Genomic DNA, 71,022 nt, shown 5'->3' with positions numbered 1-71,022 from the left:
AAGCACCGAATCCTCTTGTATTGCATTTATAATTTTATATCCCGTAAATCATTCTCTTTGTAACGTTCACTACTTTCTATTCATAGACTACATATTATATATATTAGAAGACTCTCAATAGACTCTCACTTTGAGTGAGACATTTCCACAAACAACTGGTTCACAATTCTCTTTATGTCTATCACTTAACATGGGATTCATATTACTTAAGATTAATGTTTTTCATAACGTGAAATTCTAAGATTAAACATGCAAATTGGAATCTCATATATTGGTACCGACAGTCATAGGATCCATGCCAGTGACATGCTATTGAAGTTTGGTAATGTAAGTGATGGAGTTAGGATGATTTTAAAGTTTATTTATTAGCAAAATCTCACAAGTTCGAGCAGTTTAAGTATTAAGAAAAAGATGCAAATATAAAGTGGGTTCTACTGTTTTTATTAAGTATTTAAATAATTAAATCCACACAAGTAATAATAATAGGTATAGAGCTCACATATTTCTAGACTAAGGTCCTGTTAACGTTGTGTTTCATACTTGTTTGAGCCAAGTTCCAGCAACTCAAGTTTTCAAAACTTAGGCCTACGAAAATAGAGAAGAATGCAACTGGGAAAGGGTGGCCTTGGGACCGGGGAGTCTCCGATGTCAAAGTTAGTAAAGTCTTTTAGAAGTTCGTAAATAAGTAAGAGAGTCTAGGGATCAGAGAGTGTTTCTCGTACTTGGGAGTTGCTATTTATACTAGGAGCCTGGGAGGGCAGACAAGGAGGCTATGTCTTTCGTACTGTTTCTTTTGTCAAAGTTCTTTAATATGGCGTAGTTTTGCGACGGCATCATTAATGTGACATGTACGTCTGATAGTGGTGTCATTAATGCGACGTGGTTCCCGATTTGAGTCTAATGTCAGAAGATCGAGGTCCCTATACTTTCCACCCATTACATGGACAAGCACTCAAGAGCTGGACACTATTCGAGAGGTCTCCAGGTCGGCGAGTCTCATTCCCCTGCAACATGTTCCCTCGTGCAGGTAGTTTCCAGAGGAGCCTACCCATGGGCCAAGCCAAAAGAGTCTACTTGTTCTGGGCTGGGCATTTGCTTCTTGTCTCCGTCACCCTTCTCAAGCCCGTTAAGACAGGAGGGGAAATCCCTTACAGGTCCCATGCCTAAGTTTGAGCAGCTTTAAGTGTGAGAATTATGTAGATAAAGTGTAACTTACGATAATTATTGTTGTTTAATGTTATCTAAAATACTCATATATGCATCAATAAATAATATAGAATATATTTATCTCTCTTCCAATTGAGACTCTCAAATTCAAGTAGGAATTTAAGGAGATATTTTTCTTCAAACATAAATATGGGTTTGGCCGCTAGGTTGGGCCTAACTCACCCCTGAGAGGCCCAGCAACCAAAGTGTAAAAGCCCACCAATCGATATAAGAAGAATGAGGCCCAAGCCCAGCGCGGAAGATGGGATGGCATTCACTCTGACACAACTTTGCACAAATAAATGGCAGCATAGCCTCGTCGTATTAGATACCAAACGCATTAGGCATCAGAGATGTCTCACTAGCCCCCTCCCCTTCATATTTCTCGTGTGCAGGAGTATCGAGCCTACTGTGCGAAACACGTCGTTAATAAAGTTCATGCCTAAATTTGAAGGGCTTTATGTGAGAATTTTGCAAATAAAGTGTAACTTATGACAATTATTGTTGTTTAATGTTGTCGAAGATGCTCATATATGCAGCGATAAATGATTTAGAATATATTATCTCTCTTCCACTTGAAATTCTTAAATTCAAGCAAGAATTTAAAGAGATATTTTTTTTTTAAATTTAAACATGGATTGGGCCACTGGGCTAGGCCTGAGTCGCCCCTAAGAGGCCCAACAACCAAAGCGTAATCGACCCACCAATTGGGATAAGAAGAATGAGGCCTAGGGCCAGCGCGGGAAAAGGTTCAACGTGAGAAAATAAGACAGTATTCACTTTGACAAGACTCTGCACATGTAAATGGAAGCAAAGCTACGCTGCATTAAAGGGTGAGATACGAAACGTGGGGTGGGATCCCGATGGGAGCCTCTATCTCTGACAGAGTGCACAGATGATGGCCACACTCAACAACCTACCGCATAGGATGTGACCCAGAGGAGCCATATCGCATTAAAGTCGACGACATGGTACCACAGAGGACGGTACAAGTACATACAAAAATTCTCTCTAAGGTTTATAAGACTGACTTAAGCATCGAAGGTGTCTCACCACCTCTCGAGCCCTCACATTTCTCATGTGCAAGAGTATTGAGCCCGTGACCGGTGTGCAAAACACGTCATTAACAAAATTCATGCCCAAATTTGAGGGGCTTTAAGTGAGAGAATTATGCAGATAAAGTGTAACTTATGACAATTATTGTTGTTTAATGTCGTCGAAAATACTATTATATGCAACAATAAATTATGTAGAATATATTTATCTCTCTTTTGCTTGAGATTCTCGAATTCAAACAGGAATTGAAGGAGATACATTTCTTCAAATTTAAACAAGTAGTTGAGAGAATCTTGAGGAAGGTAGGGTTATAATCGAGCCAAGCCGAGCCAATCTTTGGCTTGCCAAACTCAGCTCGACTAAAAAAACTCGAACTCGAGATTTTATTTAACCTTTGTTCGAGCTCGACTCGGTATGCTAAACTCCCAAATCGAGCTCGAGCTCTGCTTGAGTTGTTTATTTATTTATTTATTTATTTTAAGAAGATTTAATAATTACTAGATTAGATAAATACAAAATCTAATATTTTTGTACAACTAACAAGTAGAACCTATATTAAATTACAAGATTTTTAAAATTTATAAATAATTAACATGTAGCTAGTTGATGTTATCCATAATAACAATATATTATATGCCTACATAAATTATTAATACATACACATAATATGGTAGCATATATCTATTTCATATATGGTTGACACATACTAGTATATGAAATTATTAAATCTTATCTACTAATTACTATATAAATTATAAAATATAGCTATAAAGCATATTCAATATAAAGGCATAAATAATAAGGTTACATATTATATATTTAATTATAAAAGTATTATGCTTATGTTATTAGATAATACATATATATATATATCTTTATATATAAAAAGTGGCGATCAAACAGCAAATCTCGTTTTAACAGTTTTTGTTATTTTTCCGTTAAAGTTAACGCCGTTCGTCTAAATTCGTCCATGCACTGTGAATGTAACGGTTACAAAGAAGACACAGCAGCTTCATTAAATACTGCATTTTGATTGATAATTTTAAAACAATTATTTATTGGTTGTTAAAATGTAACACTCCGTATTTTAGTGTATTTTTATTAAAGTATTAGTTTTATTTTATTCAAAAATTATTCTCTTGTTTTAAAATTATTGGATTTTAATTGGATTATTTTTAGGATTTTTAATTGGTAAAAATTAATTTTTATGTGCTTTCTTAATATTTATTTATTGTTGTGCATTTAAATTGTTTTTCATATTTAATTAATTACTGTGGGATTTAATTATTTCAATTTGACTTTACCATTACGTTTAAATTATTTTATTTAACTTATGGTTTTAAAATCATCTCCGTTGGATCATTTTTGTGACTCAAGTTATGAGGATTGGACCTCATTTCTTTTCCCTCCATTTTTCTTCCTCTCCTTTTCTTTTCTTTCTTTTCTTCCTTATTTCTCCCCTCCTCATGCGCGCGACCCAGCCCCTCTCTCTCCCCGTGTCAGTCTCCTTCCACGCCAGCGCCACCGTGAGCTAGCGGTGGCCTTCACCGCCCACCCCACTGTGTTCCCCTGCCGCCGGTGACCTCACCCCACCAACCTCACCTCCATCCGCGCCGCCGTTAACCACCACCAGCCCTTCAAGCCGCGGCGTCACTTTCGTTCCAGCGCCGCCGTCGCGCCACCTCCGACCACCATCTTCCTACCACATCATCATCGACCTCTTAGCAACCCATTGGACCCAACCCTAGCTCCGATCCGCCACCGGTGAAGCTCCACCATCTACATTTCTGATTTGGGCATTTTGGTCTTCTACCGCCCATTTCGCCGCCACCCACGGCAAACCACTACCACCATTGGCTTCACCGACCTCCCTAGGTCCTACCCTATCAATCTTGGGTCTTCGTTTGCCTCCGTTTGAAAGTTGGTATTTGTGACCTACGGCCACAGTGTATTTTACACTGTGGTGTTGCTCAAACGTCACATTTTTCAACTTCGTGATCCTTCAGAAATTGTTATATTGTACTGTAAGTATTTCTCCAAAGAACTTTTGTAATTTAAATGTATTTTTGCACTAACCCATTTCACTGTATTTTTTGGCATGCCGGACTGAGTCCGAGGAGTTCGGGGGTCGGATGGATTTGATTGGATTGGTAATTGTTGGTTTGGATATTGTGTTGGTACATGTGCATTTCATTATTTCATGCATGATCATGTTTGTAAAGAAAACTGGGTTTTCGTGTATTGCATTCATGTTCATGTGTTTATGAAAACTGGATTTTCATGTGAGAATAGATTTTTGGTGCGTGTGTATCACGACCCCAAGCCGAGATGGGGCATTAACTCGGTGGAGCTCCTCTGGTTACTCGGGAGCGGAATATACTGAGTAACGTCCCCTGGATTGTCGCCAGGCGACAATGGGATCAGACGAGATGGTCTCGTACCGACTCCGTGGTCCTTCTGCTGGCGGGGACTAGAGGATGTCTGGCCACGTACGCGCTGGGCGCGGAACTGGGCATCGCTCGTTGCGTAGTGTGGGTGCTTGGCCATGTACGCGCTGGGCATGGAACTGAGCACCGCTACGAAGTCAGGACGTGCGGATGGTCCATAGGGGAGGCCATGGTGCATATGGAATTAATGCATGGTGCATTTGGAATTAATGCACTATTTTCTGGGAAAATAGTGCGAGTTGGTTTCTGGGTAAATCATTTTCTGGGAAAATGTTTTACGGATATTTTGGGCCAAAATGAGATTTTGGCGTGTGTTGGAAAATTATCATTTTCGGGAAAAATGATGTCTTGTGGAAAAATGCATATTTTTCATGTGCATGCATGTTAGTTGCATTTAATGCATTTTATATTACGTTGTTATTTTGGGTTATACTTACCTGCGATACCATTTTGTGGTAACGCAGATTTTGATGCAGATGAGGAGGAGGAGGGCGAGCCTGAGGAGACGGCTCCGCCTGAGGAGTGATCTGGGATCACTCGTTTGTTTATCTGGAACTATTGTAAATTATTTTATGGATGACTGTATAACTGCTATTTAAATCTTTACTGATTTTGATTGTAAATAAATTCTGGTACTTAGTTGACTATCCGCTGCGTTATTTTATTTGTACACTGTTGCATGTACACACACTGGCACTCCGTTGGGATGTGTGACCGTGTTGTCACCATCCTGGTGTCTCAATCCCTATGTATTTTTATAAGGGGGATTGTGGGCCCCACAGGTGGTATCAGAGCAGTTCGGCTCTGGGTAAAACCACATGTCCCTTAGGATAGTACCAGAAAATTATTTTTATTATTATTTTAAAACAATAAAATTTTTTGTTTAAGTGATGTAAGTTAAGTTATTTATTTTATATTATGAGTTTATTGCTATGTTATTTTATGTTAATTGATGTTATTTGAATTATTTTATTTATCGCTTTAATTATTGTTTATTTTTTGGTTGAGTATGATTTATCTGGATTTAAGCGGGGTTGGAGAATGCTCTATGACAGGATTATAGTGAGACCAAGAAGGTAAGCTGAGGTGCCTGAAGATGAGTTACCTAGAGGTGATGGAAATTATGCTATGGCAAGAGCATTAAATAGAATGACAGAATTTCTTCAACAGAATTTCCGACTGCCGCAAAGAGATTCAAGTAGAGGAGTCCAAGTGGGGTGCCCCTATGAGCGCTTCCTAACGCATAGGACTCCTGCCTTCACTAGGGAGGAGGACCCAATGCGAGCTAGGAGGTGGATTCATGATTTGGAAAGAACATTTGAAGTTTGTGGATGCACGGAGGCTCAGATGGTATTATATGGAAGTTATATGCTGCAAGGTGAAGCGGCAAATTGGTGGGAGACCAAGCGGACATTATTAGAAATGGAGTTGGGTTCCTTGGCTGCTGTGTCTTGGCAACGTTTCAAGAAAGAGTTTGATGACCGGTTCTTTCCTATTTCAGTGAGAAGGCAAAAGGCTCGGGAGTTCAATAATCTGGTTCAAGGTGGCATGACTGTTGAGCAATATGCAAGAAAATTTATGGAGCTTGGACGGTTCGCTCCTCACCTCATTACTACGGAGGAGTTGCGGGTCGAGCGCTTCCAGGAGGGTTTGCGCCATGAGGTACGTAGACAAGTGGCCTGCCTTCGGATTAAGGACTTTCAAGAGTTAGTGGATTTAGCCAGCATTGCAGAACGGGAAAATAGTTTTGGAGTAGGCTCCCCTCCGGGTCAGAAGAGGCGGAGTTACGTTGGTGAAGGGAGTAGTTCTGGGTCGCCTCATAAGTTCGTGCAAAGGACTAGTGCCCGTTCGTAGACGACCACCGGTGTTCGTGCTGGAGGTCGAGCTCCAGTTTGTAACAGGTGCAATAGAGCCCATGAGGGTGACTGCGGCCAGAGAGGAATTCAGTGTTTTAGATTTGGCCAGCCGGGTCACTTTGCTCGGGAGTGTCCTGGTCAAGTTCAAGAAGGGCAAAAAGCGCGAGGAGGTCGACGAGGTGGAAGGGGCAACCAGAGACAGTTGGTACCAGCTCGGGTTTATGCAGTGACCCCTGGTGATGTGGATTATGGAGCTCCAGAGACCCACGATGCTGGGGTTATTACTGGTATGCATTTAATTATTTTAACTTGATTTAATGTTTGATATGGTTGGATTTTTTTTGGAATTGTCTGGTGGATGTGTTTGCTTCAGGTAGAGTTCGCCTATATGATTTCTATGCATGTACTTTGTTTGATTCCGGGGCGTCTCGATCTTTTGTGTCTGCCACTTTTGCACGGATGTGTAATCTGGTCACGGAGCCTTTATCGCAATCTTTAGTAGTGGCACTTCCAAATGGTGAGATGGTGTGGTGCTCTAAAGTTGCTTTAGGCTGTCCTTTGGATTTTGGAGGGAGGACACTGGATGCAGATTTGATTGTATTCAAGTTGCTGGGATTTGATATAATTTTGGGAATGGATTGGCTATATCGATATTCAGCAAATATTGATTGTAGAAGTCGGGTAATTGGTTTTCAACTCTCGGATGATGATTATTTGGAATTCGCGGGAAGTAAGTTGAAGGCAAAACCAACAATTATATCAGCAATTCAAGCTAGGAGAGATATAGCTTGTGGAGCAGATGCTTTTTTGGTCCGAGTCGTGTCTACGCCATCTGAGAAGAAGTCGTTAGTAGATATTCCAGTTGTGGGCGAGTTTCCTGATGTGTTTGTAGATGATTTGCCCGGATTGCCTCCTGTTCGCGATATGGAATTTGTTATTGATTTGGAACCTGGTGCGGCTCCTGTGCATAAAGCACCTTATCGCATGGCACCGGCTGAATTAAAAGAGTTGAAGACTCAATTGCAAGAACTGGTTGACAAGGGATTTATTCAGCCTAGTACTTCACCGTGGGGAGCACCCGTGTTGTTTGTCAAGAAGAAAGATGGTACTCTCAGAATGTGTATAGATTATCGGGAGCTTAACCAGGTGACTATTAAGAAGAAGTATCCTCTACCGAGAATTGATGATTTGTTTGACCAACTTCAGGGAGCGGCTATCTTTTCAAAGATTGACTTGAGGTCAGGGTACTATCAGTTGAGAATAAGAGATAAGGACATGCCCAAGACTGCTTTCAGGACGAGGTATGGGCATTATGAATTTAAGGTGATGTCTTTTGGGTTAGCTAATGCCCCTACTGCTTTTATGGATTTGATGAATAGGGTGTTTCGGCCTTTCTTGGATTCTTTTGTCGTGGTGTTTCTCGACGACATTTTGATTTATTCTCGAGATTTGGAAGAGCATGCTTGTCACCTTCGTCTGGCACTTGGGAAATTAAGAGAGCATCAATTGTATGCTAAGTTGAGCAAGTGTGAATTTTGGTTAGAAGAAGTTAAGTTTCTTGGACATGTGATTTCTCAAGAAGGAGTGGTTGTAGATCCTAGTAAAGTAGAAGCTGTTTTGTCGTGGCCTCGCCCTTCGACAGTTCGTGAGATACGAAGTTTCTTGGGACTTGCCGGTTACTATCGAAGATTTGTGGAAGGTTTTTCTCGACTATCAGGACCTCTCACTGCCTTGACTAGGAAGAATACTGAGTTTGTATGGTCTGACAAATGTGAGAGAAGTTTTCAAGAGTTGAAGAGAAGATTGACAGTGGCACCTGTTTTGGTACTTCCGGAGCCACACAAGCCATTTGTGATTTTTAGTGATGCATCCAAATTCGGGTTGGGATGCGTTCTTATGCAAGAGGGACGGGTTGTTGCTTATGCATCTCGTCAGCTGAAGATTCATGAAAGGAATTATCCCACGCATGATTTGGAGTTGGCGGCAATAGTTTTTGCGCTTAAGATTTGGCAGCATTATCTGTATGGCGAAGCCTGTGAAGTTTATACTGATCACAAGAGCTTGAAGCATCTGTTTACTCAGAAGAATCTAAACATGAGGCAGAGACGGTGGTTAGAACTAATTAGCGACTATCAGTGTGAAATCAAGTATCATCCAAGAAAGGCAAATTTAGTCGCCGATGCCTTGAGTAGAAAGTCACAACAAGTGGATGAAGCGGAATCATCATATGTGGACTCTCTCCTTTGTGGAATGAGGAAACTTCTTATCGAGAGTTCACAGCAAGAAGAATTATTATCTTCAATCTTGGATGTCCGAGTAGTGGATTTTGAAGAATTAAAGACTCTTCAAAGAAAGGACCCTAATTTGTTGGCTATCAGGAAAAGAGTCAGAAAGTCTAGAGGACCCTTGCATTACAGCTTGGATAAGGATGGCATTCTTCGGTTTCGGGATCGTAGAGTGATTCCCCGAGATTCTGAATTTAAAGAGTGGATTTTAGCAGAAGCTCATGCGGCTCCTTATTCGGTTCATCCAGGAAGCACGAAGATGTATAGAGATTTAAAGAAGAATTTCTGGTGGGAAGGAATGAAGTTGGACATCGCTTTGTTTATTGAGAAATGTGACACATGCCGACAGGTGAAGGCTGAGCATCAGAGACCTGCTGGTAGACTCCAACCTCTCCCTATTCCGGAGTGGAAGTGGGATGATATTTCTATGGATTTTGTGGTAGGGTTGCCGAGGACTCCTAGTGGGAAGAACTCCATTTGGGTGATTGTGGATCGGTTGACCAAGAGTGCCCATTTCTTGCCTGTTAATAATACTGACTCGTTGGGTAAGTTGACTCGGTTATATGTCAAGGAGATAGTGCGTTTGCATAGAATACCCAAGAGTATCGTGTCAGATCGGGACTCGTGATTCACGTCCCATTTCTGGAAGAGTTTGCAGGCAGCATTAGGCACTAAATTGAAGTTTAGTTCGGTGTATCACCCCCAAACGGACGGCCAATCAGAGCGTGCTATTCAGACTCTAGAGGATATGTTGCGGTCTTGTGTCATGGAATTCCAAGGAAGTTGGGAGAATCACTTACCGCTTATTGAGTTCTCTTATAATAACAGTTTTCATTCCTCCATTCAGATGGCCCCGTATGAAGCTTTATATGGACGAAAGTGCAGATCGCCTTTATGTTGGGATGAAGTTGGCGAGAACAAATTGCTTGGGCCTGAGATAATTCAAGAAATGAAGGATCAAGTTCAGTTTATCAGGAAGAAGATGGCTGAAGCGCAAAGTCGCCAGAAAAGTTACGCAGATACAAGAAGAAGAGACTTATCCTTTGAAGAACGTGATTGGGTTTATCTTAAAGTCTCTCCTATGAAAGGCGTTAAGCGCTTTGGTAAGAAAGGAAAGCTTAGTCCAAGATATGTTGGCCCTTTTCATATCATAGAGAAGGTTGGGCTTGTTGCTTATAGAGTTGCCTTGCCAGATTATTTTGGGGATGTTCATGATGTGTTTCATGTGTCCTCATTGAAGAAGAGTTTTGGACAGCAAGAGCCACGTTTTGTGGATCCCGAACACATTCAAATGTGGCCCAACCTTACTTATGAAGTTGCCCCAACACAGATCGTGGATTGGAAAGAGCAAGAGTTAAGGTCCAAGGTAATACCTATGGTGAAAGTGTCATGGGGTGATCCATTGGCTCAAGATTTCTCTTGGGAGAGAGAAGCCGACATGAGGGAGCAATATCCGTACTTGTTTGATTGATTTTGACGGTATGTTCTAAGTATTCTCTCGGTTGAATCTTGATCCTGTATTGGTTTAATGTCTGACCTTGCTAATTTCGAGGACGAAATTTTTTTAAGGGGGGAAGATGTAACACCCCGTATTTTAGTGTATTTTTATTGAAGTATTATTTTTATTTTATTCAAAAATTATTCTCTTGTTTTAAAATTATTGGATTTTAATTGGATTATTTTTAGGATTTTTAATTGGTAAAAATTAATTTTTATGTGCTTTCTTAATATTTATTTATTGTTGTGCATTTAAATTGTTTTTCATATTTAATTAATTACTGTGGGATTTAATTATTTCAATTTGACTTTACCATTATGTTTAAATTATTTTATTTAACTTATGGTTTTAAAATCATCTCCGTTGGATCATTTTTGTGACCCAAGTTATGAGGATTGGACCTCATTTCTTTTCCCTCTATTTTTCTTCCTCTCCTTTTCTTTTCTTTCTTTTCTTTTTTTTCTTCCTTATTTCTCCCCTCCCCGTGCGCGCGACCCAGCCCCCTCTCTCTCCCCGTGTCCGTCGCCTTCCACGCCAGCGCCGCCATGAGCCAGCGGTGGCCTTCACCGCCCACCCCACTGTGTTCCCCTGCCGCCGGCGACCTCACCCCACCAACCTCACCTCCATCTGCGCCGCCGTTAACCACCACTAGCCCTTCAAGCCGCGGCATCACTTTCGTTCCAGCGCCGCCGTCGCGCCGCCTCCGGCCACCATCTTCCTACCATATCATCATCGACCTCTTAGCAACCCATTGGACCCAACCCCAGCTCCGATCCACCACAGGTGAAGCTCCACCATCTACATTTCTGATTTGGGCATTTTGGTCTTCTACCGCCCATTTCGCCTCCACCCACGGCAAACCACTACCACCATTGGCTTCACCGACCTCCCTAGGCCCTACCCTATCAATTTTGGGTCTTCATTTGCCTCCGTTTGAAAGTTGGTATTTGTAACCCACGGCCACAGTGTATTTTACACTGTGGTGTTGCTCAAACGTCGCCTTTTTCAACTTCGTGATCCTTCAGAAATTGTTATATTGCACTGTAAGTATTTCTCCAAAGAACTTTTGTAATTTAAATGTATTTTTGCACTAACCCATTTCACTGTATTTTTTGGCATGCCGGACTGAGTCCGAGGAGTTCGGGGGTCGGATGGATTTGTGATTGGAGTTGTTTGGTTAGATTTGATTGGATTGGTAATTGTTGGTTTGGATATTGTGTTGGTACATGTGCATTTCATTATTTCTTGCATGATCATGTTTGTAAAGAAAACTGGATTTTCGTGTATTGCATTCATGTTCATGTGTTTATGAAAACTGGGTTTTCATGTGAGAATGGATTTTTGGTGCGTGTGTATCACGACCCCAAGCCGAGATGGGGCATTAACTCGGTGGAGCTCCTCTGGTTACTCGGGAGCGGAATATACTGAGTAACGTCCCCTGGATTGTCGCCGGGCGACAATGGGATCGGACGAGATGGTCTCGTGCCGACTCCGTGGTCCTTCTGCTGGCGGGGACTAGAGGATGTCTGGCCACGTACGCGCTGGGCGCGGAACTGGGCATCGCTTGTTGCGTAGAGTGGGTGCTTGGCCATGTACGCGCTGGGCGCGGAACTGAGCACCACTACGAAGCCAGGACGTGCGGATGGTCCATAGGGGAGGCCATGGTGCATATGGAATTAATGCATGGTGCATTTGGAATTAATGCACTATTTTCTGGGAAAATAGTGCGAGTTGGTTTCTGGGTAAATCATTTTCTGGGAAAATGTTTTACGGATATTTTGGGTCAAAATGGGATTTTGGCGTGTGTTGGAAAATTATCATTTTCGGGAAAAATGATGTCTTGTGGAAAAATGCATATTTTTCATGTGCATGCATGTTAGTTACATTTAATGCATTTTATATTACGTTGTTATTTTGGGTTATACTTACCTGCGATACCATTTTGTGGTAACGCAGATTTTGATGCAGATGAGGAGGAGGAGGGCGAGCCTGAGGAGACGGCTCCGCCTGAGGAGTGATCTGGGATCACTCGTTTGTTTGTCTGGAACTATTGTAAATTATTTTATGGATGACTATATAACTGCTATTTAAATCTTTACTGATGTTTGATTGTAAATAAATTCTGGTACTTAGTTGACTATCCGCTGCGTTATTTTATTTGTACATTGTTGCATGTACACACACTGGCACTCCGTTGGGATGTGTGACCGTGTTGTCACCATCCTGGTGTCTCAATCCCTGTGTATTTTTATAAGGGGGATTGGGGGCGTCACATAAAATTCTCCAATTATTTATTGGTTGTTAAAATTCTCTAATTATTTATTGGACTTTACAATTCTCCAATTGACAATTACATATTAAAAAACAAATACAAATGAATAAAATTTTTAAAAATAACCCACACAAATGCATGTCCATCAAACCTTTTATATGTTATTAATTTCTACCGATACATCTACATGCACATGCATTCTGTCATTGATTATATTTACTCTATTAGGCATTAATCTCGTCTAATTAACATTCCAATTCTCCAATTGAAAATTACATATTAAAAAAAATAGAAATGAATTAAATTTAAAAATTAACCCACACAAATACATGCCCATCAAACTTTTTATCTGTTATCAATTCCTATCGATACATCTGCATGCACATGCATTCTGTCATTCATTGTATTTACTCTATTAGACATTAATCTCATCTTATTAATGTTAAAATTCTCCAATTGACAATTACATATTAAAAAACAAATACAAATGAATAAAATTTAAAGAAGAACCCACACAAACGCATCAAGTACACATTCATAGCCCGAAGAAATCCCCTCTATTTCTCCTTGAGTTTGTATTCATCTTTGTGCTATTGGAAGCTACTAGGGATTTACTCTGCTTGAAAGTATTGATCTATATTAATTAGAATTTTTTAGTTCTTCAAATATATAGTTTATGTTTATCTTCTCTTCTAAATCCCAAAATCATAATTCCCCTCTATGTTGGTTTCAGATTGTATTGATCTTTTTACTGTTGGGAGGTATTCAAATTTTGCTACGTTTAAAGTAATCATCCGTATCTTTATTAATCTGTTTTATGTTAACTATTAGAGAAAAGAAAATTCTTGTTTTGCCTTCAAGATCTGCATATTTCACACTAGTTTTCTATCAATAAGTTACTAAAAATTAATAAAAAAATCTATGTAAACATCTAATGCATATAACTAACATTTCTTAATTTTGAAATTATCAAACTAAACTATCCTAAATCTAAAATTTTGAAAGGAAGAATATGAAACCCATAAGCTTTTTTAGTTTAAAATATCCTAAACTACCCTATACTAGGGATTTACTTTGGTTAAAAGTATTGATCTATATTAATTAACATTTTTTAGTTCTTCAAATATATGGTTTATGTTTATCTTCTCTTCTAAATCCCAAAATCAAAATTCCCCTCTATTTTGGTTTCAGATTGTATTGATCTTTCCGGTGTTGGGAGGTTTTCAAATTTTGCCGGGTTTAAGGTAATCATCCGTATCTTTATTAATCTGTTTTATGTTAACTACTAGAGAAAAAAAAAATCATCTTTTGCCTTCAAGATTTGCATATTTTGCACCAGTTTTCTATCAATAAGTTACTAAAGATTAATAACGAAATCTAAGTAAACATCTGGTGCATATAACTAACATTTCATAATTTTTAAAGAAAGAATCTGAAACCCATAAGTTTTTTTAGTTTAAATATCCTAAACTACCCTATGCTTATTATGTTGTGTTCTTTATACTATTGTAAACTTCTTTTTTTAGGTATAGGGAGCTTTCGAGTTGAATGGGTATAAAAGTATACACAATTAAACCATAAATGAATAAATCAAGGCATGAAACCACAGCAAAACAAAAAAAACAGAATACTTAATAAAACATATACTTACAAAGTTGAAAGAAATAAATGCTAAGCTTCGAAACCCCCCACCCAAAACCTAAAGAGTAAAATAGATGAAAAATAATGCAAGAGATGAGAAGAGAAGGCTCAGATTTGCAGCAAAACAATAACAAGATTGTAGAGATTAAAATGCAAGCTATTACCAGACGAAAAAGGAGGAGGAGAGCTGCGGCACAACCAGATTTGTAGATGAAGAAAGATGAAACTGAAAAATCTTCTCAGAGCATGGGTAGAGGGAAAAAGAAATGGAAATGCAAAGGCGTTTTTCACAAGCTTGAACCCGAAATACTAAGGGAACGACGGAGAGAGAGTGGCGAGCATGGAGCCTCGGCTATGCTCACGGTTTGGGGTTAAAACAGGGCACCGATTGGGGCCAAAAATATAGCATGGGATGGGGGAGAAATGGAGGTGAGGGCAGATGGTGGTTCTCACTGCAAAACGCAGGACACAAACGAGAAATGGCAGAGAGAGAGAGAGGCGAGCAAGGAGGCTTACAAATAAGGCCTGCAATGGAGAAAAATAGAGGAAACCGAGAAGAGGAAGAAGAAGGAAGGTAGCGACGCGCAGGAGAAGAAGAAAAGAAGAAGAAAACCCTAAGGGCTGGCCAAAACGATGCCGTTTGAGGAAGAGAGGGTTGGGCTAAAAACAAGCCCACAGGCTGGGTTTCACAAAGCCAAACGGGCTGGGCCCAAAACAAAGAAAACCCACTAAAAACAAGCCTTATCCGAAAAATGCAGGCCCAATAAAATAAAAAGATACAAAAAAATTCAAAATGGCGCCGTTTGAGGAAGAAAAGATTGGGTTGAAAACAAGCCCACGGGTTGGGCTTCACAAAGCCAAACAAGCTAGGCACAAAACAAAGAAAACCCATTAAAAACAAACTCTAATCGAAAAATATAAGCCCAATAAAATAAAAAGACACAAAAAAAAAAAAGACAAATAAAACATAGGCATTTTAATGTCCTCTCTATTGAGGCAATGCAAGATAAGGAAAATGCTGGATCGCCATCCTAGAATCAAAATTATCTCAAACAACTTGCATAAAACTATGAGCAATGTTTATTTATAGGACCATGTTATAGCTTCTATTAATGCTCTTCTTTTATAATATATCACAGCGTGCAATTATTTATAAATTACATAAACATTATATTGTTATTTAATTAACCAAAAACATTACGTCCTTATTAATAAAAAAATTAGTTCTTAACAAAAAAAATTAAATATAAACTAAGCAAACGTGCATTGCACATTGCTTTCACCTAGTGTTTATATATATATATATATGTATGTATATATGTATATACATACATATGTGTATATGTATATTTTTCAATATATGAATAAGCTTTAATCGAGTTGAGCTAACGAGTCGACTCAAGCATAAACGAGCGAGCCTTAACGAGTCTTAGTCGAATTGAGTTTAGTCGGTTATGTGTCATTTATTAATCGAATGGATATCTACTTTCATTGTCGAGCTTTTATTTTTATGAGTTAAATTTGATTCGAGTTTAACCAATCGAGCATCGAGCGGGTTATCGAATAGACTAGTTCATTTACAGCACTAAAGGAAAGTAAAATGCAACTAGAAATCATAAATTTACTACCAAATTAGTACCAATTGTAGTGCTGACGAGATTAGTGTGAATTTATTAAATTGAAATGGCATATGTATGGAACCAAAATTTTTATTAATCATCATGTTACATAGCATCAAATGATTGAAAATTTATTATTTTAATTTATCTTGTAATCATATAATGTAATATTAAAAAATAATTAAAATTTGATAATTAATGAAACAATAAATACTTGTGGATTTAAAGCTTTGGAATATTGGTACATCTGAGTTTTACTCTAGATGATTAGGAATGTTAGCCCAACACCATGCAGACAAAGAAGTCCATTGTGTTTTTGGTGCCGTGGGTTGGCCACTTTTCTATCCAATAGAACATTGGCTGTGCAACATATTTCATCGAACATTAAAATCTTACAATTTTTAACAATTTTTTTTTAAATATTATTCAAATATAAAATATTTTAATTTTTAATTCTTAATTTTTTTATTTAATTATTATCTAATCATTATCTAAACAAAAACTCAATATAACTTTCTCAAACTTCTAAACAAAACACAAAAATAATACAATTTCTTCAAATTTCAAAACAAAAGTACTATTAAAAATTTATATTTAAACAAATTTTAACTTTCTGATATTTTTATTCAATTTTTTCTCTATCATTTCTCAAAATTTAATAAAATATTTTAACTCAAACCATTTTATTACTCTTCACAAAATTTTGAAACTTCAGGGCTCGTTTGTTTTTAGAGATGAGATGAGATGAGATGAAATTAAAATTAAAAAGTTGAATAAAATATTGTTAGAATATATTTTTTAATATTATTTTTGTTTTAGGTTTTGAAAAAATTGAATTATTTATTTTATTTTGTGTGGAGATTTGTAAAAGTTGTAATGATGAATTGAGATGAGATGAGATGTTTCCTAAAAACAAACGAGGCCTAAATCTATAAATGTATACGAGTCAAGTTCGAGCCGAATATATAAATTTATATTTAAAACTGTTCATTATTTTTTGAATAAGTTTGAGTTTGTTCACGAGTTACTAATTTTGATGAAAACAATTGTTTATATTATATCTTATAACATTATCAATAAATTTCAATTTCGACACACAAAATTTTTATAAATATTTTTTATATAATTTATTATAAGTGTATAAATGTTATATTTACTAGGATTCAAACAATATACTTTATATTAGGAACATATTTATCTTATCTTTATAAAAATTCAAAAAATAATCTTTACTTGCAAAAAGATTTTCACATAAAATGTATAAAAAATAAAACTTATAAATAAGTTTTGTGGAACTCTGAAATTGAATTTGATCCAATTTGATATCATTACGGGTAATTCCCGCAACCAAACGAACACCTGTCGCTGTCGCTCCTTTCCCAATCGTTTTCTTTGCCTTCAACCGCGGCAGCGGCAAGAATCTTTCGCCGGCGACAACCACGGTGTGAGTCTGGTGATGTAATCGCCCTCGAACCAGTAATGCAGGGGTTATGTTCTTAATTTAGCAGAACTTTTTCCTCACCGGCTAGCTTTAATATAGAAGGGACAAAATGGTGGGGAAATCAGGTTTTTTTTCGTTTGTTTATTCAGAGCTTTGTTTGGTTATTGAGAAAAGTAGGATAGAAAGAAACAAACATTTCGGGCAAGATTTTTTGCCTTGCTGTGTGAAGCCATTAGATTTGATTAATTTATTTCAACTTGATTAACTTGAACAATATAGTTCTAGCAGAATGAACATACATATGTCTGGACATACGAATAGCGCATGGACTTGAAATATTATCTTCCCTTGGTCAAGGAGTCGTAGGGTTGTTAATTTATCATGTAATTTTGGAAAGGTATGTGTAATGATCGATACCTTGGGTAGTTTAATATTTTTCACTTTTGAGGATGGTTGGATTTTTGTTGGAAATAACAGTTAGGACTTAGGGGATTTTGGTAGCTTATTTTCTCTCCTTTCGTGTGGCTTATCAATAATGCATGTAAATATCCATGAAAATAGAAAATAGTGTATGTAAATTAGCTTGCCATCTGTTATTTTCACTATCAATTTGATGCCTCTATCGTTTTACTTAAATTAATTTTGCAATTTTGATAGACCATGCAATTTGGTAGTAACGTCGTATTGTTCTTCGGAAGTTGGATTTCTTGACTGCCTTCACAATTTTTTCTAGTTTGCTTTAATCAATTAAGTTCTGGGATGGAAAGTTTTATAGTCTTAACTTAAGGCTTCGTTTGGAACATGAACTACTCTCAACTCATCTCAACTCATCATTATAACTTTTTCAAATCCTAACACAAAATATAATAAACAATTCAACTTTTTCAAATTTCAAAATAATAATAATATTAAAAAATAATATTCTAATAATATTTTATCATCTGAACTCAACTCACTTCAACATCCAAACTCACCCTAAAAGGGCATTTAAGTGCGCTATAGCTCGAGATGTTAACCTTACGTATGCCTCCCTATGAGCTAGGCTAGTCTTCCTAAAGCTTTTAGTAGCTTATTCTCTTCCTTTCATATTGGTGCTTCTCAACTAGTGGACTGTGTGTCATAGGGATGTGGTACACGTACGATCTATTGGTTGGTCTGGGTCATCATGCTTTTATTTGGAGGTTGTCTCCTATAGTTCCTTTCCTGCAGAGTGTGACAGATGTGAACCAGATGTGAACCACAAGAATTCAGTCTCCTGTTCCCTTGTTTGAACATCTGAATATCTCATTTTTAATCTGTAGAAGGATTGCTCGCTCTATGTTCCTTTCTATGGATCTCTAGTGTTATTGCTGGTATGTGGTGAGAAATTGAGGCTGATGGCCCTCCTGTATTTTTCCTGATGTGGTTGGCTTCTGTCTTTCCGAAATTCTTACCTTAGTGTTCAAATTTCATATGTTGTAAAATTTACTTAGTAAATTTCACATTCCCTTTAGATACCAGCCATTGAAGATGGTTTCGATGTTAGAAATTGCTTAAAATGAGGGGCTGCTTTTTCGCAGTGACTAGGTATGCTAGCCTGGATTCTTCAATGTGGTAATTATATATTATGACAACCTTTTTGTTTTTATTAGTAATTTTTTTATAGTTAATAAGAGAAATTTTATTCCAAGTAAATAGGCATAGCCCAAGTACACAGGATATATACAAATGAGAAAAATGTAATTTTTTTAAAATGGGATGGATGTTTTTTCTGATAATTAAATCTGGGATGGTTTTTTTTTTTTTTTTATAATTAAATCTGGGATGGATATTTTAAAATGTAATTTTCTAATTTTTCATGGAATGAAATATTCATGATTGAAGAGGTTTTATTTTGACTATAGTCAGTTTTAGTTTTGTCCCAAATATTTTTTTTGATAAGTAGTTTTGTCACAAATATTCAGACTTGGAAAGATAGGAAGGCTTCATATGCAGGTGTTTTCCTTTATTTCTCTCTCCTTCCATATAAAATTAGGTGCAATTCCATGGTGCCTTGATAAAAATGAGTGGTTTACTGCAAGCTTGTGACTTTCATATTCTCATGTTATCTCTTTTTCTTCTCAAAGCTGCCCCTCTCCTAATGATTTAATCCTGTTGGATTTGTGTGCTGATGACTTTCCAATTCTCAGGTGCAGTTCAGTATACTGAGAAGGATTCTCTTCCATTAACTGAAGGCGTTTTTAAGAAGGCATTCAAGGAAAATTATAATGATAAGCTCAAATCCAAAACAAAACTTATTGTTGAACAAGTAAGATTCACTTGTTTTCTCAAGTAGTTTGGGGTCGGTTTTTCCTTTAAAATTTTGGAAAAAAATATGTTCAGGTATTTGCTTCTTTCATTTTAATTATCAATCATTTGATGACTTATCAAAAACAAAAGTCATTTTATGGTCGTTCAATGAGTTCCTTGTACATTCATTGTTGAAAGCCTCTTTATCCTTCAGTTTTGGAGGATCTTGCAACATTTAATATATTTTTTAATTACTATGTCATTATGAAAGCCCCTCTTTCCATAGAGTTTAGTTACCGTATCATGTTCCTTGTGTATTCGAGTAGCACCATTTTTTTTACCTAGACATTTATTCAATTCTATTATCAATCCTTAGATTATTGGAAACAGGTTCTGAGACAACATTAAACCTTGAAATTGCTCTTTACATGCTATTTAAAGATATTAAACCTGCTTTCCAATCAAGGATCTAAAGTATGCATGATAATCAGTAAGGATAAAAAGAGCCAGCTCTAAAGAGAGAATCATAAAGGAACCTGTTTCCAAGACATACTGCCCCTACCTCCAGATTTCCCATTTCAACATGGCAATGTCTACTTGTGTATACATTTTCTTCTCTCACAAAGACTGCATGATCCAAATTCACCATTTAGTCAGCCCATCATTATGGTGGGCACCAGCTCCAAAATTCTATTGAGAATGTTATGGTCTGGAGTAACCGGATGAGTAACTGGTCTTTGAATCACAGAAAAGTCAGGAAATTCAGAAGTCTTCTTCTTAGATCAAAGATTGATTTCCTCTCTAAAATATGATATCTAACATAAACCAGACCTCCTAAATGCCTCTCATGAGGGGTCAAAACTTGTAACTTGTTTCAAGTGAGTAGATCATGTGACTATTAATAGGCTTGGTGGATGCATCCAGCATGTATATGTTACGGAGATATAATTTGGGATATGATTTATTGTATTTTTGGTGATAATTTCCTTTCTAGCTAGATTAGATATTGCTGTAAATACTTACCTTGTATAGCATATTAGACGGATAGAATCTGGCGACAATCTTGTATATTCTCTTCTATATAATGAAAGCAAACCCTCGGTAAAGGGCATTCAAACCAATTTGACATGGTACCAGAGCCCTACTCTGCTAGTCATCTTTGTGGTTTTAATCACTCGTGTGTGACAGGAAGAAATTTTTTTCTTCTTGCTCTTTGTGTGTCGGCACTTTCTGTGGTCACCGACTTCGTGGGTTCCTTGTTTTGTGGCTGTCGATGTACTGTTCTGGGTACAGCGTACGCCTCTGAGTTGCGCATCCTTTTCTTTGGGTGTTTTTCTCGTTGTGACTGGATAGCAGGGTGTCCATCAGCTTCCTCTGTGGCAGTCGACCTTCTCTGTGGAGGCGTTCGGCGTTTTCTGTGGTGGTTGAGTGGTGTTTGCCCATCTCTGTGGTGGCCGTTGCTATGTTTCTGGAAGTTATTCTCTCTTTCGGTGCTTACTTTGTAGTGGTTGGGTTGCTGTGGGCACGTCGGCTCTCTCTGTGGCAGACGGGAGGTTCTGTGGTGGTTGCGAGGTGGTCAGCCAGTTCTATTGACGTCGGTGCTTGGTGCACATTCCTCTCTGTGTGAACTCGGCATTTTTGTTTGCCTATTCTTTTGAGCTGGGCAGGTATCATTTTTGGGCCCTCTTATTGTGTTACTTGGGCCTCATCATTCTGTCCGTGAGCTTCTATTATTTGCATTGCGTGTTTGGCCTCTTTTTCGCTTGGAGTTGGAACTGATTTGCTTTGGGCTTGCTGTTATTTATTTTTTTGACTGCTTGGGCTGATTTTGTTTTACGTAATTTTCATCATGTCTATGGAAAATACTATTGTTCGTTTTACTGGAAAGAATTTTCCTACGTGGGAATTTCAATTTAAAATGTTCTTGAAAAGGAAAGAATTATCAAATCATATTGATAGTTCTGTTCAAGTTCCCACTGATAAAAATGAATTTTCCCAATGGGAGGTCAAGGATGCTAAGGTGATCTCTTGGTTATTGGGAACAATAGAGCCCCATCTTATCACCAATCTTCGGTGTTTCACTACGACTCAAGCTATGTGGGCCTATCTGCATCGTATTTATCACCAAGACCACAGCGCTTGGAAATTCCAATTGGAATTGGAAATTAACAATTACACTCAAGGTAATTTGACCATTGAGCAATTTTATTCTGCTTTTATTAATATTTGGAGCGAGTATTCTGCTATTGTCCATGCTAAGGTTCCCACCACAGCCCTCGTGACTCTTCAAGCAGTTCATGCTGAGAGTCAACGTGATCAGTTTTTTATGAAGCTTCAACCTGAATTTGAGCCTGTTCGAGCCAATTTATTGAACCGTAATCTGGTTCCTTTCTTGGATATTTGCTTGGGAGAATTATTGCGTGAGGAACAGCGATTATCCACTCAGATGGGTATGACTTCTGAGAAGGTCTTTTCTGAAGCTGTGAATGTCGCCTATACAGCACAAGGGAGAGGGAGGAACAAGTTGCAGTGTTTCAATTGCAAAGAGTTCGGTCACATTGCTCGCAACTGTCCGAAGAAAGTTTGTAACTACTGCAAGAAAGAGGGACATCTCATCAAAGATTGTTGTGTGCGTCCTCAGAATCGCCAATCCCAAGCCTTTCAAGCTGATGTTCAGTCCTCGTCTTCTTCTGCGCCCTCCACTGTAAGCTCTGATTCATCTCACACCTGCCATGGTTCAACAGATGATTGTGTCTGCTTTTACGGCTTTGGGCCTACAAGGTACAGATCCTACCTCCACTTCTTCTTGGATTGTTGATTTGGGTGCCTCTAATCATATGACTAGTAGTACGACGGGTCTCCATGGTGTTCGTAAGAGTATGGAGGCACGCAAACTATTCAGATTGCTAATGGCAGTACACTTCCCATTGCTGCTATTGGTACTTTGGGTTCTTCATTTCGAAATGTTTTTATCTCTCCTGGCTTATCTACCAACTTGATTTCTGTTGGACAATTGGTGGATAATAACTGTGATGTTCATTTCTCTCGTGGTGGTTGTCTTGTGCAGGATCAGGTGTCGGGGACGGTGATCGCGAAGGGGCCTAAAGTGAGACTTCTATTTCCTTTACAGTTTTCTATTCCTAATGTTGTTTCTTTTGCTTGTACGGTTACTGCCAATAATAATGAAGTCTGGCATAAGAAATTGGGTCATCCTAATTCTGTTGTCTTGACTCATCTTTTGAAACATGGTTTTTTGGGCAATAAAGATTCATATTCTTCGTCTCATGTATCTTTTGATTGTGCTACTTGTCTTCTTGGTAAAAGTAAAACATTACCTCTTCCTGCGCATGGTAGTCGTGCTTCTATTTGCTTTGAGATTGTGCATACTGATGTTTGCGGTGTCAGTCCTATTATTTCTCATGGTCAGTATCGTTAGTTTGTGACGTTTATCAATGATTATAGTTAATTTACTTGGATCTATTTTCTTCGTTCTAAAGCTGACGTGTTCTCTGTTTTTCAAAAATTTGTTGCACATGTCGAGACACAGTTCAGTATTTGTATCAAAATCTTATGCTCCTACTCAGGGGGGGAATATATGTCTCATTCCTTTCAGGCTTATCTTCAGCAAAAAGGAATCATTTCTCAGCGTTCTTGTCCTTATACCCCTCAACAAAATGGAGTCGCTGAGCGTAAGAATCGTCATCTCTTAGATGTCGTCCTTACTTTGCTAATTGATTCCTCTGTCCCTTCTAAGTTCTGGGTAGAAGCTTTATCTACTGCTGCTTACCTGATCAATCGTTTGCCTTCTGCCACTCTAAATTATGATTCTCCCTATTTTCGATTATTTGGCATATCTCCTGAGTATCAATCATTTCATACTTTTGGGTGTGTTTGTTTTGTTCATCTGCCACCTGTTGATCGTCACAAGCTGGCTGCCCAATCTGTCATGTGTACTTTTATGGGATATAGCCCTACTCAGAAAGGATTTATTTGCTATGATGCTCATGCGAACAAATTCTGGATCTCCCGAAATGTGATTTTCTTTGAAAATCAATATTTCTTTCAGTCTCAAGTTATTTCTGATCCTTCTATTACTCTTCTACCCACTTTTGATGATACGTCTTCTTCTTTTATTGAGCGATTTAAACCAGGTGTGGTGTATCATAGACGTCCTCCTTCAACGCCTCTTCAAGACAGTGATCCGTCATCTGATTCTACACTTCCTATACCTCGACGCTCCACTATTACACATCCACCAGATAGGTATGGTTTTTCTCATACCTCGCTTACTGCCACTCTCGACACTATTTCTGTTCCTCGCTCTTATAATCAGGCAGCCACCCAAGCATGTTGGCAGCAGGCCATGCAAGAAGAAATCCAAGCTCTTCAAGACAATCACACTTGGGATCTTGTGACTTGTTCCTCTGGTGTCAAACCTATTGGTTGTTAATGGGTGTCCTCAGTCAAGTTTCGATCTGATGGCTCACTGGACCGATATAAGGCTCGTCTCGTAGCCCTTGGGAACCGGCAGGAGTATGTTATTGATTATGAAGAGACATTTGCACCTGTTGCCAAAATGACTACTGTACAGACTATCTTGGCACTTGCTGCGTTGCAGGGATGGTCTCTCCGGCAGATGGACGTGAAGAATGCGCTTCTACATGGAGATTTGAAGGATGGAATTTATATGTCTCCACCTCCCGGCATGTTTACTACACCTTCCTCAAAGGTTTGTCAGCTACGCCGATCTTTGTATGGATTGAAACAGGTTTCGCATGCATGGTTTGATAAATTTCGCTCTACTTTACTTGCTTTTCACTTTACTCAGAGTCAATTTGATTCCTCTCTATTTCTTCGAAAGACTTCTGCAGGAATTGTACTGCTTCTGGTATATGTTGATGACATTGTGATTACTGGCTCTGATACTGAGTTAATTAAGCAATTACAACAGCATCTCAAGGCCTCTTTTCACATGAAAGATCTTGGTCCCTTGCAGTACTTTCTTGGCCTTGAGGTGCAGATTACTCAGACTGGTATATTGTTACACCAGCACAGATACACACAGGAACTGATTTCATTGGCTAGTCTCCAATCGGGTAACTCTGTTCTTGCTCCCTTGGGGGTAAATCTTAAGCTTCGTCAGGAGGAAGGCGAACTTCTCTAAGATCCATCCTTGTATCGACAGCTCGTTAGGAGTTTGAACTACTTGACGATTACTCGTCCTGACATTTCTTTTGTTGTGCAGCAGGTCAGTCAATTTATGCAAGCCCCCCGACATCTTCACTTAGCCGCTGTCTACCGCATTATCCGATATCTGAAAGGCACCTCTACACACGGGTTATTCTTTTCTAAGGAATCTTCCTTACAGTTGGTGGGGTATAGTGATGCTGATTGGGCCAGATGTGCGGATACTTGTCGCTGTGGCTGGTGCATGTTTTTAGGCAATGCACTCATTTATTGGAAGAGTAAGAAGCAAGACAGAGTTTCCAAGTCCTCCACTGAGTCTGAGTATCGTGCTATGTCTTTCGCATGCTCTGAGATCACATGGCTTCGTGAGTTATTGGGTGAACTTGGTTTTCCTCAGCTTCAGTCCACTCCTATTCATGCTGATAATACTAGTGCTATTTAGATCGCCGCTAATCCTGTCTTCCATGAGCGTAAGAAACATATCGAAGTCGATTGTCATTCCATACGAGAATCCTTTGACAAACATGTGATTACTCTTCCTCACATTTCCACCGAACATCAAACTGCCGACATATTCACCAAAGCTCTTTCTCGGCACTGCCATCAGCTCTTGGTCGACAAATTGATGCTTCTTCATCTTCCAGCATCAATTTGAGGGGGATGTTACGGAGATATGGGATATGATTTATTGTATTTTTGGTGATAATTTCCTTTCTAGCTAGATTAGATATTGCTGTAAATACTTACCTTGTATAGCATATTAGAGGCATAGAATCTGGCGACAATCTTGTATATTCTCTTCTATATAATGAAAGCAAACCCTCGGTAAAGGGCATTCAAACCAATTTGACAGTATATAATTCATGCAAGCATTTCTTTCTGCTACTCATATAGGAACTTCATTAATTATTACATGGAAGCACCCACTACATGAACTTTAACGTTAAGTTCATCTTCTAGAAAGGTGTATTCAATGTGTCTAAAACCATGTTTGTTATCAAACAACAATATTAGTAGTATTATCTCCTATCTGTGACTATCCTTGTCACTCGTCCTGACTCTACCAGACATAACAAAGGACCTCTATTACTACTGATCAAAAAAACAAAGGACCTCTATTACTATCAGCGCACAATTAAGCACAATGCGGGGGTTTTGAGCTTTCATACATTGAAAAAATACATATATCAGTGACAATCACAAACTGACACTAAAGATAGTTTACAATGGTGGTCACAAACATTTTGGCTGTAGCATGACTCCCTTCTGTCCTGACCATTAAGTGGTGGTTTTTTTTAATTTTCAAAACACCTCCTAAAGACCACTTCTCTGTAGGGTATTGAAATATTAAGTTCTTTATTTTTCATGAATGCAGTCGCAGTCCGGAGGTTCTTTGGGCTCAACGTTCTGATAAGGTTTATCTTACCATTGCTCTACCTGATGCAAAAGAGGTTTCTGTGAACTGTGAGCCGCAGGGCTTATTTAGTTTCTCTGCTAAAGGGCTGCAAGGTGAATTGTTTGTGTTCAGTTTGGAACTTTATGGCCCAATAATGCCTGAGGTGAGACCAATCTTCATATTTAGTTTATATGGCCTACCCGTTTGTATATTATTTTCATATCTTTTTATTTCTTGGATGAGTTTGGCTCACATGGGAAGGGGAGGGAGAAATCAGAACCAGTGACTTTTGCTTCATAACGCATGGTCCCAAGCCGATTAGCTTTTTTGTCATCCCATGGTGTTTGTTGTGTGTATGCTTGAGTTAAAATAATGTTTGGTAATCATGTTGTCAGGACTCGGGAGCCGCTCAAGTGTGTAGAATATTGAAGTTTGTATTTTGAGCAGTATATTGATTTAATATAACTGCCTTGTCCAACCAGTTCTGTATACCATAGTTAAGGAAGATTCAATTCACACTTTGATTTGTCTTTGCTGTTGTCAAAATTTAGGTACAAATATATCACTTTCATCACATCCAAATGATCACCAGGCTGTCAGTTCCACTGAAAAACTTGTTCTTGCACACATCCCACTGATAAGCATCATCTTAACATTATTTTTCTACCAAGGATAACTCTCCTTCGATCCTTGTCTCTTTTGTTTCTGCTGTACCCTCCTTTCTCTTTTTGGTTCCTGTGCCTAGTACCCCACTGCCCCTCAACCACCAATCCTGTTGCAACTCATCACTACCACTTGCCACCCATGCTTTTACCATGAAGCAGCCACATTGAGTTGATTGTTACCTTTTAATAGCACAGTTAGACTAGCTTTTGGTTTTTCTCGATTGTTTAAGTGGAGCATTTAAGCATGTAAAAGCAATGCAGCATTCTTCTGGTATTGTTCAAACAGTGAAGGATTTAAAAAATGTAGTAGGTGTTAAGCTGATGTTTATATTGCATCACTTTTGCTATGAATACTTTTTTTGGGATAATTAACGATTACTTCATTGATAAAAAAAACAAAGGCATAATCCAAGTACACAGGACGTATATAGGAGAAGCACACAATTGGAAAAAGGAAAAGAAAATACAAGGAAATCATGAAAACTTAATACCATTGAAGTCTATAGCAATTACCCAAAGGAACAAAGTATTGAGGAAGAAACTTTTAAGCTGATCCATTATCTGCTTATGGTCATCAAAATTTCTTCTGTTCCTTTCCCCCCAACTTAGAATAATGATAAGTTAATGGTTTAAGAGTTTCTTGACAAGTTTTCATTCTGTTCTTCCAAGTTCATTTCAACTTAACCTTCTGGAATGATTGGAAGTTTGTAGGTGCATTGATTTTTTACTCTATGGTGCAGGTTTGTAAAACTCAAGTTGGGTTGAGGAACATTCTATGCTCAATCCAGAAAGAGCAGAAAGGTTGGTGGGAAAGACTATTAAAGTCAGAAGAAAAACCTGCTCCTTACCTTAAGGTTGATTGGAACAAATGGTGTGATGAGGATGAGGAAGGGTCAACTTGTAAGTTCATATGACAGTTTCTATCTGTTTGGTTTTGTCATGTGAGCATTTTCCATGTACCTTACAATGTTTATACACTGGGCCTGGATTTGAGAATTCATATTATGGATGGGATTCCTGCTTACTTGTGTGATGATTTCTTCCATTTTATTACTTTCTGAGGATTATGACTTGCATTTTATTCATGACTTATCTTGGGTGGAGTTAGGGCTGAGCCAAAATCCGACTCTGACTCCACTTCGACTCTGCTCCGGCTCCGACAAGTTAGAGTCAAAGTTTTTTTTAGACTAAATGTCGGAGTCTGAGTCGGAGGTGGCGTTGGACCGACTCTGACTCCGCTCCGATCCAACTCCGACTTTGATATTGTACATATGTTATAAAAATATATGTATTTTTCTATATATTAATGATATATTTTATATAACTAGAACTTATTTAGTTAGTTAAATTCAATAATATACTAGTAAGTAGTATGAGCTAATTATTATAAAATAATATACTTATACTATAATATAAATAGACCAAATTGAATGATAATAGTTTAGTATATGTAAACAATGAACATCATAGTATTACTACCATTTAATACTAATGTATAATAACACTAGTATAATAACATGTAATACTAACGTGTAGTATATAATTAAGTTAGAAATGAGTTAGACACTATTATAATAACATGTAGGATCATGTAATTAAACACTATAGTACAAGTCTATAATAGAAATAAGTTAGACACTAGTATAGTACAAGTATAATGAGTTAATAAGTTGTAATACTAATGTATAATAACACTAGTATAATAAATTATATTTAAACACTATAGTACAAGTCGATTTAAATAGCAATTGTTAATAATCAATACTAACAATTTAATTGAGTGATGAAAAAAATTATAAGAACTATAAATAGAATGATAACATATAATTAGACACTATAGTATGATAACGTGTAATTAGACACTAGTGAATTAATATTTACTAATAATCAATACTAATAATTATAAAAACCATAAATAAAAAAATTTAGGGCTAAAACAAAGATTAAGATTAAAATTAAATTTAGGGTTTAAAAAAAGGGCTTAGTTTAGGGTTTAGAGGGGTGAAAGAAAAAAAAAGCTTAAAACAGGGTTTAGGCCCTTTAAGGGGGAAAAATGGGTTTAGAAGCCCAAACAAAGCAACCCAGCCCACATTCAAGCAAAATGGCGTAGTTTTTAGAGCAAAAAGGGCATCGTTTTGACTTTGGTGTTAAGTTTCTAACCCCCCTCCCCCCCGACCTCACCCTCACACTTCACTCTTCAGTTTCTCACTTCACTCGAGTTTCTCAAAACACTAGACTGAGCCGCCTTCTTCTACCCACCCAATCTGTCACCTCTTTCTCTCTTCTCTCGCCGTGCAGCCATCCATTGACTTCCCCTCGCCATCCGACCTCACTAAGTCACTCACTCTCATCAACGTCACTCTCTGCCCATCGAGTCATCGCCGTGCCACACTGCCCATTGAGTCATCAGTGTCGGTTCCAGCACCTTGGTTCTTAAGTGCCTCTTCCGTTCACTCATAATTTTAATTTCTTGATTGATTTTTTTTGTATGCTGATTTCCAGATTTTTTGGGTTGATTTTTTGTATGCTTAATTCCAGATTTTTTGGTTGATTTTGTAACTTTGTGGGTTGATTTTTTTGGCATCTGCTAGGGTTGATTTCTTGGTTGATTTTGTAAATCTGACTCCGCTCTGACAAGTCGGAGTCAGAGTTGTAGCGGAGGATACACAAGGCGGAGTCGGCGGTCGAATTCGACCTCCGACAAAGTCGGAGGTATGGCATTCCGACTCCGACTCCAACTTGGTCAGTGCTCAGCCCTAGGTGGAGTATCAAGTGCCTGGAAATTTCTAGCGGATAAGTGCCATCCAGGCTATTTTGTAGTTATCTTGAAACTAATGGTTCAGCATCAATGTCAAATTAGATTTTACTTCTTGTGTAGTTTACTTGATCTGAGGCTGAGTTTTTTATGTTCTTTTGTAGCTGATTCGGCCTCTGATGATCACAATGCTGTGGTAATTTGATTCCCGCTATTTACTGTAAAGAATGAGCAGTGCTGTTAATAAATTTACAATTTGTCACCTAATCATGTGCTTTGGATTTTGTTATTATGCAGTATATTGGTCAAGATGACGGAAGCAGTGATGATGAAGGAATGCTTTGTGAGTGTAAAACTTCACTCTTTTATAGGAATCATGCATTGAATGATATTCTGAATGCCATTCAGTACAACATTCCATGTGTTCTCATTGTAGTTTTTATTATATGAACAGAAAAAATTTCCTTGCATTTCTAAAATTTTATCTGTAAACTATGCAATGCATGTTTTTTAAAATGTTTGTTATTTTTTTGTCTACATCGTTGCAAGAGAATGAGTCTTTCTATTAAGTACGAGCACTTTGTGCATGTTTGGGATTTAGGTGGGTAATATAGCTTTTTGCTTTAGGGTTTTAGTTGTAGAGCTTAAGTAATAAGCTCTACTATTAAAAAGTTTTTTACTATTTGGTAACCATATGTCTAAAGTACTTTCAAACATATTACATTTATTTAGAAACAATATAAAAAAGTGTTTTTTGATGTAGAAATGTCATTTGAGGTAGTGTCATGCCTGCGATAAGATCATAGGGCAAAGCTGTAATTATCTGAAATTTGTATGGGTAGTTTTGCCCATTGACAATTTTTTTTTTTTTTTTTTTAAATTGGAACTACGTTCCGCATTATCCGGAAAAGCGAATATTTTGATGATTTTCATGAAACGTATTTTTAAGTTTTTTTAGATTAAAAAGTAATTTTATCATTAAAGAGCATTTGAGGCTATTTAAGTACTTTTTATGATCCCTAACGCAATCCCAAACAGGCCCTTTGTCTCAGTTGATTACATTTTTAACTTTCACCCACTCCTTTTTCCCGAGAAAGTAGAAACCTGACTAGCATTTCAAGACACTGCTAATTGAGTGCATATATTTTTCATAAATTATTGGGTATTAATAATAAATGTGTTGGCTATCACTATTTTTGTTAAATGTCCATGTCTTGTTATCTTTTCACTTTTTTGTTTTGCTTTTAACGGTATTTGTGTTTTTTTTTTCAATGTTCTTTTTCCTCTGTTCTGATATGGAAGATAAATGTATTGACAGATCTTCCCGACTTGGAAAAGGCAAGAGGAAACTAGCAATAGTGACAGCTTACAAGTAACATGGAGCTGCTATTCATGTTCCGACCACTCTTCTTAAAAATAGGAGTAGGGAACAGTTGAAGAATTACGGCCATGACTTGGGTTTGTATACATCGGGTTAACTTCATGCTCAAATAACAGTCAGACCTTTCGATTTTCAGATTTTTACCTTTGATTGGCTTGCATGCTTGAATGCCTGAGAGGGGTTTATCCGACAACTAATTTATGGAGTTCTAAGGGCTCATTGTGTGTGTTCTGATTTTCTTAGCAGCCTAGAAGTAGAGATGATGTCTTGACAAGAAGAGTTTTCACTTCCTAACATCATAGTTTTATATTGACTGCACACTACTTCTACCATTAGGTTCTTCTAGTTTTAACAATTTTTTTTTTATAAGTAAAAATATTATATAGATATATATATATATATATCAAAAGGAGTAATCAAGTACATTGATATATACAAGAGAACACCTTGCCCATAATAGAAAACTCCTAATAACCCAAAAAGCCTATGAAAAACAATCCAAAATACACCAAGCCCGACTCCAACCCCTTGTTTCCCGTAGAACTAAAACTCTGCCAAAAACCCCACCCCAACCCCTTGTTTCCTGTCTTCACAATGCCCTTCCTTTCGACTTCCCTTTAGTTGAGCTACCACCCTTAGCGTTGTAGTTAATTGTCGAAAAAAGACGTTGTAACTCCCTGCTTTTGTTGAAACTTAATTTGGTTTCAAGCGAGTGGCTTGCCTTGATTGTAGTAATTAATTCTTTAAATTGGTCTTCACATCCTCTATGTGAAATTCTCATGAAATGCTGAATCTCGTTAACTTTAGGCAGAATCTAATCTGCTATTGGAGGAAGAAAGACCAAGGGAGCCACAATATCCCCAGACACAATATCCAGCTGCACTTTCGACTCTAGACAAGGCACCAATGCCAAATCCATATTCAAATCTCGTATCTCATTAGCAACTCCATTAGTTATCTTCAATGGTATGACATCAAGTCCCTTAACCTCTAGTGATCCTTTATGTGCAACTTCGGCAGGTCCTTTCACCAATGGTATGACACCATTTTCCTTCAACTCCGACGAAAGAGCCATAGTTTCTTCGGGTACAGAAGTCACCTGAGGCGAATGACATTATATTACAAATGTCTCTACGTCGATACTCGACATAGTACCCACTTCAAATAACCCATACTTCCTTTTGACCCGCCATACTCTTCTAGATTTGGTTATAGGAACAAGGCCGAATCCGATTTTTCGTTTTCCTTTATCTAAGTTTAAAGGATTCGAGTCTATCTTAATCTTATTCTTTACAACCCTATTGCCTTCAGTTGAAAGTAGGTCTATTTTCGTAGACAAAAAAGCTATCGCTGCCTTCAATTCGACAAGTTGGGTTTCCATCTCCTTTAAAGAATTATGCATCGCGACAAGTTGGTTGGTTCTAAGGCATGATCTGCAAACCACTTATATTATTCCCCTCACTATGAACCCCTGAATCATGACCGGTCTTCAGAGCTGCCGCATATGATCGTCTTGCCACCATGGATGTACTTGGGTCTTTATGATTCACTTCCAAGTTGATATTCTCATTCTTCTTTTGGTTTTCCTTCTTTGACCCATCAGCAAAAAGCATATATGTAGCTCTGCGTAACTCCAAAGCAAATTTCTCCCAACCCAGACCTTCATACCCTTCAGGAATGGCTACAACACTCCGCCGGCCTCCTCCACCATATTCGGTGACAATTAAAAACCTACCATACTTATTGGAGCATCTTTAAGCCATGAATGTTCTGTTGCCTTCGCGCAAGTGTTTTGTGAAGTCCAAATTTTTCCCCACTTGTAATATTGCTTCCATCGTAGCCGTCAACCATTCTAGACCACTGTGACCCATCACTACAAATCTCCACACCCTTCTACTTCTCTCCACAATTTTTAATGACGATCTCCATGATTCTGGCAAAAGTTCAAAAGCCTTCGATTCCACCCAAAAGCGCACCAGCTAACCCGTACTGATCAACCCTTCGACTTTAGATGTAGGGGCATCCGATGCTGAAATGCATCATTCTGTTGAGTAGAAGCAGTGCACAAAAGTGTCTGGAGTTATCAGGTGGGGAAAAACAAAGCCTAGAGGCACACTAGGTTGGTAAAAGCATAACCCCTTAACTGAGATAACGGAAGCTTCTAGTCACCGGAGGATGACCAGCGTTGGAGACCCCACAATGGGGTCGCAGAAGTCCGTCGAACACGTCTGTAACGATGGCTAATGCAAAGGCTCAGGTCACGTGAAGTAACGGAGGATGTAACGGAAAAACAGCAAAATACTCCCAGTCGCCGGAAAAGGATCGATGTTGGATGCCTCACAACGGACTCATCGGAGTCCATCGTCCAAGTCTGTGGCGGAGTTGAAAGTGCACGGTGACAGTACGACACCTTCGACAGAGATGAAGTGAGAAAACTAAGTTTGCTGACAAGGATCGACGTCGGACGGCCCTCAGCGAGGACGTCGGGGTCTGCCAGTCTCGTCTGTGATGGAGGTGAGATATCACACTCCGATTGATTGATGATGGGTGAGGGGTGGCAATGGGTTGGTTGAGTTAGGATTTCTCGCTTCACTGTTCACCCATGGGAATCGCAAGGTGTACAGAGAGAATCGCAAGGTTTTTTGTTTCATATTTATAATTTTCAAACTAGTTTTAACAAATTGTCTGTGCCAACTCCCAAAACTAGACATTTCATTGGATTTCCACTTCAATCTTTCTGTCAAACTTATCCAAAAAATAAACTCTTTTGTCAAACTTAGCAAAATGTTAACTAAAAAGTTCAACATATGAGAAAATTGATTTGACACATCAGCACGTAAAATCATTTTTGTAGGATTTCTGCATAGACAAATTAATTCTCTCATTGTTTGCCTATCTTTATTAGTCCCTTTGTAACCTTCCTCATCACTAACAAAGGGATTTTGTGAGCTGATGATGAAGTGTGGAGATGAAAAAGTGAAAATGGATGACACAGGAAACAATTTGGGAGGAAAAGTTCAAGCTTTGGAGACAAAAGTAGAGATGAGAAGTGATGGATGATCCATTTAAAATATGAAATATTAGCGACAGTAAGGTATATGCTAACTTAATACTCTCGGTAGTTAATTAAAAAATTCAATTTATAAGAAAATGGATTGACACATCAGTCTGTAAAATCATTTTTATAGGATTTGTGTAGACAAAATAATTCTCTCGTTGAAATTTATTTGCCTATCTTAGTTAGTCCCTTTTAGATTCCACCTCGGCCGTCATGATAACCCGTATCTTTTGTCCTTCTCTGTGGCTCCTAATCCTCGGATGGTTTCATTTTTGCTTTGGTAAATGATTTTTCTACAACATTTTGTACAATATATTATATAATAATATGTTAAATGAAGAGTATTTTTATAAAATTATATTATAAAACAGCGAGAAGAAGGAAAGGGAGGAGCCTGACTGAAGAAGAAGAGAAGGAAGGGAATGGAAGAGACAGAGTATAATGCACAATAATTAAATTATGCAAGCACAAAATAAATAGGCGGTTAAACCGACCATATGCATGTATGCGTATGCAAAAATAATTGTAATAAACATATAAGCTTTATTAAAATTAACAAGCTTAAAGTAATTACAGGCAATTGGTAGTGCAGATTTGCACTTATAGAAATCAGGGTTAAGTAGAGTCAAGAACAAGGTGGAAAGGATTAGGGGTTTTCTCTCGAGTGAGTTCTGGAATGAGCTCTGCCTTAGCTTAGAACGAGGTTCTCCTTTTATAGAATAAGGAGTTCCTGTTTACAATCATTAAAGTAAAACAGTAAATTAATCCGTGAGTGAACAGTAGGGTAACTGTTTAAGCACGGGGCACAGGGTGTCATCATTGTGTCTTCTTAGCTGTCCTTGGACGGCTACTTTGGCGCAAGACGACAAATTAGGATTCGGTCGATTCTGTGTCTTCCAGCTGTCTCTATGGGCGGCTGCTTTAGACTCAGAGTGTCAATTAACTCAAAGAGGACTATGGTCGGTCTTCTTTGAACTCAAGTAGTAGTCAATCATCTTCCAGCTTTGGAATGCCTTCTGAATCATGACCAAAAATATTGTTGTATGAAGCCTCAGAGGATGCTTCCGAATTTTCTTCAGAATTATCACTCGTAGACTTAGACAGTTTTTGTTCCAACAATTTTATCAGATCTTTTTTACCAAGTTTGCGGAGGATGTTATCTTTGGCAGACTTGGAAGATTTCTTCGAGGATGAGCTGGTGGCTTTTCCTCTGGATGAAACTGTTGGAGAATCAGGGGCCTGAATTACCAAAGGGTATTCAGGTATTGCTGAACCAGATTTAATTGCAGGGAATTCCTTCTTGTCTTCTAAATCAGGGGCGACTTGAGGGAAATCCTTAATCATCTGGCTGATCACTTTTTCAGTATAACCATACCTATCCCACCATTTTGTGAAATAAGCTCGGTCCATTATATTGGCATTTTTCTCATAAGTCCATTTGAAGATCCATGGTAGTTTGTAGGTCTTGCAGAAATGGAGCTCATAAGGAAACATCTGGGAATGCCAGTTCAATTTTGTACCAGCAAATTGTTGATAAAATGTAAAAGCTCTGGCGAGCTGCTCAGGGAGATTCTGGGGAATTAAACCAAATAGGTCCCACCATTGGAGGAACCAGTAAGGGAAAGTTCCTTTGAATCTTTTATCAAAATTGATGAACCATGAATGGCTCATATCAGGTACCTGAAAGAACATGAAACGTCTCCAGGCAGTTATGTAATCAAAATAATTATAACTTAGTGCAGAGTCTTGGAGTCTTTTAAGAGTGGATGGGTTGGTACCCCATTCATCTTCTGTGATGACTCGGAGGATATAAGCACTATGATAAATTAATTTGGTGGAATCATTCTTATCATAAATGGGTTTTATGATAAGAGAGTTGGTGAGAATTAAAATACTGGAGTAATACTGGAGATTTTTTGAGGAATCTTCAGGTATCCAGTGGAAATTAGGGGGGAAATAGGAAGAGGCTATTTTAAACGGATCTGTAAAATTAGAACGGCAGGGTTCTATATGGAACAGATGGGTAAGAAATGGCTTCTTCATATACATAGAATTTCCTTTTGGGAGGAAAAACTGAGGAGTAATCAAAGTAGGTCCTTTTGATGCAATTGCTTTCGCATATGGATCAAAAGGGGTAGAAACCGTAGACGCGAAGGTCGACGGTTGCGCAATTTTACCAAGAGGTGTGAACCTATTGGCAATATCCAGTGCTGTTGAGGGAGCACTGGGCACAGTGGATGATCCAGACTCATTCTTGATGAGTTTTATACTGGGTATTGGAGGTGGGGGATTCGCTCTCTGTTTCTCTTTTCCTTTCTTTTTGCTGACGCTCATGGTTGGGTGTCTGCAAGAATTCTCTGGTAAGAAAATCAGGGATAGAATTATCAGTGCCTTTGATGTATTCAATATCAAAATCAAAAACACTTAATATGCCTTGCCATCGTGCAAAAATATGTTTTGATGCAATGTTTTGAACATCTTGTTCTAAAACAAATTTAGCACTCATGCAATCAATGCGAAGTAAAAACTTCTTATTTAACAAATCAGATTGAAATTTAGAAATACATAGTACTATAGATAATATTTCTTGTTTAATAGTACTATATTTCTCTTGTGCAGGGTTCCAGGTTACGGAATGCAATCGAACAATTTGTTCAGAAGAACCTGGTGAAACAGATTGTTTCAGAATGCCACCATAACCAAGTTTTGAGGCATCTGTTTCAACTATTTTAAATGAATCAGAAGTGGGGATACCAAGGCACGGCAGAGTTTTGACATGTGCTTTGATTTTCCTCACTATTTTAGTATGAATTTCTGTCCAAGGAGGAGGATTGGAAAGAAGTCTTTTGAACAAAGGACGACATTGTTTCCTCATATCCTTGTAGAAATCAGCAACATAGTTAAGAGATCCTAGAAATCTCTGTAACTGGTTTTTGTCAAGAATGACATCAGGAAATTTGTCGGCAAAATCGATGGCTCTTTGGATGGGCCTGATTTTTCCTTCAGAAATATCATAACCAAGGAATCTGATCTTGGTTTGGAACAGTTTGATCTTTCTGGCAGAAACGACAAGACCATTGAGTCTAATGATGTCTAGAAACGAATTTAAGTGTTTCCAATGTTCATCAATAGATTTTGAAAAAACAAAAACATCATCTATGTAGACGATGGTAAAAGCAGTGAACGAATTGAAAATGTCGTTCATGATATGTTGGAATTCACTAGGGGCATTTTTGAGTCCGAATGGCATCACATTCCATTCGTAATGACCAAAGGGAGTAACAAAGGCTGTCTTATACCTATCTGACTCGGCTATCTGGATTTGCCAGAACCCGGATTTGAGGTCAAATTTGGAAAAGACGACAGCATCACTCAACCTATGAATTAAGTCATTTTTGTTGGGAATAGGGTACCTAATCCACTGTAAGACTTTGTTCAAAGGTTTGTAATTAATGACTAGACGAGGGGTACCTCTCTCTAGTTCGGCCTTTTTTTGGACATAAAAAGCTGGGCAAGACCAAGGGGACTTACTCTCTCTAATTATGCCTTTTTTCTTTAAATCAATAATCTCCTTTTTGCAAAATTCTAAAGTCTGACTATTCATTTGAATTGATCTGGCTTTAGTGGAGATTGTGCGTTCATCAAAATTTTTGATATAGGGTAGAGAAACGATGTGTTTCTTCCTATGCCAAAAAGCATTTGGTAAATCAGAACAAACATAAAAAACAAGACGTTTGTTAAAATCATCAATTTTTGAAATCAGAATGGGCGAAGATAATTGTTCAGAAATCTTTTTGTATCTTATTTCCTGTTTAAGGAAATTGAGATGTTTTTGTTTTGCAAAAAGTAAAGATTTCAAACCTATATCTTGATCAATCTCTTGACGAGATGCAAATTTGAATTTGACTTTTTGACCAAAAGGGTCGGTAGTAATACCATCTTTTTCAGTCAAAAAATGATATAAAGCAGAAATAAAAGGAATGCCTAAAATCACTTTGTCAGACATGTTTTTGACTAAAACAGAAGGGATTTTAAAGCAAACATTATTTTGACAAACATGAGCGTTATTTAGCTCAAAAGTAATTTTCATCTGAGATCCATTTGCAGAAAACAATCTCTCAGAAGATTTTTCAAAATACTTGCTAGGAATGAGTCCTTCCTGAATACAATTCAGGTCTGATCCGGAATCAATCATAGCAACAACAGAGAATTGAAAATCATGGACAACCACAATGGTAACCCTTGAAAACCATTTTGGAGGAATGGTATGATGGATTAAACAAATCTGGTTATCAGCAGCTAACTCATGTTGGCTAGAACCAGAGTCGTTCGTTTGCTCATTATCAGAAGGGATGTCCTGATCAAGTTGTTTATCAATTTTGAACACTAGAAATTCTTGTTTTAAAATCTCATTTTCAGATTTAAGGTTGTTAACCTCAGATCTAAGTTCAACGATTTCTTTTTTAACAAGATTTATTTCGTGTTGCAAATCATTAGTAGAAATTTCCTTGGGTTTTTTCTTTTGAAATCTTTCCAAGGTTTCTTGAAAATTAATCCTGTGTTTTGAGGGTTCTGGTTCTTGACGACCCAGAAGCTTCTTTAGCTTAAGAAGATATTCTTCTTTGAGCTCAGGATTTGTAATTTGAGAAATCAAGGTTAGCAATAAATTCTCTTGTTCTTCAGACTTGGTCAGAGTATGAATTGTCTTCCCTTTAGTCTGACAACAAGTATCATTACAATTGCAACCTAGCTTAGGACCAGTAGAATCTAGAAATTCAGTTTCTGAGTGATATTCTGAATCACTTGAACTGAACTCGAGGATATCAGATGATGAAGACGAAGCTATTTCTAGGAGTCGAAATAGTTCTTCTTTATCATTGTTATCAATATTCAACTGATTAAGCTTCTTTTTGAATTTTTTATCTTTTTTGGCTTTCTGGGGACATTTATTAGCAAAATGCCCTGGATTGCCACAGATATAACATTTTCCTTGAGAAGAATCTTTAGATTTCTTTTTCTTAGAAAATGGCTTAGAAAATGGTTTTTTATAAGTTTTCTTGTAAAATTCATCATGGGGTTTTCTGCTGATACCACCATGAGGTTTAGAAAACTTGTGTCTCCTTTTAGAGGGAGCTATAGCAGGAAGTCCAAATTGTTCACAAAATGTTCCCATATCGTATTTAGCTTTCTTACTATTTCTCATCTGCTCTCGGAGCATCCTTTGATCATTACACATACTAATACCAAGTTTCTTTATTACAGCACATATATCACCATAGGTGTATGTATCATAATTAAGAGACCCAGCAATAGTAAGTTCATCCTTCACTTTATAGGCAAATAAGCGAGGTAAACCATCAATAAATTTCTCCTTCCAGTAAGGCTTCTGGCTATCATCACGAAGCATTACTTTGGAAATAAAAACATCTTGGTACCATCTATAATCAGACATCTGATGACATTTAAGATTATTTAACTGGTCGCTGATACGACTGGTTATTTCAGATGGTGTGCCAATAAAATGTTTTAAAATTGTATAAATCAAAGTATTAACTCCATCAGATTGAGCAGATCTAATGGTTTCATCAAAAATCGGGAACCCTTCATCATTACGCTTGACAGCGTTCTGAATGGTTTCCTTAGCATCTCTGGTTAGGTGTTTATCCCACCAGTTTCTTAAAACACCGGAAAATTCTTGTGTTAAAATCTTAACAATATCAGGCTGTCTGATATTATTATTCACATAAGCATTTGCTACAAGGGACATTTTACTCATAGTATTCATGATCTCTTGTTCTGAGAAACCATCAATATTCCATTTGTAAACCTTGTCAGCAGAGTAAGAAGATTGGCTTTGAAAAACTTTTTCTTCAAATTGTAAATCAAGAGGAGTAGGCCTGGAATACCAATTCTTCGTCAGACTCATTGGTTTGGGTCCTTTTGAAGAAAATGTGGCGATTTCAGGTTTTAAAACAATATCTTGAAAATTGTTTTCAAATAAATCAAGATCCTTTTCTTCAGAAGAGTGATCGGTAGAGGACTCGTCTGTAGTATCAACTAGAACTTCTTCTTCTATTTCTTTGTTAGACAAAGCACTAGTAGAAGGCTGTTCTTTTTTCAGATCTTTAAGCATTTGATCAATCTTATCTAAAGTCTGTGCCTGAGGATTTTTAAAATGAATTTTGGCTCGACTTTCTGGTAAGATAATCAAGGGTTTTTCAATTATTTTCTTTGGTTGATCTGTATTTGAAACCAAAGGAATAGGATCAGGTTTTTCAACCTTTTCTTCAATCCGATCTAACTGTTGTCCGATCGTATGAAGAGCAAGATTCACAAAGTTATTTTGAGAAATAACATTTTTTGTTTCTTTGAGAATCTTGTCCTTCTCAGGATCTCTGGAAACAGTTTCCGAGATTTTGAAAGGTGAAGCAGATATCTCAACTCCCTTGTGGGTGATGAGGACAGTCTCCAAAGGTGGATGGCTTGACTGAACTACCATCTTACCTTCTTCCTGGACAAAATCAGTTTTAACAACGTTCAAAGTATTGTTTGAAACGTAAATATTTTCAACAAAATCAAAGAAAAGAATATGCTGTTGCTGCTTATTCATTTCTTCTTTCCATTTCCGTTTAACACGTTGCTTTTCTTTTTCAGAATACTTTGCATGATAGGCTTTTCGTCTAGCATTATTTTTTGAAAGTTTGTATTCTTCAAAAAGATAAACAAGATTAAACACAAATGGTTTATTCAACACAGTTAAACTGTGATGAATCTGAGGAGCAACAGGAGCTACCATCTCTGAAGTTGTGGGTGATTCAGAAGATTCCTCTTCTTTATCAGCTTCATTATGAATAGGCTGGTCTTTAGAGGAACCAGCACCCTGTGCTGAGTAAAAAGCAGAAGTAACTTGAGAGGACGTAGAGAGTCCTTTTAATTTTAAAGCAGGATTAACAGGTTGGGTAGTTTTAACAGAATCTTCCAGAAATTGTTTGAGATTTTGGTCTCTTCTTACTGGAATTTCTGACCCTTCAAAAGAAGAACTAGATCCAGCATAAGAATTTCTTCTTAGCCCTGGAGATCTATTCTGATCAAAACTAATTTTAATGGTTCCATCCAAATACTGTTGAATGTTACTTGGATAACTATCAACAGGGTTTCGAGGGATAGCGATTGGAGGAACTTCATCTTCCAAGATCCATTCTTTGGGAAGAGTTATATCTTTCCAAAAAATCATTCTTGGGGTAGAAACTTCCGCATCTGGGGTGGAACTCTGGATCAGTAGAGTTTTTCCCTGGATGGGTTTTGCAATTGCTCTAGGATTTAAATTCGTTTTTAAAAGACGATAATAAATCCTGTAAATCAAAGTGAGGGGTTTACTCCCTTCAAGCATATCATAACCAGAGGTCAAAATATTTCAAGTTAAACATTTTGAAATATGATTATCATCAATAGCAAGAGTTAAATCAGGATAACAATTAAAATGGACTGGTCCGTTCGTTAAAGACGATTGGATCATTCCGAGAATACTTGTTTCAAAATGATTGAATCTGGCATCCCTTAGACAGAAAAGAACGGATGCATCGATGCCTCTCCTTGTTAAAGGTTTGGCAGCAATTTGGACAGATCCAATATGTATGTATCTAAATCCTTCCTGGAAAAACTTAGCCATTTGTTCTTTTGGGAACAGGTAACATTTTTCTTGGGATTTAGATATAGCATAAGTTTGTTCAATAGTACGCACGCAATTTCGTGTGTGCAAAGTTCTTTCAAACCAGTTGGTCCGATAGAGCTTATTAACATCTAGATTTGGAATCTTCCATAATCCCAAAGCAGAAGACTCAACTGCTTCAAAAGCACAGTCTTCCTCATTCACAATGTCAGGCGGCATAGCCGACCTGGAATTAATTGTTGAATTGGATCTATTTATCCAACTCATTTTGTCCTAGGACAACACCGACCGTCGCATCTCAGGGGTCTGCGAACTTACCACTCTCGGCCCTCGGGTTTGCACCTATATCTGCCCTAAACGCCAACCTCGGCTTAACACGGGACTTACCAGGTACCTCACCTACTTGTCGAAAGATGATCCTGAACCAACCAAAGTAGAAACTCCGGGTGGGGGTTGTCAGAAAACAAAATAAGTTCAACAAAGAAGAAGCAATTCACAACAATTAGATACCAGATTGGCTCTGATACCAAGACAGCGAGAACAAGAGAATTTATTACTAACCTTGATTTCTCAAATTACAAATCCTGAGCTCAAAGAAGAATATCTTCTTAAGCTAAAGAAGCTTCTGGGTCGTTAAGAACCAGAACCCTCAAAACACAGTAAGTTCATCCTTCACTTTATAGGCAAATAAGCGAGGCAAACCATCAATAAATTTCTCCTTCCAGTAAGGCTTCTGGCTATCATCACGAAGCATTACTTTGGAAATAAAAACATCTTGGTACCATCTATAATCAGACATCTGATGACATCTAAGATTATTTAACTGGTCGTTGATACGACTGGTTATATCAGATGGTGTGCCAATAAAATGCTTTAAAATTGTATAAATCAAAGTATTAACTTCATCAGATTGAGCAGATCCAATGGTTTCATCAAAAATCGGGAACCCTTCATCATTACGCTTGACAGCATTCTGAATGGTTTCCTTAGCATCTCTGGTTAGGTGTTTATCCCACCAGTTTCTTAAAACACCGGAAAATCCTTGTGTTAAAATCTTAAATAATATAATTTTATAAAAATACTCTTCATTTAACATATTGTTATATAATGTATTGTACAAAATATTATAGGTATATCATTTTTGCTTTCATGATATGGTGTTTGAGGTTCCAAGTGTGATGCGGCGAAGCAATGATAGCAAAAATTAAAAGTAATGCTAAATACAGTCTTAGGTGTGTAAGTTTCGCATACTTCAATTTTTTTATGTGAATCTAAGATTTATTTTTTTTTTAAAGGGAGTGCGCGTGTTTTGCATATGCGAAGACTGTAGTCTGAAAAAAAATACTTAGGTTGTGTTTGGATGTTGAAGTGAGTTGAGTTGAGTTGAGATGATAAAATATTGTTAGAATATTATTTTTTAATATTATTATTATTTTGGAATTTAAAAAAGTTGAATTATTTATTATATTTTGTGTTAAAATTTTAAAAAAATTGTAATGATGAGTTAAGATGAGTTAAAAGGAGTTAAGAATCCAAACGAAGCCTTAGAGAACATGGCCCGACGTAGGTCTAGAGATCTTAATGGCCTAATTAGACTCAGCTTAGCAAAATCAAGCCCAATAAAATAAAAAAAGACAACTTTCTTTTAGGCCTCATTTGATTATGCACTTTAGATGAAATGAGATGAGATATTTTGTTAAAAGTTAAATAAAATATTATTATAATATTATTTTTGTCTTAGGATTTGAGAAAGTTGAATTGTTTAATATATTTTGTCTGAAAAATAGAAAAGTTGTAATGATTATATGATATGAGATAAAAATAGTTTAGTTTTATATAACCAAACCGGCCATTAAATTAGGTTGGAGAAAACCAAAAATTCACCCGCAGCCTTTTCATATTTATAATAAGAGTAAGAATTATTCTAGATGTAGTCCCCTGTTGGGGCATTTGTGCGAACGAAGTAAAACGGTTCGAACAGTTTCATTCATCTTAGAAACGAAGCTCTCCCCCTTCTAGACTTGGCTCCCCTTCCCCCTCCCCCTCAACAGAATCTTCGAAACGTTAACCCCATCCCTCGAAATCCATTGAAGCCCTAGCGTATAAGGCTTTATCAACCACAGCTCTGGTGCTCTACGCAATCCTCAATTTAGTGCTGCATTAAGCCATGTAATTGGGTTGGACAAGTTTCAGGTTTTTTTTTTTTTTTTTTCTTTGGCTTTGAATAAATTTCATATATATCTCTCTCTTTTTTAATGGGTGTTTATTTAATCAATGTGTTTTAGTTTGTTTATTTTATTACTTGTGTTTTTGTAATTTTTTTTTTTTTTTGGTGCCAAAAGTCCTTATCTTCTCGATTTTTAGGAAACCCAATTCTTTGATCGGTTGCTTTTTCAGTTTGCCTGGATTATTATTTGTTTGATTTGTTGTCTTTACCCAAATTATGGGTTTTTTTCTGTCTCATTCTGTTTTCAGTTTTTGTAATTTTCCTTCTGTGCTTGCTTCCTAAAGCTATGGGACTGGAAAAAAGGATTTGATTGAAGGGATAGTTTTGAAATCTTACTTCTTATGTACATTCCAAAATGGTCATGGGTGGTTCTTCTTAATAATGTTAGGAATCAAGATTGTTTGTTTTACATTAGCTTAGGGATATCTGCCTCCAAAGTTAGGATTATAGTTGGTAATACCAGTTCTATATCTTGTGCTTTTGGATTCTCTACCAAAGGACCAATTAATCACAGCTCAAGAAAATGTTATAGTCATTTATACATTTTACCCCAAAACCAGTTATAAACTTCAGTAGACATCCCTTGTAGGACTTGGCATATGCACACCCTCAAAATATTTACTCTGGGCCTGTGTTCTGGTCTGGAAGAGAGATAAGAATGAGAGAGGAGTTTTGCCCGTCAGGAGGGTAGATGATGTAAGGGGTATTTTTGGCATTTGAACAAAATTATAGAAAAGAGACCTAAACACCCTCTTCGCGCACACGCAGGCTCCCAATGAGATTAGTAGCACGACTCTTTAAGAAGTGGTTTGGATTCAGAGATGAGTTGAGATGGTTGTGAATAGTAGAATAAAATTGAATTGTTTATTATTTTTTATATAGAAATTTGAAAAAATTGTTTTGGGATTTGAAAAGTTGAATTGTTTATTATATTTTGTATAGAAATTTAAAAAAGTTATAATGATAAGATAAGATGAGTTGAGGTGGGTTTTGAATTCAAACGAAATTTAGGAATAATTCTATTGAGTACCTAACATGTACCTATTTTTTTAAAGATTAATAATTTGTACGGATTCAAAATATATGAGCCTTGCTCAAACCTTTTTTAAAAATTAAAGATTCTATTATTAAAAAAATTACTTTATTCTAATGAATTTATTGTTTTATAAAAGGTTTATGTCAAATTTGTTTATTATTTTTTTAAAGCTAATTTTAAAAAGTTATCATGTATTCCTTGATTAAAAAAATATATAATTTTCACGTGATTAAAAAAATACAAGATAATATTTTAAATATTGGGGAGGAAAGCTCCAATTCAGAGAATAATTCTTCTACAGGTACACGAGATTGGGTACACGGGGAGAATCGACTGACGTGTATTAAAAAAAAAAAAACAATATGCAAGAGAAATGTCGAAATGAAATCTAGGAAACCACATCCAACTCCTATATACCTGTACAAGCATATGAAATTCTGTGTACATCCAGCCAAATCGAAGAACTGATCCAGGAAACCAAACCCAACCATCTACACTTACAGCCGTACAAGGAGATTGTACCGAACTGATCCAGGAAATCAAGGACATAGGCCATCACTCAGAAAAGACGATCCACTCATGTTTTCTCAACTTGTGCAGAATCTTAAAATTCGTCCTATATGTTTAATGAGCATGAACTTTTCTAGCAATTTCTAAATATGAGTTACCCAATTTGCAAGTTGAAATCTCAAGAAAAGGGGAGGGGGATTCGTATCTTTTATTGTGAGGGAAAGAATCTGAGTTTCTTTTATTTTATACCATCTTTTTTGGCTGCTAAATTGACTTCATCCATATCTAGTGTAGGAATAATCACATATTTATAACGAATTTATGCCAGTATTTTGAATTTTTTTTCATTTCTATTTTGTTTTCCTTTTCTCTTTGGTGATTGAGACATTTTTCCATTGGAGTTTATGAATGGACAAGTTTCTGTTAGCCAATTTGTTTCCCATTGGAGAAGATGTGATGATAAAGTTGAGAAGCAGAACCTGATTTCATGGCTTGTGGGAAACAGATTCACCCTCGCCAAAATGAAGCTTTTATTGTGGATGGGGAAGCAAAAGAGATCATTTACTGCTTGCTTTGTTTCTGTAATAAAGGGAAGGGAATATGCTTATATGTGACAAGTTGAGCTTGCATATGAAATCGTAGCATTTCATTTGTTCACGTGGAAGCTCGCGTACGCTTGGTTATCCCTCCCGAGTGTAAATAGACTTTTCCTTTAGAGAAAACTCTATTGAATAAAAAAATATAGAAAATATTTATCAAAAGAAAAGGATTGTTGTTGTGTCGTCTATAGTTCTATTGATGTGACACATAGTTTATTGAAAAGTTAAAAATATATATTTAAAGTAAAAATAACTTTTAAAAATATAAAACAAAAATTAAATTCTTTTTATTATTTTATTTTTTTAATAAATAATGGTTCCAAGTAAGATTGATATGAATAAAGCGCATCTCTCTTTTAAAAGAAGAGTAAATTTATTGATCATTTCTTTATTCTCTATGATATTAAATTATAGATTTATAAATGAAATATAATAAATAATTTTTAATTATTTAATATTATATTATGAAATAATAAATAAATAAATAAAAATTAAGATACAGCATTAAAAAAAGGACAATGTTACAACCCCATCGGGGCGCCTGCTGGGGGTGTTGTATTGTTTTACATATATTTTTTTTAAGTTATTTTTTATATAAATTTTTTAATATTTTAAAAAAATAAAATAAATTTAAAATATCATTAAAAAATAATTTTTTAATTAAAAAGTAAAAAAAATCATTAAAAAATATTTCCTTAATCACGAATATAATTTTTTATTTTACTTCATGATTAAGAAAATATTTTTTAATAATATTATAATATTTTTTATTTTTTTAAAATATTTAAAATTATTAAAATAATTTAAAAAAAAACTTAAAAAAATACGTAGAAATATACTTTCTAGACCCAGCGAAAGATCTAGTATTTTCCTTAAAAGAAATATAGGTTGTGTTTAGATGTTGAAGTGAGTTGAGTTGAAATGATAAAATATTATTAGAATATTATTTTTTAATATTATTATTATTTTAAAATTTGTAAAAGTTGAATTGTTTATTATATTTTATGTTAAAATTTAAAAAAGTTATAATGATGAGTTGAGATGAATTTATGTTCCAAACGGAACCATAGAAAACATTTACGAAAGACACGCTTAAGGGTACATTTGGTTACCAAACTCATCTCAACTCATTATTACAATTTTTTTAAATTTCAACATAAAATATAATAAATAATTTAACTTTTTCAAATTTTAAAATAATAATAATATTAAAAAATAATATTCTAACAATATTTTATCATCACAACTCAACTCAACTCAACTCACTTCAACTTTCAAACACACCCTAGCGCTCTTTACGCTCGGCACGATTAACGAAAGACACAAAGCTCTCTGCGTTCTGTCACTTCGCGCTTTGCTATTTCTTCTCTCCCTTCTTGTCCGTCATCTTCTTCTCCTTCTTCTTCAGAGTGAGAGAGCTAAAAATGGATAAGACGTTGGCTCTGAGATCGCTATACCGGTCGCTTTGCTCCAGATCTTACTGTGTCACCTCCGTCACCCACACCTTGCTCCTCCGCCGCCGCCGCCACCACCTCTACACCCACGAAGCTACTCGAAGCCTCTTCAGTCTCACATCTCCGTCTCCCTGCGGCTCTCTCAACCTTCCCCGCTCCGGTACTTTTATCATTCTTGATTTTTACTTTCCCCTATGAAGAATCATGTCCGACTTTTTGAATTTTTTTTGTCCCGGCTGAAATCGGTTATTTAAATTACAAAGTTTGCCCTAGGATTGCGCGGCCTGCCGAATGAATCGGATCTCGTTCTTCTTCGCTTCCGTTTCCTGTGATTTTGTTACCGTTTCGGTTGGTTCATTTTTCATTCTTCAAGCTCGTTAATGACCGTTACTGGTCTCCTTACTGAACGGCGGCTCAGTCAGGTGCCCGGTTTTATTTGTGTGGTAGCTTGTGGAGCTGCAAGAAGTTGCTCCTCAAACCAGAAAAAGAATTATTTTTTCCAGAAATCGCAAGAGCTACAGAAGGCTTGCAATAAGAGTGTGACACTATATATTTTCGTCTGTGGGCACGTGTGCACATTTCTATGTGAAGAGTGTACCATAAAAGTTCTCCAGTGCATGTAATCATAGGCAAGTGCTGAGACATGCCCTGTGAAAGTTCCGTGGAATTAACTTGGCCGAGAGTTTATAGTACTCATATTCTGTGACGAAAATTGCTCGATGAATGGTTATAGTTTGTATTCTTTGGGCTGTTAGGACAATACTTTATGCGTAGTATACCCATCAAAAAATTATTTATGCAGAGTTTAATGAGATGTGAGTAATTTGGTCTTAGTGTTGCTTGTATGCTCTATACAGCATGTGGACATCTGAGCGGCGGTATGTTCCCACAGTTGGCAAAGTAAGTTAGCTTTTAGTTGGTCTCAATAGGCATATTATTTGATTGTTATAACGTTGACATGCATTTTACGTTCTGAACTTGTTACTCATAGGGCAAATCCACAGGTTGCTTGTCTTCTGTTTCGATAGCCATCAGAAGCAAGCGGTTCTATAGTGAAGATGTAAGTCATATGCCAGTCATAAAAGACCCTGAGCTTCACGGTGTCTTCAAGGATTTATTGGCTGCCAGTTGGGATGAGCTTCCCAACTCTGTCGTCCATGATGTGAAGGCTGCATTGTCTAAAAGCACTGATGACACAGCTGGCAAGGAGGTCGTGGAAAATGTTTTCCGTGCGGCCGAAGCAGTTGAGGAATTTGGTGGTATTCTTGTAACTTTGAAGATGGAAATTGATGACTCAATTGGACTGAGTGGTGAGGTATTGTAAGCTGTATACACAATTGACCTGCTATTCTTCTGTCTGTCCTGTTCTTGTAGTTTGATGATCTCAAATCTTCTGTAGGATGTAAAGCCCTTGTCAGATGAGCTTAAGAATGCGCTTCAAACAGTTTACAATCGCTACACCACCTATTTGGATGCATTTGGGCCCAATGAGACCTATTTGCGGAAGAAAGTGGAGACAGAGTTGGGAACAAAGATGATACATTTAAAGATGAGATGCAGTGGACTTGATTCTGAGTGGGGAAAGGTAATAACTTTCACCCTCAGCCTTTTAGAGCCTTGCTGAACTCTTTTAGTTGATGTCCACCATAGACTCTATGAATGTAACAGGGTTAAGAACGAAATCAGTTTTAGAAATTCTAGGGGACCGGTGTGCTACTTTGACTTAAAAAATTTCCCTTTTTCTTAACGAAGCACCAGATGCAAAAGATTCTTACTGTGGCAAATGTTTTCACCCTTGACCTTTTAGAGCTTACTGAGCTCTTTTAGTCAGAATGTCCGCCATAGTCTCTGGACTTGCATACCTATGGAACTTATTTAATGGTGCAGTATGCCATCAGAAGCTTCATACCTTCAGCATCTGGCCTAGTTTGTAATTTCCAAAATATACAAATATATGTATCTTTGTGATTTTTGAGAAACAGATACAAAAATGCGCATGAAAGCTCTAGTCAAGCCATTGTAATCTTAAATTATAGTCCTTTGCTGACCTGTAGTATATGTGAAATGGATTCCTTACTACGTGGACCAGCTAGGAGAACTAGTGGCTAAAGATCAGACTGTTTGAAGAATAACTATAAACTTAACCTCTAAACATCCCCTTCCCTTTATCTGAGAAAACTATTACCCATAGAATAAATTATGCATAACTAATGAGCCTACTTAGATAGGGCATATGACTTGTAATTTTGCTCATTCTTTGATCAATAATATTTGTTTACTTATCATAAATAAATTATGCATAAGCCCTGAAGTTTCTCTTTCAGAATCTTTATGATGTGGCAGTGCAAATATCCTACGTGCAATGAGTGTATATTCTCGTTAACAAATATTTATCTCATTCATTATGGGCAAAAATCAAGTGTTTTCCTGGTGATCTGGATTTATCCTAACAAAATTGTTTTCTTTTTTATTATTTTTTTGGCAGATCACAGTTCTTGGAACTTCAGGACTCTCTGGATCATATGTTGAGCATAGAGCTTAGACCCATAGTTTTTGGGAAGTTCAATGTTAATTGCCAGAAATGTGTTTAGGATAATGTTTTCACAATGGAAACAGGCTGGTGTTGTATTCTCTCCTTAAAAGCCATTAATGGTCGAGGTTAGAGGCAGTTAAATAAGAGTTGAGTTATGTTTGTCAAGTAAAATGAAAGGAACAATGTGGCATCGTGTTTGTAAACTGTAATGGTGGTGCTTTCAGTTCTGTCTCTTGCTAAAGAAATGTCTCTGACCTCTTCCATTTTTGTTTCTGCTGACAAAGTTGGTCAAAACTTACAAAACATTTTGTGCATGAGAGAGAGAGAGAGAGAGAGAGAGAGAGAGAGAGAGAGAGAGAGAGATTAGCTCTGCTATTGTTTGAAACGTTCAATTTATCCTTAATATATACATGTGTGTTTCATCTTTAATGCATCACAAAAGGTCTGTGTTCTGGCTGCCTGGTGCAACAAACTGAATAACAACGCTACTTTTGGCACAAGTTGGGTTTATCAGTCTTCGACAAAGCATTGGTAATGTGGCTTTGTATGATCAGAAAACTAGGGCTGGAACAGGGTAACCCCAGAACGTGTTAGCGCAATTTATGTGGCACAAGCCCTAGTAACCCTACACACAAATCACAATCACTAAGTTCAGGACTCCTCATACAGAAATGCTAAATCACCCGAAAATTTGTCCCGATGCAAAAAAAACTATATATATATATATATATATATATATATTTTACTTAGTGATTAAGTGTTTTTTAATAGAGTAATACTATATACTATACTCTCATCATATTTTGATCATACTAAGTAATATGTGACAAATTTATCACCATTAGATGATAAAGAAGCATGCAATAAATGATCATTTAATAGTAGTGATAAATATGTCACATCATACTTAGTGGGATGATAGTATGGTGAATAGCATTTTCCTTTTTAATGATATTGTGAATTTTTTTTTTTTTTATGGGAAATATTTAAGAATATAAAAGAAATGAATGAAAAAAAATGAAAAACAAATAAAAAAAAACTTTGTTCTTTGTCGGGACCAATTCGTGCTACATCCTCGGTGGATGAAGCAGCTCCTCCTGATAACTTCGGTCTCGTTTGTTTTCAGAAAACATCTCATCTTATCTTATCTCATCTTATCTAATCATTACAACTTTATCAACTTTCAATACAAAATAAAATAAACAATTCAACTTTTTTAAATTCCAAAACAAAAATAATATTAAAAAATATATTCTAACAATATTTTATTCAACTTTTTAACTTTAATCTCAATTCATCTCATCTTATCTCCGAAAACAAACAAGCCCTTAAATGCTGAATACAGAGGCACATTCTATTGCAAATAATGATATTTGATGTGTTTTTTTATTGCATATAAACTAATTTCAGCTAAGAAATAGATAAAACGTTTCAGAAGCGGGAAAGGGAAATGGTCCCAATCACTCACTAGTTTACTCTGATATTATCACTCTATCACCCAAAGATTGATCCTTCTCATTTAACTCTAAATGGAACGAACACACACACATACAAGGACTGAGCTCAAATTCTTTGACAACTCCTCAATAGATTATTGTAATGTCCCTTTTGCTTTTAGGATGTAGATCACAACTGCATTCTACGAGTCCACCAGTTGGATTACAAAACCCTTGTTTCAGCAATCCCTTCAAGCATAGAAACATGGATCTCGGTCTAATTAATTGTGCTACAATCGCAAAGAGATTCTATAAAAATAATCCCATAAAAATAAGTCTATAAATTGATGTGGCTTAGATCTACTTTATAATAAAAATAGTTTTACACTATAATGCATGATTGTATCACATCAAATCACATTAGTTTATGAATTTATTTTTGTGGGATCTCTTTATGGCTAAAGCATATTTCTTTCTATAAAGGGTTGTTGGTATGGGTGTAACCGGTCCGGTTTGGTCTGGTTTTGGACAAATTTTAGAACCAAACTGGTATACACCTGTTTTGGAAACTTAAGAATCAATATGGACCGATTTATCACCGAAATCGAAACTTTTGATTTTTCCGATTTCAATTCGGTCTGGTTTTCCAGTTTACCGCTTAGACGTGTTAAACTATATAAGTTTAATATTATAATTTTTTCAATAGTAAACTTAATTGTTAGAATTTAGTGCTTATTATTAACAATTACGAATTCATTAATGTTCAATTATACTAGTATAATATAAGAAGTGCCTAACTTATTAGTAAGATTAATAAACTTGAATAATAAGATTAAAATAATATAATTAATGTCCAATTATACTAGTATAAGTAGTGTCTAACTTACATCAATGTTATATTAATTTTATATTATAAGATTAATAGACTTGAATAATAAGATTAGAATTTCATATTATATTAATTAAAAATTTAGCATATAATATAAAAAATTATATATAATATATAAAAAAAACTAAATATATATATCGGTCCAATTTGGTTTAAACTGATTTTCAAAATATGAAAACCGATACTGCACCGGTTTATGACTGGTTTCAATTCTTAAGAATCAGTACCGCATCGGACCTATTACAAACCAGACCGAAACCGGTTCGGTTCAATCGATTTTTCAAAGTTTTTTTACACTCCTAATTCCCCCATCACCTTTTGTATTGTCTAATTTAATTTTAATCTAAGTTTGATTAGAAAAAAATGAGATAAAAATCAAGGTATGTTCGAAATAGAAGAAGAAGAAAAAGAGAGCAATTACCTTGGCAAACAGCAGTAGATGACGAGGCGTCCTCTAAGGTAAGGGTGTCAAATCATGTTAACGGATCGTATCTGTATCGTGTCAAGGCATGTATATTATACTATATGGATCAACCCTAACCTGACCCGTTTAGTTTATCATGTCAAAATCTCAAACCCTAACACAACCCATTAACATAACAGGTCGTGTCGTGCCAACCTATTTTGACCCATTTATGTAAATGGATTGAACAAATCCGAAATTAATCCGTTTGACCTGTTAATTTTAGCATAATTTTATATAAATGGTAAAATCATAATATCTATATAAAAATATATATATAACTAACTACAAGTCTAGAATTACAATCCAAATAATAAAAAATATCGAAATTAAAATCCCAACAATTTTACTTTTAGGTATAAGGGTATAATTGTAACTTTAACTTTTTTAACGGGTCATGTTATAACGGGTCAAAACGGGTTGACCCGTTATCAACCCGTTAAGCAATCTTGTTTTAATGAGTCAACCCGTTTTGACCCGAACCTGTTAAGACTAAACACAAACCGTTATTATCGTGTCGTATTCGGGTCGTGTCATATATTACCACCCTTACTCCAAGGTTCCTTAAATTCGTGAGGGAGGCTTCTACAACATTCTCTTGTTACATCTTGGTCGCTGGTGTTTTGGCCAAAAAGACTTTTAAAATTTAGCTTTTTACCAAGCTTCTATCGAGTCATTAGATTTATATACTATTTATGTTGACTTATCGAGTGAGATCAAACTATCTCGCTTCATCTCATCTCATTTAATTTCATCTAATTTTAATTAATAATCTCACTACTATTTACAAACAATCTCAACTCATCTCATCTCACTATCCAAACAAGCAGGTTTAGTAATATATTTTAAATGATTTTATAAATCTAGTTAAATGAAAAACTAATTAAAAAATAAACATCAATTACTGTGACTTTGGATGACAAAATTTAAAAACGAAAAAAAAAAAACTTTCTTATCTCATTACTAATTGCCATTGGACAAGTTGATCACAATTGTGCCATTTGAAGGAAAAAAAATACAAATTAAAAAAGGTCTAAGCCAATTCAAAGTTAAATTGAGTTCTCAAGGATCAACAGCATGTAATCGGAGACATTAATCAGTAGTAATGGAAATGAAACAAATTTAACTTTCCTAAGGCAACCCTGAACTAATTATTTTGTTCATTAACAGCATGTTTTGTGTATCACATGATGCATATTTTGTTCATCTCTGTTTTCATTGTTTCTTCACAGCTCACAGCTGCAGCTTTATAGCGTCTTCCTCCACAGCTCCAACTGATTGCCTGGAAGACATTAGGCAAGAAAGATATTATGGCATGGAATTCAAGCACTAGGATGGGGAGCTGTGGTCAAATCTAAGCCTTTTCACGACAATGGCACAATCAAGCCAAACTATCGTCGATTGAAATGAAAATATCCGAGTTAATCAATAGCCGAACTTTCAATGAACAAGACCCGCATGGAAGAACCACCGATGCCGGTGAAGCATCTGGGGTCTGCAAAGAAATCTTATTCCCCTCCCTCAACAATACATATCCCATTTTTCCCAACTCCAGAGAATCGACAGAGAAGTAATCACCACATCGACACTGATAAAAGAGCTCCAATGCATCTCCAGAATCTCCAACCATCATATCCTCCAAGCTGACATCATCTGCAGCTACAGCATCCTGTCTCAAATCTCGCAACTCACTATCATAAACTGCCCGTGATCTCAAATTGCTGAGGACTTCCCAAGCTCTCTGTACCTTCAAAAATCTTTCCCTCGACTCCTGGTCAGGATCAGATTTCTCTGATGTCTTCTGCAACTTATCTGGATGGGAATTAAGGATGGCAGAACGGTAGCTTGTACGAATTTCTTCATAGCTTGCATCTTCCTTAACAGATAAAATATTGTAGTGGGTTTCTACAATGGCTTTCACGCCAAGAAGCATGATAGGAAGTTGCTTGCTATCAGATATCTCCCACTGCAAAATCAATGAAAATATTTTACACAACGGTACTTAAATGATAAATCTTGATATTAAGAACCAAAGTATTGCAACTGGTTTCAGGATCAAGCACTAACAGGAGTGGCTGAATTACAAATTTCTGCACTGCTTGGTGAAAGAAGGATTTCTGTAGAAGGGATATGGGTATCTACTAAAACCATTCTAATCACCAAAGTCTCCCCAACCACTTCCATTTACTCATGCTTTAGCCATCAACCAGTTTAACAAAATTTGTTTTGATTCACAGTAAGAATTCATAAAAGGAAATTTTTTTATGAACCATATTAACCTCACCCCCCTCCTCCCCCAAAAAACAAATATTTGTCACAAAAAAATGGCAACCATGTGATAGTATTTAGGACATGTGCCATACACCCTCAGTAGTGTTACCTTTTTTTGGGTTTAAGACCCCATTTTTAAAAAGTTTTCAAGACTCCAAATCTTGAATTTTTTTACAAGTAAAAAATCTTTATTCATAAGCACAAAGGCACAACACAAGTACTCAGGGAGGTTAAATTCTAATTTTAAAAGCATCCTAAAAGTTTTTAAACATCCACGAAAAAAAAGTAAACGTAAATATATTAAATGAAATTTATAACCTCAAATAAAAAAAGAAACACAAGGAAAGGGGGGCTGGAGAGCCACCGTTCATGGTGGGCAACTGGCAAAGGGGGAATCCCCCATCACCACCCATCTCGCCCCCATGGGGTGTGAACAGAACAGTAGAAATTCCACTCTGCCCATCACCCACCATGAACAGTGGCTCTCCAGCCACTTTTTTTCTTACGTTTTCATTTGAGGGAATACTTGTTTTTTTTTTTTTTTTTCATATTTTTTAAGTTTAAAGACAGTTTTTGAACTTAATTCAAAAATTGGGGGGGGGGGGGGGGGGGGGGGGGTGGATCTTTAAGTGCTCATTCTTAAAATTGGACTCTCAATATCCAAAATAACCTAACCACAAGTTGAAGCTTGAAATCCAAATGCCTAACATAGCTTTGTGCGAATTATTCTACAGACAAGAAAGATGTGGATACCTAAGAATTGAAGGCACAACTCATGTGAGGTAGTTTGCAGCCATCTGCTGGTGTGATGATTACTCATGAGACTTCGCTATCAATTTGCACATTTCCTAGCCCTTCAATGTATAAGTGCTCTCATTGCTTAAGCACGACTTGCTTATGGGGAAAAAGTGGGCCTAGATAAAAGCTTTAATTAATCCTGATACATACAAAGTCCTTTAAGCTAGTTTACACAGATGCAAACCCCGGCCCTTAAAGTCACCAATCTGCGCAGAAGAGAGATTCTAAATGTTGCATCCACAACGGATCTCAATGTCTAACATAATATATCCCTAGAATTATCTAATGCAAGGACAGAAACTCAGTTAAACAGGACATCAAGCAAAGCAGCAGAAGAAAGCTGCCGAAAACATAGTTTCCTTCCAATCCTAGAAACCCGCTTCACTATAATACAGGAAGTAATTAGAAGTAGGGAATAAGATAGAAATTGAAGATGAAATTAGCAGAAACAATCAAAAACGCCTTTCATAGAGAAGAAGAACACCATAATAATATTCCAAAGATCCTTTTTTCATTGATCATTAACATGAATGAGAAAAAAATTTACTGATAGTAAAGCAGAACTAATATAGCCAACGATAAGAAAGAGAGCATTCCAGGTATCGAATTCAAGATAGCCCGAAAGAGTTAAAATCCCAAATAGCGAACAATAAGAAATTTTACAGACAACGCTCCAATAATCAAACTCTCAGCATTCCAAGTACTAATTCCGCAATAACCCAAACCCCAAGCGAGTACAATTCTAGCTAAAAAACTGGAACTCCCGCCCCCGTTACAAAATCCTAAGAGACCAAAATCCAGAGGCTATGGGGCAATTTCCGGTGCCGTACCTGCGGTACCGACGCGAAAGAAGGTTCCCTGAGCGTCGGAGTTTTCGAATTCCTAGACGATGCCGCACGCGGAAGATACCAGATTTACAGTGATGTCGTCGCGGACGCGGACGAGCGACTTGCTGCCGCGACGAGAAAAAGGAGCGCGGGCGTGTCTGTGGGTGGGTGTAAAATGTAAATGTAAAGAAAAAAATATCAATACACTTAAAATTACTTTCTTAATTACTAATTAAAAAAATAAAATAAAATAAAAATTTGTCAATAGGTTAAATGGAACGGTCACAATAGGTGGGTAAAGTAGTGTTTCTCAAATGTAAATGGCGTACGCACGCTGTAGATTTAGGGTTTTGAATTTTTTCAAACGGAATTGATGCCGTCTGAATTCAAAATTCACATGCACTAATCTTATCTTATTATTATAATTTTTTTAAATTTTTATATAAAATATAATAAACAATTCAATATTTTTAAATTTTAAAACAATTTTTTCAAATTCTCACATAAAATATAATAAATAATTCAACTTTTATTTTACTATTCACAAATCATCTCAACTCATCTCTGAATCTAATCCACTAAACTCGTTTGTTTTTACAGATGAAATAAGATAAAATAAATTGAGATTAAAATTAAAAGTTAAATAAAATATTGTTAAAATATATATTTTTAATATTATTTTTATTTTAAAATTTAAAAAAGTTAAATTGTTTATTTTATTTTGTGTGTAAATTTAAAAAAATTATAATGATGAGATGAGATGAGTTGTGAAAACAAACGAAACTGTACTTTTTTTTTCAAGATTAATAAAATTAAGATAGTTTTATATGAGTTATTGTCAGTGGCACATCATCTATATCATTTAAATATGAAGATTTGATTTGTAAAATTTAGATTTTATACTTTATTTTTAAATTCAAATTATATCATCTAAGCAGTATGGTATAAAGACCTTAGAATAGCAGTACTCTTATATTATGCTATTTTGCGCATAATATGTTAATATTTTATACGGATTGAACCATCCAATTTTGTCTGACAATTAGAAGGAATTTATATTTTTATCATCTCCTAGCATGTATATTAACCATTGCTGATTGTTTGCATGATTTTCAAAGGAAATTAGCATGTCTCTAATTGAATCAATCTAGGAAAACATGAAAAAAATAATTCCAATTGAAAGTTTTTTGTTTGAAGGAAGTTCCTCCTAAACAATCTATTTTTTTTTTTTTTTAATAAAATTAACCCTATCAATCCATGTATCCCATTTACATGTAAGAAGCATAATTTCTTTTAGGATTTATTATTATTATAATCCATGTGATTTACCTTTCGAATATATTTCTCTATAGAAAAATTATTCTCATCAGTCACTATTCACAATCCCACACCCTATGAAAAATTAAATAAATAAATAAACTTATATATGTAAAGTGTAAAAGTAAATAGTAACTGATGCATTGCATTCTTCTTATCCGTATATTCTAGTTGTAAACTTTTTTTTACTCTTATGTACTTTTAACTTTATCAGATCAGCCCTTCAGTTAATACATCAGTAATCATCTGTTAAAAGGAATCATTTTAACAAGTGCCTTAGTAATCACATCCCCATAATAATGAATAATTTCGATAGAATTAGTTCACATTCCCAACTACAATGAATCATTTTTGCAGATCATTGAATCCACAAAGAAAGCATTTTTGCCATCTACCTATTTGTCACCTTGCCTTGGCAACAGACTTCTCAGATTTAAAAAGTCATCAGCACCAAGACAACCACACCCAATGTTACAAAAATCGATTGACAAAAAAGTAGTACAACTACATCACCATCCCTATCCTCATCTCTTATCCCTTTTTCTTTCTCAGAATACAAAGAATAAGGACCGGATCACAAAGAACTTGGAGGAGCTAGCTTCATGTGCTTTTCAAGTTATAATACAAGCTGCAGCTCGCAATCCTGTGCCGATCGTCCGGACAATGTTGGCGAATCTAATCACGCACTGACTACACCAGAAACCCATGGTACAACAAAGGGGGCAGTAGGGTGTGAATTTCTATATGAATCAGAATACTTTTCCTTGAAATTTATTTTGGGTTTTTCTGCCTGCATTTTGATAGTCAAAACCAATAATGTGAATGGGGATGAAAACTTAACGTAAATGAGGAAATACTACAATTTGATTTTTTTTTTTTTTTTAATAAGAAAAGGGGGGGTATTTAAGAAGATGAGTGCCAACATAATGAAGAGGAAGGCTCAAACTTACATATTTCAACCAGCATTCCTGATGTTTGTGTTTATAGATATCTGGAGAGTGGCACCCTGCCTCAGACGGACAATAAACCCATATATTACATTTCTTTTCAGCAGGGTTGGCACGTTTAGCCTGATCCAGGCAAGCTTGACAGCAGTCAGCTGCACTTTCTTTATGATGGGTAAGGCCCCATCTAACAGCTGCACCACCATAATCTGTATGAAGTTCAGCATGGCATTCAGGTGGAACAGGCCTGCCCGGTAAAATTTGATCCTCTGGAGAAAATAAAAATATACCACGGCGATTGCTATTATACATCTCCAGCAGACCAGAATCATATACGTGCTTTTCAAGAGAGAGAAGAGACAGGGTTGAGAGGGGGAGAAAATCAATTACCTAACTCTTCGTCACCCTCGGGCTTATCATCATGTTCTTTGTTAATGACTTCAACAGGTATCCAAAGGCCAATTTCTTCTGATAGCACTGCCCAATCAGACTCCAAGGCTCTGACTAGCATCCCTACAAAAATGCATTTCAGAAATTAGCCATCAGTCAAAACAATGATTTTACTAGAATCCCTTAAAGACTCGAGCATGGTGATCTGAAAGGTTTTCTGCATACAAACAGACTCAAACACGAAAGAAACAGCCATGAAAGCAAAGACCATACTAGCTTCCTCATGTGGAATAGTAGAATTCAAAGTCCCTCCCGTATTGGTTAACCGTCGCTTAGCTTCATCTAGTTTTTCTCTGCGCCAGCTTTCAACTGCTTCTGTTTGTTCAAGAGAACAATGCAAAAATAAGCCAAATAAGGAGTCAAATTACTAACTACAGCAATGCAAGAATTTAAAGGACGATATTTTTTAGCTTACTGCAAAATGATAAAGATGGGTAATAGCTGACTGCATAATGATAAAGATGGGTAATCGAAGACCTTTCCTTATAGGTAATCAAAGATTTTACTAGAAATGCAAAAGACAGCCCAAGTGCATGGACAGTATACAGGAGGAACTCCTAATTAGAAATAGGAAAAGAGAGAAAAAAAAACAAAAACAACGGAGAATTAGCTCAATACAATGTATAGAAGCTACCCAAAAGAAGAAAGTATTTTTAAAAAAAGGTTTTAAGCTCCTCATCTTACTCGCAGTCCTCAAAATGTCCATTCATTTCTCTCCAAATACCACACTGAACAAACTGGGATCATCTTTCATACTGCTGTAACGTGTGAGCTACCATATAATCGTCTCCAATTGGCGAAGAGGTCTACTATCCTCTTGGGCATAAATCAAGCCAACCCAACTCGACCGAAAGGGTAATGTTACTCATCATCCCATATATGATACTAAATGATTGGAGACTATTTATTATGTTTCACTTGAGGGCCTATCATTTAATGTCACATCAAGGGATGTTGAAAAGATGATGATAAAACGGATGATAAATAGATTTTTTCTGACAAAAAATGTCATTCCACAATGTACTGGCAATCTCACAATGGAGTAAAAGGTGCTCAACAGATTCCCCACTCTTTCTGCACATGGAGCACAAATCAGTCACAATGATGTGATGCTTCTTTAGGTTGTCCATGATGAGAATTTTCCCAAAGGAGGCTGTCCAGGCAAAAAGAAATGGCTCTCATAGGCGCCTTTGTCTGACAAATATTCCTCCAAGGGAATGGATTCCTATCCTGAGTTGTTAAGGACCTTATAGAAAGACTAAACAGTCAATTTTGCTCTCTTGGTAGGGGTCCAAAGCATATTATCCATACATCCAAGATGTAATCTGGTATAGTATAAGAGGTTAAGGAACTCTGTGAAGGCATCAACTTCTTAGTCTTAGGACGCTCTGAAAAAATTAACATTTCACAGCGTGGAGCGACTGCAGAATTCCAATAGATCAGCCACAGAAGCTTCTTATGCATGTGCGATATTATTTATCTTTGGAAAAGTTTAATTGAGGGCTTTGTCACCACAGCATAAATCATGTCAGAATCTAGTCACAAAGCCATCACCCACCCACCTCAAGTCTAGTATAAGTAGAAAACACCCCCATCCTCTTAAGATATTCTTCCATAACCCCACTCCGTATAGCCCATGTACCTCATTAGAATATTATCCACCCCAAGCATACCCGATTTAGAATCCACCACAACTTTCCACGAGGCCTCCCTCTTAGTTTTCTAAGGTTCAATATACAGTAGGATCTTTCATAGATCAAACATAATTCAAAAAGAGCCTTTTGGCCATATTTTATTGAGCATCTTGGTCAAAGAGACAAAGTAGGGCAGCCTTAGGCATCAAAATTAATCACATTTCCGTTGAATGAAAAATCCAAATTGCAGTTCAGCAGCAAAGCTAACTTGCTTATTTCATTTACAATCAATCTATTAACCTCACAGCTTAAAACATTTGCACAACAGTATAAACAATGTAAGAAGGTTCCATTCTTTTTTTTTTCCCAAGTTCCACTAGGAAATTACAGAAGCTTCGTCCATTAAAATCTATAGTAATTATAATAAAAAAATCTATAGTAATTACCCAATGTAACAAAGTATTGAAGAAGAAGCTTTTCAGTTCATCCATTGTCTGTTCAAATTCTTTAAAACTTCTATCATCCCTTCCCTCCAAATACACCACCTTAAACATATGGGAGCCATCTTCCACACTACTGCCATATAAACTTCTCCAATTTGCAAAAAGGTCTACCTACCTTTTGGGCATAACTCCTACTAACCAGACTCTACTACAGAAGTCAATTTCCCTCGGCAAGGAGGTTTCATTCTTTGAATTGTGCCTTTTACGCTTTATTACCGATAGAGAAGAAAACCTAATCACCACGTCCAGCTACTTCCAGATGAGAATTTAGAGGGCAGCCATTTCCTAATAAAAATTCATAATTTTTTATTTGAGTTTCTTTTATTACTTATATCAAGAAGAAAAAAGTTCTGAAACTAATTATTAAAACTCCCTATCAAAGGATATGTTTACTAACCAACTCCATGGAGCTGGCAATGGAGGTCATGTAGTGGCAATGAGATAAGTAGTTCCAAGGAGGTGCAATGGTGTGATACTAACAGTTGCAATAATATGACTATTAATTTGGCGATAGTGTAGTTTCTAGTGATGATGGTATTGAATAGATCTATATATACTGTTGGTAAAAGTAACAGCAGTCTCAAGGAGGCAGTAAGTCGCAAGTGAATTCTAGGTGAATTGTGGTAGACCTTAGTAAATTTGCGGTATACATATTTTTTTTATCGGTAGATGATAATAGTGGGTATAATATTTCAAAGATACATGTCAGCCAATCGCCGTGACAGAGGTGATCATGGCATTGATGGTGTCAAGACCAATGGTGCCAACAATAATGGCCTCACAGCAGCAATGATGGTTGTGATTATGGTGGCCAAGATAAATATGGTAACAACAAAAGAGGAACTTAGTAGAACACAGAGGTAAAGCTGAATCTAGCATAATTCATATGCAATCTTGCTTACATTTTAAGAATAAAAGTGAACTTGGTATGACTAGACTTCAAGAGTAAAACAGATAGCTCAGACGAAATACAAGTAGAATATGATCCCCAGCCAAAAGCAAATTACTCTAAAACTTCTGCAGCATACAATACCTCATAATCATATCATGGAACTACACAATAGCTAGTAAAATGTGTGTGATAGTACTGGGGTAAACTATCAGAGGATGTAGAAGCAAAGAATTTATTATCTCAGAAAGAGCAAGACCATTAGTTATATACTAATTCCTAATGGAACTGAAAAAGCCCTTTCATGGTCTCCTCCCCAACCCCACCCTGCTTTCTTTTTTTGATTCGCACCTGGTTCCGCAAAGTCCCAAATCCCGGGGCTGCACAGGCCCTTGGCAAGGAGTTTTCCACTTAAACTATTAGTTTGGTACATATGGAATGATTCAGCTTAAAAAGTCAGAACAAGGAACAAACGTGAACTGGAAGCAGAAAGCATAATCATATGTTGGTAGTAAAACAAGACATCGAAGAGAAAAGCCAAACGTAAAAGTCCAGAACAAAGGTAACTTATTGCAAATATAAAGGGCCTAGTTGATTAAGATTTTAGCTAAAACTAGTATAACACTTATAAAAATAAAAAATAAAAAAAACTAGTATAACATCGGACAAAAGCTTTACTGAGACTTCAAGAAACTTAATGCTTTAAAGAACAAACCGCCATATCTTAAAGAACAAACTGCCATATCTTAAACATAACTGACTAAATGTTTCGGAAAAGGAAAATGCTATAAAGTGCACAACTATCCCACCACTATCCCAGTTTATTGGCGTGGCAATATTTAATAAGCTCAGATCAATCATTATTAAAAAGAAAATATTCATTTTTATAGATAAAGATCAAAATTCAGGAAAAAATGTATCAGCCAAATCAAAGAAATCCGCATATTTAATAGAGTCATGGCAAATAAGAGTGAGAGGTTGAAGTTTATATATATATATATATATATATATATATATATATATATATCCAATTATTATTAAACAATGGGAGAGTAGTGTAGTCTCTAGCATTAGTCTTAAAAAAATTTATCAACCGCAGAGCACAATTAGTGAAATCAATCCCTTCACTACCATCAGCCGAACCACATTAGAAGGAATTAAGTTGCACCCACCTCGCTGCTCAGTGACGTTGGCACTGACATTCAAGTTTTTCAAACTCTTCAAAATCTCGTCGGAGATCTTCTGTTTTAAAGGGCGTGGCAATTCGACCACAACCTCTCCTCTAGAAAGCCCCTCCTTAAGTTCCTTCACCTATAGGCCATAACAACGAATTTCAGGAACCCCTAAGGCAAAACAGCTCAAACAACACTAACGCTCAATATGCCGATCAAAATATATACATATACCTAAAACAGATCTTACCAATTTAACAAGCTCCAACGGTTCGGACGCTCTCCGAATCCGAATCGATTCTTCCATTTTCCTAATCTGATCCGGGGTATAGTTAACAACTGAAAAAAATAATTAAAAAATAAAACTTTAGAACCGGGTTTTCATAAAATCCCCAAAACAGAATGTGGGCGTAGCCAAAAATAGCAAGAATTATTTAAAGCTGAAGAGGATGGAAACGAAAAGAGAGACTTACCGTTTCTCGAGACGTTACCGGAGTAGATGTAGAGAGAAGAATAAAGAGAGCGAAGAACGTAAAGAGCGATTACAATGTTGATGCAGCAAACGACCAGTGTGGTTTTCCTGTACGAGCAACCCCACCTCACTCTCCCCAGCGCCATGTCCCTCTCTCCCTCCCTTCTTCTTCTTCCCCACCCTCATTCCACCATCTCTCTGTCACCGTATCTGTCTCTCACAACAATTTACCTCGCACAGGAGATCCTTTTCTATCCACTACAGGGTAGATAATAGATAGATCAACCGGATCGCAACAAACGATCGAAGAACTTTACTTTGTTTTATTGATGATAAACCCACCAACTCGTTTTGCTCGCTGCAAATACGAGTGAAAAGGGCGGTGATTTTGATTGCTTCTTTATGCCGTGCAGTGCTGTAAATGTGTTGTTGTCTGCTAATCTTATGCTTTAAGCCTTATAATTGACATACACCTTTTAGCTGCAACGGTGTGCACTTTGGTATAATTTATGAATGTCAGAGAGCATTTTAGCTCCTTTTCTTTTTTTCTTTTAAATTAAATTATTTATTATATTTTATATAAGAGCTTGAGAAAATTGTAATGATAAGATAAGATAATTTTATATATCCAAACTAAGCCTAAATTTAAAAATAAATTAGAAATATAGAAATGGAAATAATTTATATATGGCGTGTAAGTCTTGGATACTCTTTCAAGATAGATAAATCTAAAATTCATATAAAAAAACTCACTTTTTAACCATGAATCCCACATTTTAATAAATGATTTATTATACATCAACTATTATTTATGAGGTAGTTAATAATGACTGATGAAAAAAATTATTCTTTAAAAAAATGTATACGAGACTTACTCCTAAACAATCAAATAAAAATATATACCATAAATATATATGTATAAACCAATCAAACTTAAATTTTGAAAAATAAAAATACAAAATTAACTCGCATTTATGTGTCTAAATAAAAATAAGAAAAAAAAATTCTACTCAACAATCTTACACCCGCATCTATTGAGAAAAAAAAGAAAAAAAAAAAGAAGAAGATGAAAAATAACAACAGCTGTGTAATGTAAGACTTCTGAGTAGAATACCTAAAAAATAAAATAATCAAATATGATCAAAATTTATTTTGTGAACTTTAAGAGATCCAAATAAATGAAACCATTCCAACTTACCTAATTATCTATTTAAAATGTAGTTTAAAAAACCCTCAAACTATAATCTTTTTCTAAAATAGCTATTCATTATATATATATATATATATATATATATATATATATATATATATATATATACTTGTAAAATACGCTATTCATAACAACTTACCTTTTAAATTGGAGTTTTTATTATAACTTATAAGTTCACTCCTAGGTCAACAGGAATAATAAAATTATGTTATTGCCCTCATTTATTATGGAAATAACATAATTGTCATGCATTAGAAAATTCTTGACAAAAAACAGAGAGAAATTGGGGACCACTTTGGATCTGCAATCATGATCCCCCAACTAATATCGGAGCCACGACCCAGGGAATGTTTCCAATAAAATATGACCATTTTTTAAATACATATATACATATAATTGCAAAATTAATATTTTAAATATTTATTATTTTATAAATCGAAATCATAGTTTTCGAGTAGGTTTGTAGATGGGATGAGACATAAAATTTCTATCTCATCTCATCTCATCATTATATATTTTTTAAATCTCAATACAAAATATAATAAACAATTCAACTTTTTTAAATCTCAATTCAATTTTTTCAAATCCCAACACAATAATAATACTAAAACATAATATTTTAAACACTAAAATAAAATATAAAATTCTCATCTTATCCCCTAAACTTCGTCTTTCACAACATTGGTATTTAATAAAACAATATATATATAATTAAATACTTTTAACAATCCACCACAATATTAAAAAAAATAGCGGATCAAATCATGTTTTTGAATCTTGTTTACGTCGTGTCAAGTCATGAACATTCAATTATATATATCAATTCGAATCTAACTTATTAAATTAAACGTATCAAACTTTCAAACCATAATTCAACTCATTTAAATAACAAGTCGTATAGTGTTACATGTTTTGCTCATTTAACAAGTAATTAGAAATATGTTAATACGACATGATTTATTTAGATTTGTCTGTTTCGTGTAAATGGATTGAACTAAAACACATAACTCATTTAACCTGATTAACATAATTTCATATAAAAGTTAAATTTATATTTATTAATAATCACAATAACTTAAAAAATATATATCAATATTTTTAAAATTTTAACAAATAATAAAATAAATATTACAAACAGTACAATAACAAATATAAGCATAAATCTAAAGTTACAATCCCAACAATAAAACCATAAACATTCTAAGAAATAACTAAAAAATAACGATATTATAACTTGCAATAATAAAATTTTAATTTTGAAATAAATTATAAATGGATCAAAACGAGTTGATTTTGTGTAAAACAAATTCATACATAATAGATCAGTTTATAAATCGTGTCTTAATAGGTTAATCTGTTTTAACCCGATTAACCTATTATTAATAAACCAGTTCTTATAGTGTTCATCATCAATCCCAGTTCAAGCCATTGTCAAGACTTCTTCCACGTCTCCAGCGTTCAGGATTTTGGGTCAACCATCTAATCTCAACGAGCATATCCACAAAATTGCCGAGGAAGAAAAAAACATATTATAAAATAAATTATTCAAAAGACATAATCTTATCTTAATGACTGTATCTTATCATGTTCGTCCGTTGCTTATGAAAGAAAACGGCTGCATAATTTTTGCTAAAAAACAGAGAGCTTTCTGTCATCTTCTCTGCCCAATTGTTAGTACCGCTCTGTTTTCTTTACTCCATTGATAAAAGTCGAAGTTCGCTTCACCGCGGTGAGATTTTCCCACTTTTTTTTATAAGTGTGTCCCAGTACAGAAATTGGCAAATGTATTCCAGGAATTTGAGTTCCTGAAAAGAGGAGAAAAAGGAGGAAATGTGGGGATTTGGGGGCAGATGTTATTGGGGAAGAAAGGAAAAGGGTGGGAAAGTAGAGGGGATAGTGGTGGTATTCGCATGGATGTCGAGCCAGGAGAGGCATGTGAAGAGCTACGTAGAGCTCTACGCTTCTTTGGGATGGAATTCACTTGTCTGCCATTCTGAGTTTCTTAATATGTGAGTTCACTTATTTGTTTCTGGATTTTATTACGTTTTATATCTGAATCTGTGAGATTGAGCGTTTGGGGTTAGATTGGCGGGTTACTAATAAGCTGTTTTAGTGGGAAATTTACACCTTGCTGCTGAAATATTGATTTTTTTAATCGATGAAAGTTAGCTAACCTGGTTATTGTTCATAAAAATTGTGAAAAGACTAGAGCCTGTTCTTCTATTTTTTCAGTAAATTAGAGCTTTATTGGCTAGACTCTAAATTGGGTTGCTTTGGATGAGACTTGGGTTACTCTCTAATGCATGATTCTTCTTAACGGTAGTTGATTCAATATATTGCAAGTAAACAAAGGTCCTTTCGATTTATACTGAGATATGTATGCGCCCCTGCTGATCTTGCCTTGAGACATGGGTTCTGACAACACAAGCATTGCATGCGCACGGGGATATTGGTATCTCTTTGAACAATGAATCATTTATGTCAAATTCAGTTGCAAAAAATTACAACTTGAATCAGGACAGCTATTTAAAATCTTAGCGAAAGACTGGATCTGTTATCTTATGTTTTTGACCAGCACCTATGCAATTCTTATATTAATGATTTTGTTCTGACAAATTTCATTTGTAGTATTATTGCTTGACGACTCGATAATCTTAGATATGTTTGTTTGAAGTGACTACTGTTTTTCCCGTGTATTCATTTTCTGGCACCAGAATTAAAAGATGAAATTTGTAATTCCTCTTTTCTATTTTATTTTTTATTTTTTATTTTTAATGTGATATTGATTTTGGACCTCATCTGTTATCTCTGCAGGTTTTTCCCTGAAAAGGCCACAACTCTAGCAGTTCATGTTCTCAATGAACTTGCTCAGGTCAGTGCTTATTTTAGTTATCCTACAATAACAGGTGATGAAAGCTTTTATTCAGTTGTTTCTTTAACCTTTTCTTATTGAATGCTTGTGGAACTGTTTCAGTTTCAACGCCGCCATCGATTTGGCCAGGTCCAAAATTAGGAAAGCAACGACTTATAGAATCTTTTATCTTTTTTGTTTTGTATTATTTCATTCCAGAACCAAATGTTTCCTTTAAACTAAGGTAGCACTCTATATTACTTTTCAAGAAGTAAGCTTTAGTGCTCTTCATGCTCAAGTTTTTGCAAGTTTCATCCATTGGATAAGGTCATCTGATAAATGCCTTTTCTGGTATTTTGGATGTGTAGGAGCTAAAGATTAGTCCATGCCCTGTAGTCCTTGCTTCTTTTTCTGGTGGTCCTAAAGCTTGCATGTACAAGGTTCTTCAGGTAATTTCTTTTAAAGTAAAGGCGGTCTTTATATGTGAGTTTGAAAACAGCTTCTCAGTAGGTATAAGGTATCAGTGCAGCTATAAGAGATTAAAAAATCCTTTAGAGATAGAAAAGTAAAAGGATTTATCTTTTGTGGCAGATAATTGATGGAAAGTGTGAAGGACAGGAAAATCTGGTATTCTCTTATTTTCTTCTACACTCCTCCCCCTTCTATTTTGCAATCAAGCAGAGAGTAGTCTCCATTGTATTAAAATGCATATTGAGGAGAAACTCTTTATTGTTATTATTATTTTTATTTTCCAGCCGGCTTTATATGGTGGGGGCAAACATGTTTGCTGCTCACATGATTTAAGAACTTTGGAACTCACTTGATTTAAGAACTTCAGCACCCAAATATAATTATTATTATTATTATTATTATTATTTTCTCGTGAAGGATGACTTCCGACTGGTTAGATACTGCATATCTGGTCATATCTATGATTCCAGTCCAGTTGATTTTACCAGCGATTTGGGCACAAGATTTGTTCTTCACCCAACAGTTCTCAAAATGTCCCATCCACCACGGTTAGCATCATGGATTGCCCACAGCATTTCTTCTGGTCTTGATACCCTCTTTCTCAGCAGATTTGAATCACAGCGTGCTGAATATTGGCAGACTCTGTACTCTTCTATTGTAAGTATGGGGGAATTACTATTGTTTTTTTTTTTTTTTTCCTAGTGTGAGAACTTACCGTCCTTACATTTTTACTTCATTTTCTTCTGCATTTATCGAATTTTGTTTTTCTACAGGGCATGAAGGCCCCATATCTCATTTTTTGCTCTGAAAATGATGATCTTGCTCCTTGCGAAGTTATATGCAATTTTACTCAACGAATTCAAGAGCTTGGGGGTGATGTTAAGCTGGTGAAGTGGAAAGACTCTCCTCACGTAGGTCTGTTTCTAAACTTAATGTCTGTGTTAGTTAACATACACTATCTTACATATATTGAATAGTGCTGAAACCGTCCCAGTTACATCCTGAATGCGCTCAAATACACATTCAGTGTTGCAAATTCAAAAGGAAGACATCATTTATATACAAAATTGGGTAGTAACCCGTAAGCATGTACCTGCTTATGATACAATTTAAAATTTTGTTTCTTTTTGTTTTTCCTTGACAAATTGACAAAGACATAATCAGAGCTTGGTTTATTCTTCCCATTTCTCATGAAACCGAACCTGGTTTCATTTCCGAATACTCCTTCCCATGATATTCTTAAATGATATTGTGTGATTTGATCTTGTCCCAGGTCATTTTTGGCATTATCCAATTGAATACAAAGCTGCCTTGACCGAGCTTCTTGGTAAGGCAGCTAAAGTTTATTCTCTGAGAACAACTCGACTTGATGGAGAAAGGATGGGCATGGAGGGAACAGGGGATGAGATCCCTGAGCCAATAATCTATGGTGACCTCAGGAAAGCAGCAACAAAGAACTCGAATAGCTTTCGCAAAGTTGTTACCGGACCAAGTGACAATTACTTCTTACCCACTTCAATGGAGTATTGCAATGGAAAAGGTGTTGGTTCAATGCAAGATGAACATAAGCAAGGTTTGATCCATCTGCATAGTCTACCAAGCATTAGTGTTCATGGTGTCCTTGGTCAAATGCTTTTTGATGTCTGTATTCCCAAGAATGTCGAAGATTGGGATCTCAAATCCAGTCCTTCAAATGGTCATTGGTTTCTTCCCACAAAGAAGAATGCTCCTTTTAATCCCATCAAATGCATGCGTCGCTCTAGACTTTAATCTCTAGATGACAGGTTCACCCTTTTATGAATGAAGCTGATCTTTGGTCCAAAGAGTTTTGCGACACAAAAAATAGGCTTGCAAATAGACTTCTTTCTAGATCCAATGCACTCTGCTCATGGACTCAGCAGAGAGTCCGGGTAGACAAAAAGGGGGAAGACCCGGAAGAGAGATATATAATGGGGTTGCAAAGAGAGTGATGTGCTGTTTTTGTAGTCAATAAGAACACGGCCCGTTTACTTTACAAAACTTTTCATTTAATCTTATCTCATCTCATTTAATCATTATAATTTTTTTAAATTTTCACAAAAAATAAAATAAACAATGAAACTTTTTCAAATTTTAAAATAAAAATAATATTAAAAAAATATTTTAATAATATTTTATTCAACTTTTAACTTTTATTTCAACTCATATCATCTCATCTCTCATCTACGCAAACAAACACAAACGAGGCCTAAGACATAATTTTAAGCTCTTTTTTTTTTTCCCCTTCTTTGGCTGTTTTTTTTTTCCCTCTTTTGGGGATAAAATAGGATGTAGTAAAGTAAAAAAAATCACAACAATGGAGTGGTACGTTTGGTTACCAAATCCAT

At 36.1% G+C, this 71,022-nt stretch overlaps 6 protein-coding genes and 1 long non-coding RNA gene across 11 annotated transcripts in view; 5 read left to right on the top strand and 2 right to left on the bottom strand.

Annotated features, from left to right (window-relative positions):
- The window catches only part of LOC121244162, a 24,460-nt gene extending 1,550 nt beyond the window's left edge, over positions 1–22,910 (top strand). The window contains exons 2-5 of the mRNA XM_041142195.1: positions 19,490–19,608; positions 21,638–21,772; positions 21,922–22,370; positions 22,657–22,910. Coding sequence (XP_040998129.1) covers positions 19,490–19,608; positions 21,638–21,772; positions 21,922–22,370; positions 22,657–22,678 — 725 coding nt within the window. The 3' untranslated portion in view covers positions 22,679–22,910. The remainder of the gene's footprint in view (positions 1–19,489; positions 19,609–21,637; positions 21,773–21,921; positions 22,371–22,656) is intronic.
- Positions 22,911–25,584: 2,674 nt separating this feature from the next.
- On the top strand, positions 25,585–30,945 carry LOC121244160 (co-chaperone protein p23-2). Its single transcript, XM_041142194.1, has 6 exons — positions 25,585–25,601; positions 26,152–26,335; positions 27,578–27,737; positions 29,757–29,788; positions 29,890–29,935; positions 30,911–30,945. The coding sequence occupies exons 1-6, from the start codon at positions 25,585–25,587 to the stop codon at positions 30,943–30,945; spliced, it is 474 nt and encodes a 157-aa protein (XP_040998128.1).
- A 16,425-nt stretch (positions 30,946–47,370) lies between these two features.
- Positions 47,371–50,262, top strand: LOC121244931 (succinate dehydrogenase subunit 5, mitochondrial-like). Its single transcript, XM_041143179.1, has 4 exons — positions 47,371–47,686; positions 48,531–48,841; positions 48,926–49,111; positions 50,012–50,262. Exons 1-4 carry the CDS (start codon positions 47,497–47,499, stop codon positions 50,066–50,068), a joined length of 744 nt encoding a protein of 247 aa, XP_040999113.1. The 5' UTR covers positions 47,371–47,496; the 3' UTR covers positions 50,069–50,262.
- A 3,946-nt stretch (positions 50,263–54,208) lies between these two features.
- LOC121244932 (diphthamide biosynthesis protein 4) lies at positions 54,209–56,927 on the bottom strand. 3 transcript variants are annotated; one of them, XM_041143181.1, is made up of 3 exons: positions 56,747–56,921; positions 55,872–56,122; positions 54,209–54,813 (listed from the first exon to the last, which is right to left on the bottom strand). In XM_041143181.1, exon 3 carries the CDS (start codon positions 54,778–54,780, stop codon positions 54,229–54,231), a length of 552 nt encoding a protein of 183 aa, XP_040999115.1. In that variant the 5' UTR covers positions 54,781–54,813; positions 55,872–56,122; positions 56,747–56,921; the 3' UTR covers positions 54,209–54,228. The 3 variants fall into 3 exon arrangements, with proteins under 3 accessions (XP_040999115.1, XP_040999116.1, XP_040999114.1); XM_041143182.1 differs by having other exon boundaries at positions 55,872–56,055; XM_041143180.1 differs by lacking the exon at positions 55,872–56,122 and having other exon boundaries at positions 56,747–56,927.
- A 1,413-nt stretch (positions 56,928–58,340) lies between these two features.
- Positions 58,341–64,616, bottom strand: LOC121244930. Its single transcript, XM_041143178.1, has 7 exons — positions 64,126–64,616; positions 63,903–63,991; positions 63,653–63,791; positions 59,668–59,769; positions 59,395–59,517; positions 59,011–59,273; positions 58,341–58,850 (listed from the first exon to the last, which is right to left on the bottom strand). Exons 1-7 carry the CDS (start codon positions 64,268–64,270, stop codon positions 58,740–58,742), a joined length of 972 nt encoding a protein of 323 aa, XP_040999112.1. The 5' UTR covers positions 64,271–64,616; the 3' UTR covers positions 58,341–58,739.
- On the top strand, positions 59,750–60,034 carry LOC121244933. Its single transcript, XR_005936509.1, has 2 exons — positions 59,750–59,888; positions 59,944–60,034. It is a non-coding gene; the product is annotated as an uncharacterized LOC121244933 (long non-coding RNA).
- A 2,132-nt stretch (positions 64,617–66,748) lies between the features above and the next one.
- On the top strand, positions 66,749–70,479 carry LOC121245001. 3 transcript variants are annotated; one of them, XM_041143265.1, is made up of 7 exons: positions 66,750–67,343; positions 68,149–68,206; positions 68,554–68,634; positions 68,777–68,812; positions 69,074–69,313; positions 69,430–69,571; positions 69,930–70,479. In XM_041143265.1, the coding sequence occupies exons 1-7, from the start codon at positions 67,165–67,167 to the stop codon at positions 70,424–70,426; spliced, it is 1,233 nt and encodes a 410-aa protein (XP_040999199.1). In that variant the 5' UTR covers positions 66,750–67,164; the 3' UTR covers positions 70,427–70,479. The 3 variants fall into 3 exon arrangements, with proteins under 3 accessions (XP_040999200.1, XP_040999201.1, XP_040999199.1); XM_041143266.1 differs by lacking the exon at positions 68,554–68,634 and having other exon boundaries at positions 66,749–67,343; XM_041143267.1 differs by lacking the exons at positions 68,554–68,634; positions 68,777–68,812 and having other exon boundaries at positions 66,749–67,343.
- The last annotated feature ends 543 nt before the right edge of the window (positions 70,480–71,022 follow it).

Source organism: Juglans microcarpa x Juglans regia, chromosome 8S (genome assembly GCF_004785595.1).
Source record: "Juglans microcarpa x Juglans regia isolate MS1-56 chromosome 8S, Jm3101_v1.0, whole genome shotgun sequence".
Lineage (NCBI taxonomy): Eukaryota > Viridiplantae > Streptophyta > Magnoliopsida > Fagales > Juglandaceae > Juglans > Juglans microcarpa x Juglans regia.
Note: the sequence above shows the minus strand (reverse complement) of the source record. Positions and strands in the feature narration are given on the sequence as shown.

Excerpts from the sequence above, each read along its gene's own strand:
- LOC121244160 (XM_041142194.1), top strand. Across the intron at positions 27,738-29,756 it reads GGATGAGGAAGGGTCAACTT|CTGATTCGGCCTCTGATGAT; the intron begins GTAAGTTCATAT and ends GTTCTTTTGTAG. Across the intron at positions 29,936-30,910 it reads TGATGATGAAGGAATGCTTT|ATCTTCCCGACTTGGAAAAG; the intron begins GTGAGTGTAAAA and ends ATGTATTGACAG.
- LOC121244931 (XM_041143179.1), top strand. The coding sequence starts at position 47,497 with ATGGATAAGACGTTGGCTCTGAGATCGCTATACCGGTCGCTTTGCTCC. Across the intron at positions 48,842-48,925 it reads CAATTGGACTGAGTGGTGAG|GATGTAAAGCCCTTGTCAGA; the intron begins GTATTGTAAGCT and ends AATCTTCTGTAG. Across the intron at positions 49,112-50,011 it reads TTGATTCTGAGTGGGGAAAG|ATCACAGTTCTTGGAACTTC; the intron begins GTAATAACTTTC and ends TTTTTTTGGCAG.
- LOC121244932 (XM_041143180.1), bottom strand. The coding sequence starts at position 54,780 with ATGCTTCTTGGCGTGAAAGCCATTGTAGAAACCCACTACAATATTTTA.
- LOC121244930 (XM_041143178.1), bottom strand. The coding sequence starts at position 64,270 with ATGGCGCTGGGGAGAGTGAGGTGGGGTTGCTCGTACAGGAAAACCACA. Across the intron at positions 63,992-64,125 it reads CGGTAACGTCTCGAGAAACG|TTGTTAACTATACCCCGGAT; the intron begins GTAAGTCTCTCT and ends TATTTTTTTCAG. Across the intron at positions 63,792-63,902 it reads CGTTGGAGCTTGTTAAATTG|GTGAAGGAACTTAAGGAGGG; the intron begins GTAAGATCTGTT and ends TATGGCCTATAG.
- LOC121245001 (XM_041143265.1), top strand. The coding sequence starts at position 67,165 with ATGTGGGGATTTGGGGGCAGATGTTATTGGGGAAGAAAGGAAAAGGGT. Across the intron at positions 67,344-68,148 it reads CATTCTGAGTTTCTTAATAT|GTTTTTCCCTGAAAAGGCCA; the intron begins GTGAGTTCACTT and ends TTATCTCTGCAG. Across the intron at positions 69,572-69,929 it reads GAAAGACTCTCCTCACGTAG|GTCATTTTTGGCATTATCCA; the intron begins GTCTGTTTCTAA and ends ATCTTGTCCCAG.